The sequence below is a fragment of the Salvelinus fontinalis genome, chromosome 26 (genome assembly GCF_029448725.1).
Source record: "Salvelinus fontinalis isolate EN_2023a chromosome 26, ASM2944872v1, whole genome shotgun sequence".
NCBI classification, from domain to species: Eukaryota; Metazoa; Chordata; class Actinopteri; order Salmoniformes; family Salmonidae; genus Salvelinus; species Salvelinus fontinalis.
In genome coordinates, this window is record NC_074690.1 from 16,066,185 (window position 1) to 16,137,166 (window position 70,982).

At 46.1% G+C, this 70,982-nt stretch overlaps 3 protein-coding genes and 1 pseudogene across 4 annotated transcripts in view; 3 read left to right on the top strand and 1 right to left on the bottom strand.

The window, feature by feature from the left end:
* Positions 1–1,038: 1,038 nt before the first annotated feature.
* LOC129823728 (KN motif and ankyrin repeat domain-containing protein 2-like) lies at positions 1,039–45,389 on the bottom strand. The gene is made up of 10 exons (XM_055882679.1): positions 45,001–45,389; positions 17,827–17,985; positions 16,009–17,652; positions 13,700–13,775; positions 10,835–11,194; positions 10,575–10,659; positions 7,793–8,012; positions 5,275–5,417; positions 2,266–2,466; positions 1,039–1,229 (listed from the first exon to the last, which is right to left on the bottom strand). Exons 2-10 carry the CDS (start codon positions 17,843–17,845, stop codon positions 1,131–1,133), a joined length of 2,847 nt encoding a protein of 948 aa, XP_055738654.1. The 5' UTR covers positions 17,846–17,985; positions 45,001–45,389; the 3' UTR covers positions 1,039–1,130.
* An 8,300-nt stretch (positions 45,390–53,689) lies between these two features.
* LOC129823729 (angiopoietin-related protein 3-like) lies at positions 53,690–57,698 on the top strand. The gene is made up of 7 exons (XM_055882680.1): positions 53,690–54,479; positions 54,820–54,924; positions 55,458–55,581; positions 55,756–55,869; positions 56,107–56,202; positions 56,323–56,595; positions 56,802–57,698. The coding sequence occupies exons 1-7, from the start codon at positions 53,964–53,966 to the stop codon at positions 57,017–57,019; spliced, it is 1,446 nt and encodes a 481-aa protein (XP_055738655.1). The 5' UTR covers positions 53,690–53,963; the 3' UTR covers positions 57,020–57,698.
* Positions 57,699–58,664: 966 nt separating this feature from the next.
* On the top strand, positions 58,665–66,799 carry LOC129824583 (phosphoglucomutase-1-like; annotated as a pseudogene).
* A 372-nt stretch (positions 66,800–67,171) lies between these two features.
* Positions 67,172–70,982, top strand: part of LOC129823730 (ubiquitin-conjugating enzyme E2 U-like) — an 8,132-nt gene continuing 4,321 nt past the window's right edge. The window contains exons 1-6 of one of the 2 annotated variants that reach the window (XM_055882681.1): positions 67,172–67,461; positions 67,653–67,734; positions 67,885–67,977; positions 68,069–68,160; positions 69,158–69,284; positions 70,964–70,982. The exon at positions 70,964–70,982 is cut by the window's right edge and continues 18 nt beyond it. In XM_055882681.1, the coding sequence (XP_055738656.1) occupies positions 67,396–67,461; positions 67,653–67,734; positions 67,885–67,977; positions 68,069–68,160; positions 69,158–69,284; positions 70,964–70,982 (479 nt within the window). In that variant the 5' untranslated portion in view covers positions 67,172–67,395. The remainder of the gene's footprint in view (positions 67,462–67,652; positions 67,735–67,884; positions 67,978–68,068; positions 68,161–69,157; positions 69,285–70,963) is intronic. The other variant, XM_055882682.1, reaches the window with a different exon arrangement.

The following is a 70,982-nucleotide window of genomic DNA, read 5'->3' on the forward strand; positions in this document are numbered from 1 at the left end:
TGACCCCAAGCATACTTCCAAAGTTGTGGCAAAATGGCTTAAGGACAACAAAGTCAAGGTATTGGAGTGGCCATCACAAAGCCCTGACCTCAATCCTATAGAAAATGTGTGGGCAGAACTGAAAAGGTGTGTGCGAGCAAGGAGGCCTACAAACATGACTCAGTTACACCAGCTCTGTCAGGAGGAATGGGCCAAAATTCAACCAACTTATTGTGGGAAGTTTGTGGAAGGCTACCTGAAATGTTTGACCCAAGTTAAACAATTTAAAGATAATGCTACCAAATACTAATTGAGTGTATGTATGACATGGAATTGTTACTAGGATTAAATGTCAGGAATTGTGAAAAACTGAGTTTAAATGTATTTGGTTAAGGTGTATGTAAACTTCAAATGTATGTACGTCTCTGAATAAAATCTCAAGACATTCAGTCAGTAGTGCATTCATAACAGTATGGAAAAGTAGCGCCATCTGCTGTCCATTTCTGTCATTACAGAGTACAATGAGTTGTAATGTGTTTACCACACATCCAATACAAAATCATTGGAAAACAGTTTATTAAAACAGTTATAGGTCAACAGTCTTGCGTTGTTTTAAGAATAATGCAAGGAAATAAGTAGTTAAATCAACTGTCGGGTTCGTCTACAATGGATATTGATCATAATGAAATCCATTTTTAACAGTATAGCTCATTATTTTACTTCATACAGTATTGAGATTACCATGCAACATATAGCTGATAGTAGGAAACAGTTCAATGTAAATGCACTGTATATTTACTGTAAAGATTCTCTCTAGCTGAAATGCCCCGAGGGTACCGACCTCAAGACCAAAGGAGAAGAGAGAGACTGAAGGAGAAGAGAAAGAGAGACAGAAGGAGAAGAGAAAGAGAGACAGAAGGAGAAGAGAAAGAAGACAGATGGAAACAGAGAAAGAAGGAGATAATTGACCTAAATTGTGGCATAAAGAAGGGCTATATATACAGTAGGAAGAAGGGCTCAATATATAGTAGGAAGAAGGGCTCTATATACAGCATATACAGCAGGGAACAGGGTACCATTTGGACATGGACATTCCTTGTACTGCAACATCTATGTCTTTGAGTCCATCCACGGGGACAGGGTAAGGGGTCTCAGACAGACGTCTCAGCGTGTGTTTGGTGGGCCTGGAGAAGGGCTGTGATGTCAACGTGGGACCCCTGCTGCGCTACAGACAGGGCCGTGCGACCACGCTGGAGGAGGTGGAGACGAAAAGAGGGGGACGAGGAAGAAAGAAGAGAAGATCAATACTTGAGGTATGCACTATAAATCATTGTGGGTATGCTAAGTCAGTATTTCCTAAACCTCTCCTTGAGTAACCCTAGCTATTCCACATTGGTATATTCCTGTATTAGCACACCTGATTCAACTACTGAAGTGCTTGATAAATCTGGTGTGCTAGTACTGAAATGGGTGGGAGTACTGCAGGAGAGGTTTGGCACACACTATACTTAAGTATGCAACCATGCTAAACGACAGTAATATTTTAAAAAACCTGAGAGAAAACGGTATAGTGCACATTCGCCAAGTGAATAAGAATTGATTGAATGAACACTTTGAGGATAGGCTGGAGTCAATTCAAAGCAGGAGGCCCTAAACTGAGAGAGCTTCGCTCTTATTCTCCACCAGTCTACGGGGAGAATTGGACAGCGTGGAGGATTTCCCTTTTATTTTTGCTCTCTTTCCCTACAGATTTAGCGGATTAGTGATTAGCTTGTCAAAGCCCGGTGAGGTTTGCCTCAACAATAGGCTTCATTAATCCACAGAGAGCTGAGTGCTAGCTCTATTATAGAACAGCCACGCTGTCACTCTCAGCTCAATGAGTCAAGGGCGCATCCTAAACTGCACCCTATTCCTCGTTTAGTCCACTTCTTTTGAGTAGGGCCCATAGAGAATAGGGTGCTATTTGGGACTCAGCCAATGTATTTGGGCTTTCGAATGCTTCCAATGGCCTAAGCTGCTCTTTCAGCAAAGTCGCTAATTCTAGTGAGAAAAGAGGACTGACATCCTGTTAACATTGAGTCTTCTAATGGCAATATAATTGACTTGAGATGGTTGATAATTCCCCCCAAGAGTGTAGTTTGTAGTCTTGTTCACTAGGTGGCGTAGGAGCAGGTTGTTAGATGTATTGTCGTCTCCTGAAGGTACCGTCGGCCTCATGGTGAAACCTGAGGCTTTCAGCGGGTGGGGGATTGTGTGTGTTCTGTAGTGTATCCATCCAGCACTCACCCTGTCAGTGACGCTGGTGTCACACTCGGCCGCTTGCAACAGCAGCCGGGCGATGTGTGTGTGGCCCCTCTCGCAGGCGCACACGAGGGCCGTGGCCCCCTGGCAGTCCTGGATGTTGGTGTCGGCCCCGCAGCGCAGCAGCAGACGCACCATCAGGCCCCGGCCATGTCTCACTGCTAGCATCAGAGCTGTTTGACCCCTCTGGAGGGAGAGAGACAGGCAGAGGGATGAGGAGGGCCAAGAGAGGAGAATTATCTCGGCATGCAGAGCTGAAACTGACTGGCCAGGAGGCAGTTTGGGCAAATCCCTCTTTAGTACAGAGGCTGGTCTTATAGGACAATATTGTGTAGTGTGTTTAAAATAGAGAGGCCCATGGGCCAGTTAAGACATGTAATTATGATTTCTGCGCAAAAAGACTCCATGGTATTCCCCTGTGGTTCAGTTGGTAGAGCATGGCGCTTAAAAACGCCAGGGTTGTGGGTTCGATTCCCGCGGGGGACCAGTATGAATTGCATGCTCTGCTAAAATACTCAAATGTCAATGTGTGAACCAGAAATACCCAGTGCTGATTTTTGGTCCTAGTCCGGCCATCAAAATAATTGGTGGGAGAAGAGAGACGTGCGGTGATGGAGAGAGGGCTGGATGGGGAAAGGGGCATGAGTTAGTGACTGAGATGGAAGGAAGAACAGGGTGAGACGACGTGAGGAGACCGAGGCTCTGTGTGTGAGAGGACAGAGGTCCAGGCAGCAAGGGAGAGGAGAGGACAGAGGTCCAGGCAGCAAGGGAGAGGAGAGGACAGAGAAACATAAGGTATTCCTTCTCCAGTACTGTAGCCTGGTTAAACCACACTATGACAGAAACATGAGGTATTCATTCTCCAGTACTGTAGCCTGGTTAAACCCCACTATGACAGAAACATGAGGTATTCATTCTCCAGTACTGTAGCCTGGTTAAACCCCACTATGACAGAAACATGAGGTATTCATTCTCCAGTACTGTAGCCTGGTTAAACCACACTATGACAGAAACATGAGGTATTCATTCTCCAGTACTGTAGCCTGGTTAAACCACACTATGACAGAAACATGAGGTATTCATTCTCCAGTACTGTAGCCTGGTTAAACCCCACTATGACAGAAACATGAGGTATTCATGCTCCAGTACTGTAGCCTGGTTAAACCACACTATGACAGAAACATGAGGTATTCATTCTCCAGTACTGTAGCCTGGTTAAACCCCACTATGACAGAAACATGAGGTATTCATTCTCCAGTACTGTAGCCTGGTTAAACCACACTATGACAGAAACATGAGGTATTCCTGCTCCAGTACTGTAGCCTGGTTAAACCCCACTATGACAGAAACATGAGGTATTCAATCTCCAGTACTGTAGCCTGGTTAAACCATACTATGACAGAAACATGAGGTGTTATTATTTATTAAAGCTATAATATTCTCTGTGGAAGAAGCCTGACACACCGTTGGCCTTTGGTGCAGATACATATAGTTTATAGCTATATGAAAATCTATTATTATTCTGAACAAATAATCACTACACAGGTCCAGTTTACTGTATATTGATGATCCATACACTACATGACCAAAACTATGTGGACACCTGCTCGTCCAACATCTTATTCCAAAATCATATCATGGGCATTAAGATGGAGTTGGTCCCCCCCTTTGCTGCTATAACAGCCTCCACTCTTCTGGGAAGGCTTTCTATTAGATGTTGGAACATTGCTGCAGGGATTTGCTTCCATTCAGCCACAAGAGCATTAGTGAGGTCGGGCACTGATGTTGGGCGATTAGGCCTAGCTCATAGTCTACATCCCAATTCATCCCAAAGGTGTTCGATGGGGTGGAGGTCAGAGCTCTGTGCAGGCTGGTGAAGTTCTTCCACACTGATCTCGACAAACCATTTCTATATGGACCGCACTTTGTGCATGGGGGCATTGTCATGCTGACACAGGAAACGGCCTTCCCCAAACTGTTGCCACAAAGTTGGAAGCACAGAATGGTCTAGATTGTCATTGTATGCTGTCGCGTTAAGATTTCCCTTCACTGGAACTAAGGGGCCTAACTCGAACCATGAAAAAAGCCCCAGACATTTATCCCTCATCCACCAAACTTTACAGTTGCCTCTATGCATTCGGGCAGGTAGCTTTCTCCTGGCATCCGCCAAACCCAGTTTTGTCCATCGGACTGCCAGTTGGTGAAGCGTGATTCATCACTCCAGAGAACGTGTTTCCACTGCTCAAGATTCCAATGGCGGCGAGCTTTACACCCCTCCAGCCGACGCTTGGCATTGTGCATAGTGATCTTAGGCTTGTGTGCGGCAGCTCGGCCATGAGCTGAGGAGAGACTGACTGCAACACTTATTCTTTTATAAGAAACATTAATGTGTTGAAAATCTCAAATTGTTTGCATAGTCAACTGACACATCGCTCTGACACTTGATTTGATTTGACACACACACTTACCCCACCATGTCACAAGGGGTCTTTTCACAGTCCCCAAATCCAGAACAAATTCAAGAAAACGTACAGTATTATATAGAGCCATTATTGCATGGAACTTCGTTCCATCTCATATTGCTCAAATAAACAGCAAACCTGGTTCAAAAAACAGATAGAGCAACACCTCACGGCACAACGCCTCTCCACTATTTGACCTAGATAGTTTGTGTATGTATTGATATGTAGGCTACATGTGCCTTTATAACAATGAAAGTGATGTAGTTCTTTCCTTGAGCTGTTGTCTGTTAATGTTCTGTATTATGTCATTCTGTATTATGTTTCATGTTTTGTGTGGACCCCAGGAAGATGTGTCCACATACTTTTGTATATATAGTGTATGTAACTCTGAAATATCCACTATGGATTTTGTATCCATTCTTGTCTATTGCTTTGGAATACTGAGATGCTTGGTCCTACAGTACAATATGTACCATATAACAGTGTTAGTATGAGGTGTGTATTTGGTGTCTACAGAGGCAGTGACAGTGACCTGGCTGGCTTGAGCATTGACGTCCCCCAGCTCCATGAGCCTGCCGACCACCTCCATGTCCCCAGAGCTGTCCGGGGCCGTCAGGGACGCCAGCATCACCGCTGTGTACCCCGCCTTGTTCTGAAGGTCCACCTCACAAACACCTTCAGAGGGAACACACGCCCATTTAAAAACGCGTATTGGACCTTCATGTCAACTTGTGTTTTTGTAGTATTGTTTCAAGAGAGACAATAGATACAATGTAGAACCATGTAGATACAATGTGGAACCATGTAGATACAATGTGGAACCATGTAGATACACTGTGGAACCATGTAGATACACTGTGGAACCATGTAGATACACTGTGGAACCATGTAGATACAATGTGGAACCATGTAGATACACTGTGGAACCATGTAGATACACTGTGGAACCATGTAGATACACTGTGGAACCATGTAGATACACTGTGGAACCATGTAGATACACTGTGGAACCATGTAGATGCACTGTGGAACCATGTAGATGCACTGTGGAACCATGTAGATGCACTGTGGAACCATATTAGATACACTGTGGAACCATATACACTACCATTCAAAAGTTTGGAGTCATTTAGAAATGTCCTTGTTTTGAAAGAAAAGCACCTTTTTTTTGTCCATTTAAAATAACATAAAATTGATCAGAAATACAGTGTAGACATTGTTAATGTTGCAAATGACTATTGTAGCTGGAAACGGCAGATTTTTAAAAACTTTTTATGGCTGCAGGGGCAGTATTGAGTAGCTTGGATGAAAGGTGCACAGAGGTGCCCATAGTAAACTACCTGCTCCTCAGTCCCAGTTGCTAATATATGCATATTATTATTCATATTGGATAGAAAACACTCTGAAGTTTCTAAAACTATTTGAATGATGTCTGTGAGTATAACATAACTCATATGGCAGGCAAAAACCTGAGAAAAAATCCAAACAGGAAGTGGGAATTCTGAGGTTGGTCGATTTTCAACACAGCCCCTACAGAACACACAGTGGGATATGGATGAGTTTTCACTTCCTACGGCTTCCACTAGATGTCAACAGTCTGTAGAACCTTGTCTGATGCCTCTACTGTGTAATGGGGCCGAAGGAGACAGGAAATAGTCAGGTCTACCATGACCTGGCCATGCTCTGACCATGCGCGTTCACATGAGAGGGAGCTCTGTTCCATCGCACATCTGAAGTCAATGAAATTCTCCGGTTGGAGCGTTACTGAAGATTTATGTTAAAAACATTCTAAAGATTGATTCAATACATCGTTTGACATGTTTCTACTGACTGTTACGGAACTTTTTGACATTTCGTCAGCTTTTAGTGAACGCGCTTTCTGACTTTGCATTTGTTTACCAAACACGCTAACAAAAATAGCTATTTGGACATAAATGATGGACATGACCGAACAAAACTAACATTTCTTGTGGAAGTGGGAGTCCTTGGAGTGCATTCCGGCGAAGATCAGCAAAGGTAAGTGAAGATTTATAATGCTTTTTATGAGTTTTGTTGACTGCACAATTTGGCGGGGAACTGTATGGCTTCCTTTTGTGGCTGAACGCTGTTCTCAAATTATTGAATATTGTGCTTTTGCCGTAAAGCTTTTTGAAATCTGACACAGCGGTTGCATTAAGAACAAGTGTATCTTTAATTCTATGTAAAACATGTATCTTTCATCAAAGTTTATGATGAGTATTTATGTTATTTGACGTGTCTCTCTGCAATTTCTCCGGATATTTTGGAGGCATTTCTGAATATGTCGCCAATGTAAACTGAGGTTTTTGGATTTAAATATGAGCTTTATCGAACAAAACATATATGTATTGTGTAAAATGAAGTCCTATGAGTGTCATCTGATGAAGATCATCAAAGGTTAGTGATTAATTTTATCTCTATTCCTGCTTTTTGTGAATCCTGTCTTTGGCTGGAAAAATGGCTGTGTTTTTCTGTGATTTTGCGGTGACCTAACAATCGTTTGTGGTGCTTTCGCTGTAAAGCCTATTTGAAATCGGCCACTTTGGTGGGATTAACAACAAGATGACCTTTAAAATGGTATAAGATACATGTATGTTTGAGGAATTTGAATTATGAGATTTCTGTTGTTTGAATTTGGCGCCCTGCACTTTCACTGGCTGTTATCATATCATCCCGTTAACGGGATTGCAGCCATAAGAAATTAATGGAATATCTACATAGGCGTACAGAGGCCCATTATCAGCGACCACCACTCGTGTGTTCCAATGGCACGTTGTGTTAGCTAACACAACGTGCCATTGGAACACAGGAGTGATGGTTGCTGATAATTACGGACCAAAAAAATTGCTTTTCTTTCAAAAACAAGGACATTTCTAAGTGACCCCAAACTTTTGAACGGTAGATACACTGTGGAACCATGTAGATATCCCATACAGTGAGTTCTTATATACACTTACTGTCCTACCTTCAACATTCTCATAATGGTGTAATCACACACACAAACACACAAACACATACACAGTGGAACCTACCTGTGTCCAGTAGCAGGCTGACAATGGGATAGTTGATGTGAGACACGCTGTAGTGCAGCACTGTGTTGCCGTTGTCATCTGCCATGTTAACTAAGAAGGGGAGGAGCGACGGCGTGGCCGTCCTCACCTCTCTGAGGTACACAGACACCGTATTGGCCAGAGAGTCCTCCTCAGCCGCCACCCGGAACCAATGCTGGAACAGCACCACCAGGCCACGCCTCTGGGGAACAGACGATAACCGGGGAGTGTTAGTTCGGGGCTGGGACAAAAGCCTGCACACACTGTGGCCCACCTGGACTGGAGTTGCCCTGCCATAGACGCTGATCTAAGATCAGTTTCCTGTTTCCCCCCCCAAATGGAGGATAAACTGGTCCTATCTGAGGACTTCTATCCATAATCCTTGGATATTTTAGGGAGAAAATGCGTACAGCACATAGACATGTCAACGACGCTAACAGCAGATATACATGTTAACGACGCTAACAGCAGATAGACATGTTAACGAAGCTGACAGCAGAGAGACATGTTAACGACGCTAACAGCAGATAGACATGTCAACGACGCTAACAGCAGATATACATGTTAACGACGCTAACAGCAGATAGACATGTTAACGAAGCTGACAGCAGAGAGACATGTTAACGACGCTAACAGCAGATAGACATGTTAACGACGCTAACAGCAGATAGACATGTCAACGACGCTAACAGCAGATAGACATGTCAACGACGCTAACAGCAGATAGACATGTTAACGACGCTAACAGCAGATAGACATGTTAACGACGCTAACAGCAGATAGACATGTTAACGACGCTAACAGCAGATAGACATGTTAACGACGCTAACAGCAGATAGACATGTTAACGACGCTAACAGCAGATAGACATGTCAACGACGCTAACAGCAGATAGACATGTCAACGACGCTAACAGCAGATAGACATGTTAACGACGCTAACAGCAGATAGACATGTTAACGACGCTAACAGCAGATATACAGGTAACTGCCAAAATAATGGAAACACTTCAGTAAATGAGGGATACAAAGTATATTGAAAGCAGGTGCTTCCACACAGGTGTGGTTCTTGAGTTAATTAGGCAATTAACATCCCATCATGCTTAGGGTCATGTATAAAAATGCTGGGCAGGCCATTATTTTGGCTACCATGGCTATGCCCCCAAAGGATGACAACACCACCATCCACAGGGCACGAGTGGTCACTGAATGATCTGAAGAGCATGAAAACGGTGTAAGCCATATGCCATGGCCGTCTCAGTCACCAGATCTCAACCCAATTGAACACAGTCAACAAAACCACCAACAAAACACCAAATTATGTATTTCCTGGTGGAAGACTGGTGTCAGATCCCTCCAGTAGAGTTCCAGACACCTGTAGAATCTATACCAATAGAGTTCCAGACATCTGTAGAATCTATACCAATAGAGTTCCAGACACCTGTAGAATCTATACCAATAGTTCCAGACACCTGTAGAATCTATACCAATAGAGTTCCAAACACCTGTAGAATCTATACCAATAGAGTTCCAGACACCTGTAGAATCTATACCAATAGAGTTCCAGACACCTGTAGAATCTATACCAATAGAGTTCCAGACACCTGTAGAATCTATACCAATAGAGTTCCAGACACCTGTAGAATCTATACCAATAGAGTACCAGACACCTGTAGAATCTATACCAATAGAGTTCCAGACACCTGTACAATCTATACCAATAGAGTTCCAGACACCTGTAGAATCTATACCAGTAGAGTTCCAGACACCTGTAGAATCTATACCAATAGAGTTCCAGACACCTGTAGAATCTATACCAATAGAGTTCCAGACACCTGTAGAATCTATACCAATAGTTCCAGACACCTGTAGAATCTATACCAATAGAGTTCCAGACACCTGTAGAATCTATACCAATAGAGTTCCAGACACCTGTAGAATCTATACCAATAGAGTTCCAGACACCTGTAGAATCTATACCAATAGAGTTCCAGACACCTGTAGAATCTATACCAATAGAGTTCCAGACACCTGTAGAATCTATACCAATAGAGTTCCAGACACCTGTAGAATCTATACCAATAGAGTTCCAGACACCTGTAGAATCTATACCAATAGAGTTCCAGACACCTGTAGAATCTATACCAATAGAGTTCCAGACACCTGTAGAATCTATACCAATAGAGTTCCAGACACCTGTAGAATCTATACCAATAGAGTTCCAGACACCTGTAGAATCTATACCAATAGAGTTCCAGACACCTGTAGAATCTATACCAATAGAGTTCCAGACACCTGTAGAATCTATACCAATAGAGTTCCAGACACCTGTAGAATCTATACCAATAGAGTTCCAGACACCTGTAGAATCTATACCAATAGAGTTCCAGACACCTGTAGAATCTATACCAATAGAGTTCCAGACACCTGTAGAATCTATACCAATAGAGTTCCAGACACCTGTAGAATCTATGTCAGGGTTCACTGAAGCTGTTCTGGCTCGTGGTGGTCCTACTAAGACACTTTATGTTGGTGTTTCCGTTATTTTGGCAATTACCTGTACATTTTAATGATGCTAATGAAAGTATTGAGGTGTATAACTATGCTCCTCTTCATTAAATGAAAAATGACACAAATGATTTCATCTTTAACACACTGTGTTTTGGTAGGGCCTGCCTTATCTGTGTTGACAGCCATTCATGTTGAATAAGGCTTGTGTAATTAGGTTGTGCCTATGTCTAAGTGTATTTCTGTACCATGCATACCATGTCATCATTGGGGTTATCCATGTTATCCATGTGATCGTTGACGAAATGGCATGCTGCTATGAACTCCCCTTCTACAGCCTCCCTATGAGGACACAGAATCATCAGTCCAATTCATATACTCTCACTAACGTCAATACGTTACAATAAAGATCGTCATGACACTATTCAAAATTAAAAAATGTATATGCCAAAACAACTGGCCAATCATCAAATTGTATAATTCATGAACGAAATACAATATACTCAGTTCCCCTCACCTGTCTTGTTTGGGATCTGTGTTTGGATCTGGTTCTGCTTCCATGGGTTCCTCTGGTGTTGTGTCCGTCTTGTTATGTTCCTCTGGTTCTGCAGCTTCCACATCCCCACCACTATCTGTCTGTTCGTCTGGTTCTGCAGTTTGAGTAGTCTGGTCCATCGGATCGGTTCCTTCCATTATCTCTTGACCTGGGCTTGGGTCTCCCTCTTTCTGGTCTCCGTGGTTGGAACCCCCATGGTCTGCACGTTTCTCTGCCATCTCCCCAGGGGGGAGTTGTCCTTCTGGTTGTTGCTGTAGGGCTGACATGTCCTCCTTTGCATGGCTCTTACGGTCCAAATCCTCATTTGGTGTTGTTTCAAAGCTAAATACATATCAGCAGGAACCAATGTGTATTAGAAATTATATTATACTATTAGAAAAAAAGGGTTACAAAATGGTTATTCAGCTGTACCCATATGAGAACCGTTTTTGGGTTCCATTTAGAACCCTCTGTGGAACCAAAAAAGGGTTCTTCAAAGGGTTCTCCTATGGGGACAGCCAAAGAACCCTTTTAAGTTCTAGATAGCACCTTGTTTCTAAGCGTGTACAGCCATCCTGACAATCTAGCCATGTACAGTGCCTTCAGAAAGTACTCATACCCCTTGACTTATTTCATATTTTTTGGTTACAGCCTGAATTCAAAATGGTTTAAATATATATTTTTCTTACCCATAATGACAAAGTCATTTTTGCAAATGTATTGCAAATGAAATACAGAAATATCTAATTTACGTAAGTATTCACACCTCTGAGTCAATACATGTTAGAATCATCTTTGGCAGCGATTACAGCTGTGAGTGTTTCTGGGTAAATCTCTAAGAGCTTTCCAAATTGTACAATATTTGCACATTATTCTTTTTAAAATTATTTTAGCTCTGTCAAGTTGGTTGTTGATCATCGCTAGAAAGCCATTTTCAAGTCTTTGCCATAGATTTTCAAGCCAATTTAAGTCAAAACTGTAACTACGCAACTCAGGAACATTCATTGTCATCTTGGTAAGCAACTCCAGTGTACACTGAGTGGACAAAACATTACGAACACCTGCTCTTTCCATGACATAGACTGACCAGGTGAATCCAGGTGAAAGCTATGATCCCTTATTGATGCCACTTGTTAAATCCACTTCAATCAGTATAGATGAAGGGGAGGAGACAGGTTAAAGAAGGATTTTTAAGCCTTGAGACAATTGAGACATGGATTGTGTATGTGTGCCATTCAGAGGGTGAATGGGCAAGACAAAAGATTTAAGTGCCTTTGAACGGGATAGTAAGTGTAAGTAGGTATCAGGCACGTCGGTTTGAGTGTGTCAAGAACTGCAACACTGCCTGGTTTTTCACGCCCAACAGTTTCCTGTGTTTATCAAGAATGGTCCACCACCCATAGGACATCCAGCTAGCTTGACACAACTGTGTGAAGCATTGGAGTGAATGTGGGCCAGCATTGCTGTGGAATGCTTTCGACATCTTGTAGAGTTCATTCCCGACGAATTGAGGCTGTTCTGATGGCAACTCAATATTAGGAAGTTTTTCCTAATGTTTTGTACACTCAGTGTATATTTGGCATTAGGTTTAGGTTATTGTCCTGCTGAAAGGTGAATTTGTCTCCCAGTGTCTGTTGGAAAGCAGACTAAACCAGGTTTTCCTCTAGGATTTTGCCTGTGCTTAGCTCTATTCCGTTTCTTTTTATCCTAAAACAAGTCCCTAGTCCTTGCCGATGACAAGCATGCCCATAACATGATGCATCCACCATCATGCTTGAAAATATGAAGTGGTACTCAGTGATGTGTTGTGTTGGATTTGCCCCAAACATAACACTGTGTATTCAGGACATAAAGTTACTTTCTTTGTCACATTTTTTGCAGTTTTACTTTAGTGCTTTATTGCAAACAGGATGCATGTTTTGGAATATGTTGTATTCTGTACAGGTTTCCATCTTTTCACTCTGTCAATTAGGTTAGTATTGTGGAGTAACTACAATGTTGTTGATCCATCCTCAGTTTTCTCCTATCACAGCCAATAAACTCTGTAACTGTTTTAAAGTCACCATTGGTGTCATGGTAAAATCCCTGAGCGGTTTCCTTCCTCTCCAGCAACTGAGTTAGGAAGGACGCCTGTATCTTTGTAGTGACTGGGTGTATTGAAACACCATCCGAAGTGTAATTAATAATTTCACCATACCTAAAGGGATATTCAATGTCTGCTTTTTTATGTTTTACCCATCGAACCAATGGGTGCCCTTCTTTGTGAGGCATTGGAAAACCTCCCTGGTCTTTGTGGTTGAATCTGTGTTTGAAATTCACTCCTCGACTTAGGAACCTTACAATTATCTGTAAGTGTGGATACAGAGATGAGGTAGTCATTCAAAAATCATGTTAAACACTATTATTGCACACAGAGTGAGTCCATGCAACTTATTATGTGACTTGTTAAGCACATTTCTACTATTAAACTTTAGGCTTGCCATAACAAAGGGCTTGAATACTTATTGACTTAAAACATTTCATCTTTTCATTTTTAATTAGTTTGTGAACATTTCTAAAAACATAATTCCACTTTGACATTATGGGGTATTGTGTGTAGGCCAGTGACACATAATCTCAATTGAATCTATTTTAAATTCAGGCTGTAACACAACAAAATGTGAAAAAGTCAAGGGGTGTGAATACTTTCTGAAGGCCCTGTACAAGGGGTTTTCAGAGCTAAACGCAGACTGTACCAAACTCGAGTTTCTGCACAGTGAGATCTTTAGCCATAAAATGGTCATAAATTCAGAGGGTGATGCTCAAGTTAGTTATTTGTTAACAACATAAAGGAGACTAGTGTCTTACCCTCCGTTCACACCAACAAAGTGGAGGTTCTTTGACATCCGAGCACTCCCATTTCTCTTCATGGTGGATTTTGGGACTGGGAGAGAAAACGCCAAGATTAGGATTGCAAAGATACTGGTAAAAGCTATGGTAATCTATAGGAACTCTGGTAATTTATACTTGAATAACTTGAAACAAATATATTCATATCTATTATTCATATTGCCAATGAGTTTCTAGTGCAGAGGTTCCCAAGCAAGGGCACTAGGACCCCTGGGGGTACCTGGTCTATCCACAGGGGGTACTTGAGAACACTCATTAGACCATAGGCCTACTGGTAAAATGTACACGAGGGGGTACTTCAGGGGTACTCCGGGCAGAGCAAAATTCAGTTGGTGGTACAGCAGCCAAAAAAGGTTGGGAACCACTGCTCTGGTGAATAGGCCATAGAATTCAAGAGAAAATAGCCTACTTAAATGAACAAAAAGCATCTAATGAACAATGGCATTATTTTCCATTAACTATGAAACTCTTCCAACTAATGACTTCTTTCACATCTACCACCAGTTTGGCGCCAAAGCATTTACAACAAAGACATATTGACCTGCTAATACAAAAACAGTATAAAGGATATTTCATGCTGAAAGTCTCATATTAAACACCCTATGGTATTTACAAAGTTGATGGTTTATATTCATATTTAATATGTGATAAGACCACAAAGAGGACCAGAGATAATTACAGACTCGTGTGATAAGACCACACAGAGGGACAGAGATAATTACAGACTCATGTGATAAGACCACACAGAGGGACAGAGATAATTACAGACTCATGTGATAAGGCCACACAGAGGGACAGGGATAATTACAGACTCATGTGATAAGACCACACAGAGGGACAGAGATAATTACAGACTCATGTGATAAGACCACACAGAGGGACAGAGATAATTACAGACTCATGTGATAAGGCCACACAGAGGGCCAGAGATAATTACAGACTCATGTGATAAGACCACACAGAGGGACATGTTAAATTACAGACTCATGTGATAAGACCACACAGAGGGACAGGGATAATTACAGACTCATGTGATAATCTAAAGTACTCAAAAAAAGGCCACTAGATAAAACTCCTAAAATACCTTGAAAGTTACCACAATTCTGGTTGTTTACTGGTAAACTTCAGAAGTTTCCAGTAATATACCCTCCCTTTGCAACCCTGGATGAGACGAAAGCATTTGTTTTAAGGCGTAGGAGCTGTTAAATCACACGGTCCCACTTTGAATACAGCAACGGCTAAACAAACAACAACAACTAAAGGGTTGGTGAAGCTCGAACCCCTTTATAAAAAATACATCATTGTAAATGCTTTGCAAATGATTGTCGTTTCAGGTGGGACCAACCACACACAGTGTGACATGGTAATAGACAGTCCTTAAACAGACTACATTATACATGGTTGGTAGCCTAATAACAATGGAACTCTATGTGGGAAGTTTGATAATTACATATAAACTGTATTTATGTTAATTTCTTTGCTTTAATAAGACACATGAGTCTGGTGAGTTGTGTCCTCAGCAGCATTGACTTGTCTTTAGCACGAGAACAAAATCATTTCCCTGTAATTATGACCAAAGTGCTAGTATAAAGGTAGAGAAGGGAAGTACTTGTAGGGACTGTAATCATTCCAATATGGCAAAATCAAAAATCTATCATGAATAAAGCCAGAACAACTATAGCCATTCATGTACACCGCATGGTCAATGGTGGCTCTCAATGTGAGAGAGGCAATGAAAGTTGTCTGTAAGTAGTCTCTGACATGGGAATGGGATTTGTGTGCAGTAAACTCCTGTCATTGACTCATAAATCTGACATAATCTTTCATGCTAGATGGAGAAATAGCTCAAAGCTATGAGTTAAATGTGCTGACGTGACGTGAATGGGGTTTCAAAACCATTGGGAATCGATTGCGTTACATTATGACTGTGCTTTGAAATTCAAATGAGTTCGAAAATGTCTGATTTATGAAAGACAAAAGAGCTCTGTTCTATAAAATAAACATTGGATTTCAATTTGCTTTATAAGGAACCTGAGAAAATGATTACTTCTTCCAAATAACTTTTCTTTTTATATTTAATTGAAAATATTTATTATCAATGTAGACTGTCGATTGTTTTCCAGGTTCCCAGTCCTAGATCAAGTCTTCTCCTGGAATAGAAAGCACTTTCAATGGAGATTCTTCATTGAGCATACTTTTTAGTCCAGCAATAGGCTTAATCTGTGTTCTGGAAATCAACCTGAAAGATCTGTGAAAATAGGCTATACCTCCTTGAGAAACCTCTCCGTCACTGGATCCATGGTTGTAGTAGGAGGAAAGAGTATGAACCAGACTCATCATCTCCTCCTGTAGTGAATTGACCTTGGGGTCTGGGTGCTCCAGGGCCTTGCCCCCCTCTGGTGCTGTCCCCCCACACAGACACTCCCACTGCTGTTCCAGGAGACACTGGATCCTCCTTATGTGGAGGGCTGCCACAGCTTGATCCATGCTCCCTGGGGGGGCTTCCTCCTGGGGCATGTGCTCCATGGGTACTGCTAGGCCTGGTTCTCTGACGGAGCAATGGACCACCGTTTTTGAACTGTGTTGACCAGCTCCAAGACTGTTCGCTTGGGCCTCCATCATGAAAGAGCTAGCTGAAACCCAGACTTGATCATCTTCTAGGTCCTCAATCTGAGTGCCAGGGTTTTGTCTATTTGTTCTAATGGTCACTGTATTTGTCGACAAAGCTTCTCCTACATTCAAACTTTCTCGAATGGATGTACCATGCACACCTGCTAAGACCCACCTAGAAGAATTCTCAGTCTGTTTTTCATCTTGCTCCACAGGGACTCTTTCTGCTCTCCCCCAGTCCCCAGTGTTCGTGATCAGCTGGCACATCCTCTCATCGTTCCTCCGGCCCTCCTCCTGATGTTCTCTCAGTAGCACGGTAGCCTTCTGGAGGTCCAGGCTGCTCTCATGAAGCCTCTGCTCCAGCATGGCCACTTTGGCCTGCAGAGACGTCACTGTGAGAAGCTCATCCAGGTCTGTGCTTGTCCTCCACTCGTGTGTCTGGTTAGAGTCATCATCGGTGATGTCATTGTTGGCGAGGAAGAGATTACTCTCTTTCCTGGGTCTTTTGAGGTCAGAGGTCACGTAAGAATGGTCTTTGGCCCTGTTGGAGAAGGTTCGGGATGCGGGTTTGGGGTTCAGTCCAAGACGGAGCATCTCCCTCTCCTCCTGCAGGATGTAGATCTGTGCCTTGAGGTCTGGGATGACACGGACCTCCTCCTCCAGCTTGCCCATGTGCTCCAGGGCTTCATTGAGACGGCGGAGGGTTCCAGAAAAATCCTGTTTGGACGGACAGTTTGACAAGCGGTCCAGGGAGTAGAGGATGTCTTCCTTGGAAGTGTCCCTTCCTCCGAGACGGTCTCTGGAGCTTCGGAGACTGGCCGGGTCCTCAGTTGACTCTGAACCTTTCCTTAGCAGGACGGTAAGAGGCAGGCTGGAGGCCCGCAGGAGATTGGGCCTGATGTGCTCCCCCAAGGGCTGCTCATCAAAGGCCCTGATACTGGCTTCCATCTCTGCCACAGACTTGTATCCTCCAGGGGAGGCTGGCGATCTGCCATCATAAGCCCAAAAGCCATAGCCTTGGTGGGGGTCGGGGAGGCGAGACCTGGAGGCCAGAGCTCCAGTGGAGCCCCAGGGGCTAGACTGGTAGCCATGCCCAGAGAGGTTGAGGTTCCTGGGGAGAGTGCTGGGCCTCTGCCCCCTGCTCCGGCGCTGGATGGGGACTCTCTTTATGGTGTGGCCCTTCTCGATGTCGTCCACGTACTTGAGGAAGTCCAGGTCCAGGCGGAAGCCATAGGGCGTCTCCACCGAGTACGGAGGAGGCTTCCCCTTCACTCTATTCTCTGGGGCTTTGGGCCCATTTCCTACAAAAGGGTTGCAGAGTTTCTTGTTATCATAACATTGATTCATAATAAGCACTACAGTGTGTGGAGCATAAATGTGTTAAGGAATTATCTAACAAACATTTTGTTCCATATAACTATCAAAAAGGTAGCCAATTTTCATTGATACATTTGATATATTTGTAAAGCTGTTACCATTTTGTTTGTCCGTCATTGTCAGGCTTCAGCTGTGAGCGTTGTGTTTTAGCACATTAGATGTCTGTTGGTAGTCTGAGTGCCAGTCAGTTTCTGCTCGCTTGCCAACTTCTACTGGCGTTGAGACTCTTTTCTCGTGATGGTCAGCAACTTGACTGCCTGGCAAGAGACAGCAAGCAGGGGACAGCAAGCAGGGGACAGAGGAGGAGGGGGAGAGCATTTGTAGATTATTGTTGTTAATGTCTCTGTTCTGTGTTGTAATCTCTGTTCTGTGTGTTCTAATGTCTCTGTTCTGTGTGTTCTAATGTCTCTGTTCTGTGTGTTCTACTGTCTCTGTTCTGTGTGTTCTACTGTCTCTGTTCTGTGTGTTCTACTGTCTCTGTTCTGTGTGTTCTACTGTCTCTGTTCTGTGTGTTCTACTGTCTCTGTTCTGTGTGTTCTAATCTCTGTTCTGTGTGTTCTAATGTCTGTTCTGTGTGTTCTAATCTCTGTTCTGTGTGTTCTAATGTCTCTGTTCTGTGTGTTCTACTGTCTCTGTTCTGTGTGTTCTACTGTCTCTGTTCTGTGTGTTCTAATGTCTCTGTTCTGTGTGTTCTACTGTCTCTGTTCTGTGTGTTCTACTGTCTCTGTTCTGTGTGTTCTACTGTCTCTGTTCTGTGTGTTCTACTGTCTCTGTTCTGTGTGTTCTACTGTCTCTGTTCTGTGTGTTCTAATCTCTGTTCTGTGTGTTATAATGTCTGTTCTGTGTGTTCTAATCTCTGTTCTGTGTGTTCTAATGTCTCTGTTCTGTGTGTTCTAATGTCTCTGTTCTGTGTGTTCTAATGTCTCTGTTCTGTGTGTTCTAATGTCTGTTCTGTGTGTTCTAATCTCTGTTCTGTGTGTTCTAATGTCTCTGTTCTGTGTGTTCTAATGTCTCTGTTCTGTGTGTTCTAATGTATCTGTTCTGTGTGTTCTAATGTATCTGTTCTGTGTGTTCTAATGTCTCTGTTCTGTGTGTTCTAATGTCTCTGTTCTGTGTGTTCTAATGTCTCTTTTCTGTGTGTTCTAATCTCTGTTCTGTGTGTTCTAATGTCTCTGTTCTGTGTGTTCTAATGTCTCTGTTCTGTGTGTTCTAATGTCTCTGTTCTGTGTGTTCTAATGTCTCTGTTCTGTGTGTTCTAATGTCTCTGTTCTGTGTGTTCTAATGTCTCTGTTCTGTGTGTTCTAATGTCTGTTCTGTGTGTTCTAATGTCTGTTCTGTGTGTTCTAATGTCTGTTCTGTGTGTTCTAATGTCTGTTCTGTGTGTTCTAATGTCTCTGTTCTGTGTGTTCTAATGTCTGTTCTGTGTGTTGTAATGTCTGTTCTGTGTGTTCTAATGTCTCTGTTCTGTGTGTTCTAATGTCTGTTCTGTGTGTTCTAATGTCTGTTCTGTGTGTTCTAATGTCTGTTCTGTGTGTTCTAATGTCTCTGTTCTGTGTGTTCTAATGTCTGTTCTGTGTGTTCTAATGTCTCTGTTCTGTGTGTTCTAATGTCTGTTCTGTGTGTTCTAATGTCTCTGTTCTGTGTGTTCTAATGCCTCTGTTCTGTATTTATCAAACGGTTCTGCACCTGGAGAATGTAAAACACTGTTATTTTCACCATGATTTTCTTTTTACCATTTTGAAAAAATAAGGAAATTCGACACGGTAATTGATATTTACAAAAGTGGTTATTACGTAACCTTCTGTTCACATAACCTTTTGTATCATTGTAATTCATATTGAATGCACTACAGCCTACATTTTTGGAACTGGTGGACTTGTGGTTTCCAAATGAGGACTCGCCCTGGATTTTCGAGTGGACAACTCATCACGAACTTGTGGCAGTAACATTGATGTCTCACTCACTCACTCACTCACTCACTCACTCACTCACTCACTCACTCCTTCACTCACTCCTTCACTCACTCCTTCACTCACTCCTTCACTCACTCACTCACTCACTCAATCACTCACCTGCTTCATCCATACATCAGAATTAACCCTACTGATTTGCGTAGAACAGTGGAAGGCCTGATGTTCCCTTGATTATATCAGCCTTGGCATTTCTAACACACAGGAACATTATTTTCCCTGAGGCCCCCATTATTAGCCAGATATTGGACCAGCCCATCTGGTATTTTCCCGAAATGCCAAATGGCCAGTCCGCCCCTGATTATAGACCTTCAGTCCAAATACAGATCTCAAAATAACTCCTAGACGGTTGTGACCAATAGCCAGGGAACCCAATACACTCCTACATTTAAAAATGTCTCTCCTACTCTCTCGGCCTCCCTCTTTTCTTCCAGTGCTTTCTCTCTGTTTCTCTTCCTCAGTATATTTCTCTCCTGTTATCTCACCTCTCTTCTCTCCTTCAACTCTCTTTACTTATTATACATTCTCCCCTCTTGTCCTCCCGCCATCTTGTCTAGACTATCCTGACCAGCCATATCTACCCATCTCACTCTTCTTTCAGTCTCTTCCCAAGCTTCCTCCTTCCTTCCCCTCTATAACTCAAAACCCTCCTCTCTCTCCTGACCCCTCAGTGGGTAGGTGTTAGACTCTAAACCCCCCTCTCTCTCCTGTCCCCTCAGTGGGTAGGTGTTAGACTCTAAACCCCCCTCTCTCTCCTGACCCCTCAGTGGGTAGGTGTTAGACTCTAAACCCCCCTCTCTCTCCTGTCCCCTCAGTGGGTAGGTGTTAGACTCTAAACCCCCCTCTCTCCTGACCCCTCAGTGGGTAGGTGTTAGACTCTAAACCCCCCTCTCTCTCCTGACCCCTCAGTGGGTAGGTGTTAGACTCTAAACCCCCCTCTCTCTCCTGTCCCCTCAGTGGGTAGGTGTTAGACTCTAAACCCCCCTCTCTCTCCTGACCCCTCAGTGGGTAGGTGTTAGACTCTAAACCCCCCTCTCTCTCCTGTCCCCTCAGTGGGTAGGTGTTAGACTCTAAACCCCCCTCTCTCTCCTGTCCCCTCAGTTGGTAGGTGTTACACTCTAAACCCCCCTCTCTCCTGACCCCTCAGTGGGTAGGTGTTAGACTCTAAACCCCCCTCTCTCTCCTGACCCCTCAGTGGGTAGGTGTTAGACTCTAAACCCCCCTCTCTCTCCTGACCCCTCAGTGGGTAGGTGTTAGACTCTAAACCCCCCTCTCTCCTGACCCCTAAGTGGGTAGGTGTTAGACTCTAAACCCCCCCTCTCTCTCCTGACCCCTCAGTGGGTAGGTGTTAGACTCTAAACCCCCCTCTCTTGACCCCTCAGTGGGTAGGTGTTAGACCCTAAACCCTCCTCTCTCTCCTGACCCCTCAGTGGGTAGGTGTTAGACTCTAAACCCCCCTCTCTCCTGACCCCTCAGTGGGTAGGTGTTAGACCCTAAACCCTCCTCTCTCTCCTGACCCCTCAGTGGGTAGGTGTTAGACTCTAAACCCCCCTCTCTCTCCTGTCCCCTCAGTGGGTAGGTGTTAGACTCTAAACCCCCCCTCTCTCTCCTGTCCCCTCAGTGGGTAGGTGTTAGACTCTAAACCCCCCTCTCTCTCCTGTCCCCTCAGTGGGTAGGTGTTAGACTCTAAACCCCCCTCTCTCTCCTGACCCCTCAGTGGGTAGGTGTTAGACTCTAAACCCCCCTCTCTCTCCTGACCCCTCAGTGGGTAGGTGTTAGACTCTAAACCCCCCTCTCTCTCCAGACCCCTCAGTGGGTAGGTGTTAGACCCTAAACCACCCTCTCTCTCCTGTCCCCTCAGTGGGTAGGTGTTAGACTCTAAACCCTCCTCTCTCTCCTGTCCCCTCAGTGGGTAGGTGTTAGACTCTAAACCCCCCTCTCTCTCCTGACCCCTCAGTGGGTAGGTGTTAGACTCTAAACCCCCCTCTCTCTCCTGACCCCTCAGTGGGTAGGTGTTAGACTCTAAACCCTCCTCTCTCTCCTGTCCCCTCAGTGGGTAGGTGTTAGACTCTAAACCCCCCTCTCTCTCCTGACCCCTCAGTGGGTAGGTGTTAGACTCTAAACCCCCCTCTCTCTCCTGTCCCCTCAGTGGGTAGGTGTTAGACTCTAAACTCCCCTCTCTCTCCTGACCCCTCAGTGGGTAGGTGTTAGACTCTAAACCCCCCTCTCTCTCCTGTCCCCTCAGTGGGTAGGTGTTAGACCCTAAACCCCCCTCTCTCTCCTGACCCCTCAGTAGGTAGGTGTTAGACTCTAAACCCCCCTCTCTCTCCTGTCCCCTCAGTGGGTAGGTGTTAGATTCTAAACCCCCCTCTCTCTCCTGTCCCCTCAGTGGGTAGGTGTTAGATTCTAAACCCCCCTCTCTCTCCTGTCCCCTCAGTGGGTAGGTGTTAGACTCTAAACCCCCCTCTCTCCTGACCCCTCAGTGGGTAGGTGTTAGACTCTAAACCCCCCTCTCTCCTGACCCCTCAGTGGGTAGGTGTTAGACTCTAAACCCCCCTCTCTCCTGACCCCTCAGTGGGTAGGTGTTAGACTCTAAACCCCTCTCTCTCTCCTGACCCCTCAGTGGGTAGGTGTTAGACTCTAAACCCCCCTCTCTCCTGACCCCTCAGTGGGTAGGTGTTAGACTCTAAACCCCCCTCTCTCTCCTGACCCCTCAGTGGGTAGGTGTTAGACTCTAAACCCCCCTCTCTCTCCTGTCCCCTCAGTTGGTAGGTGTTACACTCTAAACACCCCTCTCTCTCCTGTCCCCTCAGTGGGTAGGTGTTAGACTCTAAACCGCCCTCTCTCTCCTGACCCCTCAGTGGGTAGGTGTTAGACTCTAAACCCCCCTCTCTCTCCTGTCCCCTCAGTGGGTAGGTGTTAGACTCTAAACCCCCCTCTCTCTCCTGTCCCCTCAGTTGGTAGGTGTTACACTCTAAACCCCCCTCTCTCCTGACCCCTCAGTGGGTAGGTGTTAGACTCTAAACCCCCCTCTCTCTCCTGACCCCTCAGTGGGTAGGTGTTAGACTCTAAACCCCCCTCTCTCTCCTGTCCCCTCAGTGGGTAGGTGTTAGACTCTAAACCCCCCTCTCTCCTGACCCCTAAGTGGGTAGGTGTTAGACTCTAAACCCCCCCTCTCTCTCCTGACCCCTCAGTGGGTAGGTGTTAGACTCTAAACCCCCCTCTCTCCTGACCCCTCAGTGGGTAGGTGTTAGACCCTAAACCCTCCTCTCTCTCCTGACCCCTCAGTGGGTAGGTGTTAGACTCTAAACCCCCCTCTCTCCTGACCCCTCAGTGGGTAGGTGTTAGACTCTAAACCCTCCTCTCTCTCCTGTCCCCTCAGTGGGTAGGTGTTAGACTCTAAACCACCCTCTCTCTCCTGACCCCTCAGTGGGTAGGTGTTAGACTCTAAACCCCCCTCTCTCTTCTGTCCCCTCAGTGGGTAGGTGTTAGACTCTAAACTCCCCTCTCTCTCCTGACCCCTCAGTGGGTAGGTGTTAGACTCTAAACCCCCCTCTCTCCTGACCCCTCAGTGGGTAGGTGTTAGACTCTAAACCCCCCTCTCTCTCCTGACCCCTCAGTGGGTAGGTGTTAGACTCTAAACCCCCCTCTCTCTCCTGACCCCTCAGTGGGTAGGTGTTAGACTCTAAACCCCCCTCTCTCTCCTGTCCCCTCAGTGGGTAGGTGTTAGACCCTAAACCCCCCTCTCTCTCCTGACCCCTCAGTAGGTAGGTGTTAGACTCTAAACCCCCCTCTCTCTCCTGTCCCCTCAGTGGGTAGGTGTTAGATTCTAAACCCCCCTCTCTCTCCTGTCCCCTCAGTGGGTAGGTGTTAGATTCTAAACCCCCCTCTCTCTCCTGTCCCCTCAGTGGGTAGGTGTTAGACTCTAAACCCCCCTCTCTCCTGACCCCTCAGTGGGTAGGTGTTAGACTCTAAACCCCCCTCTCTCCTGACCCCTCAGTGGGTAGGTGTTAGACTCTAAACCCCCCTCTCTCCTGACCCCTCAGTGGGTAGGTGTTAGACTCTAAACCCCCCTCTCTCTCCTGACCCCTCAGTGGGTAGGTGTTAGACTCTAAACCCCCCTCTCTCTCCTGTCCCCTCAGTGGGTAGGTGTTAGACTCTAAACCTCTCTCTCTCCTGTCCCCTCAGTAGGTAGGTGTTAGACTCTAAACCCTCCTCTCTCTCCTGTCCCCTCAGTGGGTAGGTGTTAGACTCTAAACCCCTCTCTCTCCTGTCCCCTCAGTAGGTAGGTGTTAGACTCTAAACCCCCCCTCTCTCTCCTGACCCCTCAGTGGGTAGGTGTTAGACTCTAAACCCCCCTCTCTCCTGACCCCTCAGTGGGTAGGTGTTAGACCCTAAACCCTCCTCTCTCTCCTGACCCCTCAGTGGGTAGGTGTTAGACTCTAAACCCCCCTCTCTCCTGACCCCTCAGTGGGTAGGTGTTAGACTCTAAACCCTCCTCTCTCTCCTGTCCCCTCAGTGGGTAGGTGTTAGACTCTAAACCCCCCTCTCTCTCCTGACCCCTCAGTGGGTAGGTGTTAGACTCTAAACCCCCCTCTCTCTCCTGTCCCCTCAGTGGGTAGGTGTTAGACTCTAAACTCCCCTCTCTCTCCTGACCCCTCAGTGGGTAGGTGTTAGACTCTAAACCCCCCTCTCTCCTGACCCCTCAGTGGGTAGGTGTTAGACTCTAAACCCCCCTCTCTCTCCTGACCCCTCAGTGGGTAGGTGTTAGACTCTAAACCCCCCTCTCTCTCCTGACCCCTCAGTGGGTAGGTGTTAGACTCTAAACCCCCCTCTCTCTCCTGTCCCCTCAGTGGGTAGGTGTTAGACCCTAAACCCCCCTCTCTCTCCTGACCCCTCAGTAGGTAGGTGTTAGACTCTAAACCCCCCTCTCTCTCCTGTCCCCTCAGTGGGTAGGTGTTAGATTCTAAACCCCCCTCTCTCTCCTGTCCCCTCAGTGGGTAGGTGTTAGATTCTAAACCCCCCTCTCTCTCCTGTCCCCTCAGTGGGTAGGTGTTAGACTCTAAACCCCCCTCTCTCCTGACCCCTCAGTGGGTAGGTGTTAGACTCTAAACCCCCCTCTCTCCTGACCCCTCAGTGGGTAGGTGTTAGACTCTAAACCCCCCTCTCTCCTGACCCCTCAGTGGGTAGGTGTTAGACTCTAAACCCCCCTCTCTCTCCTGACCCCTCAGTGGGTAGGTGTTAGACTCTAAACCCCCCTCTCTCTCCTGTCCCCTCAGTGGGTAGGTGTTAGACTCTAAACCTCTCTCTCTCCTGTCCCCTCAGTAGGTAGGTGTTAGACTCTAAACCCTCCTCTCTCTCCTGTCCCCTCAGTGGGTAGGTGTTAGACTCTAAACCCCTCTCTCTCCTGTCCCCTCAGTAGGTAGGTGTTAGACTCTAAACCCCCCTCTCTCTCCTGACCCCTCAGTGGGTAGGTGTTAGACTCTAAACCCTCCTCTCTCTCCTGACCCCTCAGTGGGTAGGTGTTAGACTCTAAACCCCCCTCTCTCTCCTGTCCCCTCAGTGGGTAGGTGTTAGACTCTAAACCCCCCTCTCTCTCCTGTCCCCTCAGTGGGTAGGTGTTAGACTCTAAACCCCCCTCTCTCTCCTGTCCCCTCAGTGGGTAGGTGTTAGACTAAACCCCTCTCTCTCCTGTCCCCTCAGTGGGTAGGTGTTAGACTCTAAACCCCCCTCTCTCTCCTGTCCCCTCAGTGGGTAGGTGTTAGACTCTAAACCCCCCTCTCTCTCCTGTCCCCTCAGTAGGTAGGTGTTAGACTCTAAACCCCCCTCTCTCCAGACCCCTCAGTGGGTAGGTGTTAGACTCTAAACCCCCCTCTCTCCAGACCCCTCAGTGGGTAGGTGTTAGACTCTAAACTCCCCTCTCTCCAGACCCCTCAGTGGGTAGGTGTTAGACTCTAAACCCCCCTCTCTCTCCTGTCCCCTCAGTAGGTAGGTGTTAGACTCTAAACCCCCCTCTCTCCAGACCCCTCAGTGGGTAGGTGTTAGACTCTAAACCCCCCTCTCTCTCCTGTCCCCTCAGTGGGTAGGTGTTAGACTCTAAACCCCCCTCTCTCTCCTGTCCCCTCAGTGGGTAGGTGTTAGACTCTAAACCCCCCTCTCTCTCCTGTCCCCTCAGTGGGTAGGTGTTAGACTCTAAACCCCCCTCTCTCTCCTGTCCCCTCAGTAGGTAGGTGTTAGACTCTAAACCCCCCTCTCTCTCCTGACCCCTCAGTGGGTAGGTGTTAGACTCTAAACCCCCCTCTCTCTCCTGACCCCTCAGTGGGTAGGTGTTAGACTCTAAACCCCCCTCTCTCTCCTGTCCCCTCAGTGGGTAGGTGTTAGACTCAAAACCCCCCTCTCTCTCCAGACCCCTCAGTGGGTAGGTGTTAGACCCTAAACCACCCTCTCTCTCCTGTCCCCTCAGTGGGTAGGTGTTAGACTCTAAACCCTCCTCTCTCTCCTGTCCCCTCAGTGGGTAGGTGTTAGACTCTAAACCCCCCTCTCTCTCCTGACCCCTCAGTGGGTAGGTGTTAGACTCTAAACCCCCCTCTCTCTCCTGACCCCTCAGTGGGTAGGTGTTAGACTCTAAACCCTCCTCTCTCTCCTGTCCCCTCAGTGGGTAGGTGTTAGACTCTAAACCCCCCTCTCTCTCCTGACCCCTCAGTGGGTAGGTGTTAGACTCTAAACCCCCCTCTCTCTCCTGTCCCCTCAGTGGGTAGGTGTTAGACTCTAAACCCCCCTCTCTCTCCTGACCCCTCAGTGGGTAGGTGTTAGACTCTAAACCCCCCTCTCTCTCCTGTCCCCTCAGTGGGTAGGTGTTAGACCCTAAACCCCCCTCTCTCTCCTGACCCCTCAGTAGGTAGGTGTTAGACTCTAAACCCCCCTCTCTCTCCTGTCCCCTCAGTGGGTAGGTGTTAGATTCTAAACCCCCCTCTCTCTCCTGTCCCCTCAGTGGGTAGGTGTTAGATTCTAAACCCCCCTCTCTCTCCTGTCCCCTCAGTGGGTAGGTGTTAGACTCTAAACCCCCCTCTCTCCTGACCCCTCAGTGGGTAGGTGTTAGACTCTAAACCCCCCTCTCTCCTGACCCCTCAGTGGGTAGGTGTTAGACTCTAAACCCCCCTCTCTCCTGACCCCTCAGTGGGTAGGTGTTAGACTCTAAACCCCCCTCTCTCTCCTGACCCCTCAGTGGGTAGGTGTTAGACTCTAAACCCCCCTCTCTCCTGACCCCTCAGTGGGTAGGTGTTAGACTCTAAACCCCCCTCTCTCTCCTGACCCCTCAGTGGGTAGGTGTTAGACTCTAAACCCCCCTCTCTCTCCTGTCCCCTCAGTTGGTAGGTGTTACACTCTAAACACCCCTCTCTCTCCTGTCCCCTCAGTGGGTAGGTGTTAGACTCTAAACCGCCCTCTCTCTCCTGACCCCTCAGTGGGTAGGTGTTAGACTCTAAACCCCCCTCTCTCTCCTGTCCCCTCAGTGGGTAGGTGTTAGACTCTAAACCCCCCTCTCTCTCCTGTCCCCTCAGTTGGTAGGTGTTACACTCTAAACCCCCCTCTCTCCTGACCCCTCAGTGGGTAGGTGTTAGACTCTAAACCCCCCTCTCTCTCCTGACCCCTCAGTGGGTAGGTGTTAGACTCTAAACCCCCCTCTCTCTCCTGTCCCCTCAGTGGGTAGGTGTTAGACTCTAAACCCCCCTCTCTCCTGACCCCTAAGTGGGTAGGTGTTAGACTCTAAACCCCCCCTCTCTCTCCTGACCCCTCAGTGGGTAGGTGTTAGACTCTAAACCCCCCTCTCTCCTGACCCCTCAGTGGGTAGGTGTTAGACCCTAAACCCTCCTCTCTCTCCTGACCCCTCAGTGGGTAGGTGTTAGACTCTAAACCCCCCTCTCTCCTGACCCCTCAGTGGGTAGGTGTTAGACTCTAAACCCTCCTCTCTCTCCTGTCCCCTCAGTGGGTAGGTGTTAGACTCTAAACCACCCTCTCTCTCCTGACCCCTCAGTGGGTAGGTGTTAGACTCTAAACCCCCCTCTCTCTCCTGACCCCTCAGTGGGTAGGTGTTAGACTCTAAACCCCCCTCTCTCTCCTGTCCCCTCAGTGGGTAGGTGTTAGACTCTAAACCTCTCTCTCTCCTGTCCCCTCAGTAGGTAGGTGTTAGACTCTAAACCCTCCTCTCTCTCCTGTCCCCTCAGTGGGTAGGTGTTAGACTCTAAACCCCTCTCTCTCCTGTCCCCTCAGTAGGTAGGTGTTAGACTCTAAACCCCCCTCTCTCTCCTGACCCCTCAGTGGGTAGGTGTTAGACTCTAAACCCTCCTCTCTCTCCTGACCCCTCAGTGGGTAGGTGTTAGACTCTAAACCCCCCTCTCTCTCCTGTCCCCTCAGTGGGTAGGTGTTAGACTCTAAACCCCCCTCTCTCTCCTGTCCCCTCAGTGGGTAGGTGTTAGACTCTAAACCCCCCTCTCTCTCCTGTCCCCTCAGTGGGTAGGTGTTAGACTAAACCCCTCTCTCTCCTGTCCCCTCAGTGGGTAGGTGTTAGACTCTAAACCCCCCTCTCTCTCCTGTCCCCTCAGTGGGTAGGTGTTAGACTCTAAACCCCCCTCTCTCTCCTGTCCCCTCAGTAGGTAGGTGTTAGACTCTAAACCCCCCTCTCTCCAGACCCCTCAGTGGGTAGGTGTTAGACTCTAAACCCCCCTCTCTCCAGACCCCTCAGTGGGTAGGTGTTAGACTCTAAACTCCCCTCTCTCCAGACCCCTCAGTGGGTAGGTGTTAGACTCTAAACCCCCCTCTCTCTCCTGTCCCCTCAGTAGGTAGGTGTTAGACTCTAAACCCCCCTCTCTCCAGACCCCTCAGTGGGTAGGTGTTAGACTCTAAACCCCCCTCTCTCTCCTGTCCCCTCAGTGGGTAGGTGTTAGACTCTAAACCCCCCTCTCTCTCCTGTCCCCTCAGTGGGTAGGTGTTAGACTCTAAACCCCCCTCTCTCTCCTGTCCCCTCAGTGGGTAGGTGTTAGACTCTAAACCCCCCTCTCTCTCCTGTCCCCTCAGTAGGTAGGTGTTAGACTCTAAACCCCCCTCTCTCTCCTGACCCCTCAGTGGGTAGGTGTTAGACTCTAAACCCCCCTCTCTCTCCTGACCCCTCAGTGGGTAGGTGTTAGACTCTAAACCCCCCTCTCTCTCCTGTCCCCTCAGTGGGTAGGTGTTAGACTCAAAACCCCCCTCTCTCTCCAGACCCCTCAGTGGGTAGGTGTTAGACCCTAAACCACCCTCTCTCTCCTGTCCCCTCAGTGGGTAGGTGTTAGACTCTAAACCCTCCTCTCTCTCCTGTCCCCTCAGTGGGTAGGTGTTAGACTCTAAACCCCCCTCTCTCTCCTGACCCCTCAGTGGGTAGGTGTTAGACTCTAAACCCCCCTCTCTCTCCTGACCCCTCAGTGGGTAGGTGTTAGACTCTAAACCCTCCTCTCTCTCCTGTCCCCTCAGTGGGTAGGTGTTAGACTCTAAACCCCCCTCTCTCTCCTGACCCCTCAGTGGGTAGGTGTTAGACTCTAAACCCCCCTCTCTCTCCTGTCCCCTCAGTGGGTAGGTGTTAGACTCTAAACCCCCCTCTCTCTCCTGACCCCTCAGTGGGTAGGTGTTAGACTCTAAACCCCCCTCTCTCTCCTGTCCCCTCAGTGGGTAGGTGTTAGACCCTAAACCCCCCTCTCTCTCCTGACCCCTCAGTAGGTAGGTGTTAGACTCTAAACCCCCCTCTCTCTCCTGTCCCCTCAGTGGGTAGGTGTTAGATTCTAAACCCCCCTCTCTCTCCTGTCCCCTCAGTGGGTAGGTGTTAGATTCTAAACCCCCCTCTCTCTCCTGTCCCCTCAGTGGGTAGGTGTTAGACTCTAAACCCCCCTCTCTCCTGACCCCTCAGTGGGTAGGTGTTAGACTCTAAACCCCCCTCTCTCCTGACCCCTCAGTGGGTAGGTGTTAGACTCTAAACCCCCCTCTCTCCTGACCCCTCAGTGGGTAGGTGTTAGACTCTAAACCCCCCTCTCTCTCCTGACCCCTCAGTGGGTAGGTGTTAGACTCTAAACCCCCCTCTCTCCTGACCCCTCAGTGGGTAGGTGTTAGACTCTAAACCCCCCTCTCTCTCCTGACCCCTCAGTGGGTAGGTGTTAGACTCTAAACCCCCCTCTCTCTCCTGTCCCCTCAGTTGGTAGGTGTTACACTCTAAACACCCCTCTCTCTCCTGTCCCCTCAGTGGGTAGGTGTTAGACTCTAAACCGCCCTCTCTCTCCTGACCCCTCAGTGGGTAGGTGTTAGACTCTAAACCCCCCTCTCTCTCCTGTCCCCTCAGTGGGTAGGTGTTAGACTCTAAACCCCCCTCTCTCTCCTGTCCCCTCAGTTGGTAGGTGTTACACTCTAAACCCCCCTCTCTCCTGACCCCTCAGTGGGTAGGTGTTAGACTCTAAACCCCCCTCTCTCTCCTGACCCCTCAGTGGGTAGGTGTTAGACTCTAAACCCCCCTCTCTCTCCTGTCCCCTCAGTGGGTAGGTGTTAGACTCTAAACCCCCCTCTCTCCTGACCCCTAAGTGGGTAGGTGTTAGACTCTAAACCCCCCCTCTCTCTCCTGACCCCTCAGTGGGTAGGTGTTAGACTCTAAACCCCCCTCTCTCCTGACCCCTCAGTGGGTAGGTGTTAGACCCTAAACCCTCCTCTCTCTCCTGACCCCTCAGTGGGTAGGTGTTAGACTCTAAACCCCCCTCTCTCCTGACCCCTCAGTGGGTAGGTGTTAGACTCTAAACCCTCCTCTCTCTCCTGTCCCCTCAGTGGGTAGGTGTTAGACTCTAAACCACCCTCTCTCTCCTGACCCCTCAGTGGGTAGGTGTTAGACTCTAAACCCCCCTCTCTCTTCTGTCCCCTCAGTGGGTAGGTGTTAGACTCTAAACTCCCCTCTCTCTCCTGACCCCTCAGTGGGTAGGTGTTAGACTCTAAACCCCCCTCTCTCCTGACCCCTCAGTGGGTAGGTGTTAGACTCTAAACCCCCCTCTCTCTCCTGACCCCTCAGTGGGTAGGTGTTAGACTCTAAACCCCCCTCTCTCTCCTGACCCCTCAGTGGGTAGGTGTTAGACTCTAAACCCCCCTCTCTCTCCTGTCCCCTCAGTGGGTAGGTGTTAGACCCTAAACCCCCCTCTCTCTCCTGACCCCTCAGTAGGTAGGTGTTAGACTCTAAACCCCCCTCTCTCTCCTGTCCCCTCAGTGGGTAGGTGTTAGATTCTAAACCCCCCTCTCTCTCCTGTCCCCTCAGTGGGTAGGTGTTAGATTCTAAACCCCCCTCTCTCTCCTGTCCCCTCAGTGGGTAGGTGTTAGACTCTAAACCCCCCTCTCTCCTGACCCCTCAGTGGGTAGGTGTTAGACTCTAAACCCCCCTCTCTCCTGACCCCTCAGTGGGTAGGTGTTAGACTCTAAACCCCCCTCTCTCCTGACCCCTCAGTGGGTAGGTGTTAGACTCTAAACCCCCCTCTCTCTCCTGACCCCTCAGTGGGTAGGTGTTAGACTCTAAACCCCCCTCTCTCTCCTGTCCCCTCAGTGGGTAGGTGTTAGACTCTAAACCTCTCTCTCTCCTGTCCCCTCAGTAGGTAGGTGTTAGACTCTAAACCCTCCTCTCTCTCCTGTCCCCTCAGTGGGTAGGTGTTAGACTCTAAACCCCTCTCTCTCCTGTCCCCTCAGTAGGTAGGTGTTAGACTCTAAACCCCCCCTCTCTCTCCTGACCCCTCAGTGGGTAGGTGTTAGACTCTAAACCCCCCTCTCTCCTGACCCCTCAGTGGGTAGGTGTTAGACCCTAAACCCTCCTCTCTCTCCTGACCCCTCAGTGGGTAGGTGTTAGACTCTAAACCCCCCTCTCTCCTGACCCCTCAGTGGGTAGGTGTTAGACTCTAAACCCTCCTCTCTCTCCTGTCCCCTCAGTGGGTAGGTGTTAGACTCTAAACCCCCCTCTCTCTCCTGACCCCTCAGTGGGTAGGTGTTAGACTCTAAACCCCCCTCTCTCTCCTGTCCCCTCAGTGGGTAGGTGTTAGACTCTAAACTCCCCTCTCTCTCCTGACCCCTCAGTGGGTAGGTGTTAGACTCTAAACCCCCCTCTCTCCTGACCCCTCAGTGGGTAGGTGTTAGACTCTAAACCCCCCTCTCTCTCCTGACCCCTCAGTGGGTAGGTGTTAGACTCTAAACCCCCCTCTCTCTCCTGACCCCTCAGTGGGTAGGTGTTAGACTCTAAACCCCCCTCTCTCTCCTGTCCCCTCAGTGGGTAGGTGTTAGACCCTAAACCCCCCTCTCTCTCCTGACCCCTCAGTAGGTAGGTGTTAGACTCTAAACCCCCCTCTCTCTCCTGTCCCCTCAGTGGGTAGGTGTTAGATTCTAAACCCCCCTCTCTCTCCTGTCCCCTCAGTGGGTAGGTGTTAGATTCTAAACCCCCCTCTCTCTCCTGTCCCCTCAGTGGGTAGGTGTTAGACTCTAAACCCCCCTCTCTCCTGACCCCTCAGTGGGTAGGTGTTAGACTCTAAACCCCCCTCTCTCCTGACCCCTCAGTGGGTAGGTGTTAGACTCTAAACCCCCCTCTCTCCTGACCCCTCAGTGGGTAGGTGTTAGACTCTAAACCCCCCTCTCTCTCCTGACCCCTCAGTGGGTAGGTGTTAGACTCTAAACCCCCCTCTCTCTCCTGTCCCCTCAGTGGGTAGGTGTTAGACTCTAAACCTCTCTCTCTCCTGTCCCCTCAGTAGGTAGGTGTTAGACTCTAAACCCTCCTCTCTCTCCTGTCCCCTCAGTGGGTAGGTGTTAGACTCTAAACCCCTCTCTCTCCTGTCCCCTCAGTAGGTAGGTGTTAGACTCTAAACCCTCCTCTCTCTCCTGACCCCTCAGTGGGTAGGTGTTAGACTCTAAACCCCCCTCTCTCTCCTGTCCCCTCAGTGGGTAGGTGTTAGACTCTAAACCCCCCTCTCTCTCCTGTCCCCTCAGTGGGTAGGTGTTAGACTCTAAACCCCCCTCTCTCTCCTGTCCCCTCAGTGGGTAGGTGTTAGACTAAACCCCTCTCTCTCCTGTCCCCTCAGTGGGTAGGTGTTAGACTCTAAACCCCCCTCTCTCTCCTGTCCCCTCAGTGGGTAGGTGTTAGACTCTAAACCCCCCTCTCTCTCCTGTCCCCTCAGTAGGTAGGTGTTAGACTCTAAACCCCCCTCTCTCCAGACCCCTCAGTGGGTAGGTGTTAGACTCTAAACCCCCCTCTCTCCAGACCCCTCAGTGGGTAGGTGTTAGACTCTAAACTCCCCTCTCTCCAGACCCCTCAGTGGGTAGGTGTTAGACTCTAAACCCCCCTCTCTCTCCTGTCCCCTCAGTAGGTAGGTGTTAGACTCTAAACCCCCCTCTCTCCAGACCCCTCAGTGGGTAGGTGTTAGACTCTAAACCCCCCTCTCTCTCCTGTCCCCTCAGTGGGTAGGTGTTAGACTCTAAACCCCCCTCTCTCTCCTGTCCCCTCAGTGGGTAGGTGTTAGACTCTAAACCCCCCTCTCTCTCCTGTCCCCTCAGTGGGTAGGTGTTAGACTCTAAACCCCCCTCTCTCTCCTGTCCCCTCAGTAGGTAGGTGTTAGACTCTAAACCCCCCTCTCTCTCCTGACCCCTCAGTGGGTAGGTGTTAGACTCTAAACCCCCCTCTCTCTCCTGACCCCTCAGTAGGTAGGTGTTAGACTCTAAACCCCCCTCTCTCTCCTGTCCCCTCAGTGGGTAGGTGTTAGACTCTAAACCCTCCTCTCTCTCCTGACCCCTCAGTAGGTAGGTGTTAGACTCTAAACCCTCCTCTCTCTCCTGACCCCTCAGTAGGTAGGTGTTAGACTCTAAACCCTCCTCTCTCTCCTGACCCCTCAGTGGGTAGGTGTTAGACTCTAAACCCTCCTCTCTCTCCTGTCCCCTCAGTGGGTAGGTGCTAGAGTCTCTGGCCTCCAGGGGGACCACAGTTACAGCCACACTCAGCCACAGACCCAAACAATGTCAGCTATGCAGTAAACAGAGAAACACCACTGACTGAACAGTCCCGCTGTGAATGACGCCCGACACACACACGATAAGCACAATAACAGACGTACACACACACACACACACACACACACACACACACACACACACACACTCTCTCTCCCTACATACAGAACATACTGTGCATACATTCATAAAGATCACTTACATACATGTGCATACTACTGTAAATAAACTAAGATAAACTGGACTGTTTTATCTCCATCTCTTCATTCAAAGACTCAATCATGGACAGTCTTACGGACAGTTGTGGCTGCTTTGCGTCATGTATTGTTGTCTCTACCTTCTTAATATTTGTACCATGTTTTGTGCTGCTGCCATGTTGTGCTGCTACCATGTTGTGCTGCTACCATGTTGTGCTGCTACCATGTTGTGCTGCTACCATGTTGTGCTGCTACCATGTTGTGCTGCTACCATGTTGTGCTGCTACCATGTTGTGCTGCTACCATGTTGTGCTGCTACCATGTTGTGCTGCTACCATGTTGTGCTGCTACCATGTTGTGCTGCTACCATGTTGTGCTGCTACCATGTTGTGCTGCTACCATGTTGTGCTGCTGCCATGTTGTGCTCCTACCATGTTGTGCTGCTACCATGTTGTGTTTCTACCATGTTATGCTGCTACCATGTTGTGTTTCTACCATGTTATGCTGCTACCATGTTGTGTTGCTACCATGTTATGCTGCTACCATGTTATGCTGCTACCATGCTGTGTTGCTACCATGTTATGCTGCTACCATGCTGTGTTGCTACCATGTTATGCTGCTACCATGTTATTCTGCTACCATGTTGTGCTGCTACCATGCTGTGATTCTACCATGTTATGCTTCTACCATGTTGTGTTGTCATGTGTTGCTTAATCCCAGCCCCCATCCCCAAAGGTGGCATTTTGCCTTTTGGTAGACCTGTGACCCACAACAGTCCACACACAACCTGTGACCCACAACAATCCACACACAACCCGTGACCCACAACAATCCACACACCACCCGTGACCCACAACAATCCACACACCACCCGTGACCCACAACAATCCACACACAACCTGTGACCCACAACAATCCACACACAACGTGTGACCCACAACAATCCACACACAACGTGTGACCCACAACAATCCACACACCACCCGTGACCCACAACAATCCACACACCACCCGTGACCCACAACAATCCACACACCACCCGTGACCCACAACAATCCACACACCACCCGTGACCCACAACAATCCACACACCACCCGTGACCCACAACAATCCACACACCACCCGTGACCCACAACAATCCACACACAACCTGTGACCCACAACAATCCACACACAACCCGTGACCCACAACAATCCACACACCACCCGTGACCCACAACAATCCACACACAACCCGTGACCCACAACAATCCACACACCACCCGTGACCCACAACAATCCACACACAACCCGTGACCCACAACAATCCACACACAACCCGTGACCCACAACAATCCACACACAACCCGTGACCCACAACAATCCACACACAACCCGTGACCCACAACAATCCACACACAACCCGTGACCCACAACAATCCACACACCACCCGTGACCCACAACAATCCACACACCACCCGTGACCTATTCCTTATTCCCCAGGCTACGCACATCATCGCACATCATCGCTGACACCAATTGCCCCCAGTATAAACAAACAATACAAATCACAGTACAAAGGTAGATGGAGACTTTGTGGTGCCAGGCCTTTTCACTGAGATGAAAGTCGTCTTCCAACACCTGATAAGACCCGGGACTGTGACAGGAGAGGGTATAGACCAGGGCACGTAATCTTAATGTTCACAGGTGACTGTTGACACAAATCTGTAGTATCTTCAATGGGGTGAAACAAACAGAGACATCTCAGGAAGGAAAGAGAAGGGGAAATGTCAATGAGAACTGTACTGTACATAACTGTTCCCATTGTAACGGGCTTAAACAAACACATAGGGACCTCCTCAAGCGGTTCAGATGTCTTGGCATAACGGTTAAGGTGTTGGCTTGTGTCACGAATCCCGTCGAAGATGGTGCCTCTTCCTGTTCGGGCGGCGCTCGGCGGTCGTTGTCACCGGCCTACTAGCTGCCATCGATTCCCTTCTTTTTGTTTCTGTTAGTTTGTGCTGATTGGGTGCACCTGTTTTGAGTTTAGTTTTGTGGGTAGGCTATTTAAGGACAGTAGGCCCGCTGGCTGTTGTGCGGGCTTGTTTTTCTGTTCGTTGGTGTTGGAATTTAGGTGGATGCTATTTTTCCGGACAGTTTAGTCCTGTGTGTTTGGACTGGTATTTTTCATGCGCCTGTGTGTTGGGCATGACCGTTTTCACTGTCGTCAGGAATAAAGATCCACCACGTTCTGAACTAACCTGCTCTCTGCGCTTGACTCCTCCACCCAGTACTCCTAGAGGTTCTGACAGCTTGACATTTGCTGGATCTTGGTTCGAGTCTTGATCGGACTACCCCCCCCCCCCAAAAAAAATAATTGCCACACTATGATGCATAGCTACATAATAACGTAAACTGTGGTGTATTCATGGGTTTCACGTTTTTTCACAATATTGTTTTGGACTGATGCCCAACTGAGCATTCTACTCAATGCATTGTCAATGAGCACTGAGGAAGATGTCTTACAGCCTTTTCCCCATTTTAAAGCTATTCGAAGAAAGAAGTCTCAATATTTTTCATGGGCCAATTTGAGGGCTTTGTTTCTCCTCCTGTTCCCACCACTGCTCTGTCCTGTGTATAAATGCATTGGTTTCTTCTCACATCGTTATAAACCTCGGAAAACAAAAATCTCCAGCCACAGCATTCTTGACTAAAAACCTCATATTAAATGTGAACTTCTGACACTGTTAAAACGGTCTTCCTAAGAGGATATGTCCTAGAACATGAAGGCCGCCATTTTAGTTGCTGGTTTTAGATCCATAATGGGGACACAGACACACAGTTTAGATTTCTGTTCCTAGAACACTTTGAAGTTAGCCTGGTCCCAGATCTATTTGTACTAACACCTATAATGTATGGTGACACTGACCATTGTTGGCAAGCACAAACAGATCTGGGACCAGGCTACATACGTTGCTACAGTAAGACAAAGGGTTGGGAATTGGGCTCTCAGACAAGCTTTGTGGAGAATGTTGTAGAAGACGGAAAGCTGTCATTAACATATGAGTCCAGAAGATTCCTGGTTTCTCAGCTGTTCCTGGACTGATTCCTCTGATAAGATCAGATGTTTCTCTCTCTTCCTTTCCTTAAAGAGACAATCAGCAGTTGAAACAGTATAACAAAGCAACACAGGAACCGCTACTGGTTCACTATAAAGCTGAGGGATGAAACTGGAGAAATGGAACCACTCTCAAATTCATAGACCACTATGGATGGACTGACCATCCATGAGATCAAAATGATCGTTTTAACCATGTTTAGAGGATTTTTAGTGTTTGTTTACATTTACTTTGTTTACAAACAATGGAGTAAAACAAGCTTATATTTTGGATTCTGATGAGGTACGACTGTTGAACTAAGCTCATGAGCCATTTATAAGTTATATTCTTCAAGAACCAATGGGTACATAGTCCAAAAATAGATGTAGCTACTGCAGATTGACCCTTTAGCTGTGGTGGTGGTGGTGGTGTGTGCATTTTATTCCTGATTCACTCTGAAGTGCTCCTTACAAAGTGCTGTGGACTGGAATGAATGAATGAACGGTTCCATTAACAAAGCAACCCACTTCTCCATCCAGGTGATTGTTTTCTCTTCACTCACGGCACCCTAGTAGGTAGAACAGAAGGTCATGTGTTGGTTTTGCTCTGTAGTCAGTGTACTAGTTACAGGCATGACTACAGATGCATCCCAAATGACCCCCTTCCCCATTTGGTGCACTACTTTCAACCCGTAGGGCTCTGGTCAAAAGTTGTGCACTAGATAGGGAATAGGGTGCCTTTTGGGACGTACTCTACAACTGGAGTGTGACTTTCTCTGTTCTGTTGTCAGGAAAAGGGATATTTTCTTCCTCCAGTTTGGCCATGCTGACTATGTGGTATTTCCAGTACATAACTCCATTCCTTGTCTTCTATTTGGACTTGGTTTAGAAACCCAAGCCAACGTGTTGGACTCCAACCGCCCCTACCCAGCCACTGTCTTTCTCTTCTCCCAACTTCCTGTGTCTGTCCCTCTCTCACACACGCACTCTTTCTCTCCCTCCATCCAGTTTGATTCCCTGTGGTTCTGTAGTGTTCTCTGTGTTCTAATGTCTCTGTTCTGTGTGTTCTAATGCCTCTGTTCTGTGTTCTAATGTCTCGGTTCTTAGTTCTAATGTCTCTGTTCTGTGCGTTCTAATGCCTCTGTTCTGTGTTCTAATGCCTCTGTTCTGTGTTCTAATGCCTCTGTTCTGTGTTCTAATGTCTCAGTTCTTTGTTCTAATGTCTCTGTTCTGTGTTCTAATGTCTCGGTTCTTTGTTCTAATGTCTCTGTTCTGTGCGTTCTAATGCCTCTGTTCTGTGTTCTAATGCCTCCGTTCTGTGTTCTAATGTCTGTGTTCTGTGTTCTAATGTCTCGGTTCTTTGTTCTAATGTCTCTGTTCAGTGTTCTAATGCATCTGTTCTGTGTTCTAATGCCTCTGTTCTGTGTTCTAATGTCTATGTTCTGTGTTCTAATGTCTCGGTTCTTTGTGTTCTAGAGAATTTTGACCATTTGGATCATTCTGCTATCTCTTCATCATTTTCAGGCCTTTGCTTTTGACATGGACTCTGCCTGTTCATGGACTCTGCCTGTTCATGGACTCTGCCTGTTCATGGACTCTGCCTGTTCATGGACTCTGCCTGTTCATGGACTCTGCCTGTTCATGGACTCTGCCTGTTCATGGACTCTGCCTGTTCATGGACTCTGCCTGTTCATGGACTCTGCCTGTTCATGGACTCTGCCTGTTCATGGACTCTGCCTGTTCATGGACTCTGCCTGTTCATGGACTCTGCCTGTTCATGTATGTGGATGATGATGCCCTCTTGGTTTTACATTAAAACGAGAAGACTGTTGAAAAGACCGTAAGCAGCCAGCTGACTAAAGTCAGTAAGTGGTTATCCAACAACAAACTGTCTCTGCAGAATGTATCCTGTTTGGTTCCAAACACAACGTGAGAAACTCTTCCAACTTCTCAGTCAAGTGTAAAGAAGTAGTTGTGAAGGTGAAATGCCCTGTTCCGTACTTGGGATGTGAACTGAGCCGACACAAGACGGGTGAACTCATGGCTCTGACGGTCATTGGGAAGGTTCACTCCAGTTCCTGACAAAAGTAGCCAAGTTCCTGGATACAGAGACTATGAGGACCCTGGCAACATCTCTGATACAGTGCCACTATGATTATGCTTGGCTCAGTGGCATAACCAAAAACCTGAAGGACAAACTTCAAAACGGCCCAAAACAAACTAATGAGATTTATACTCAAGATCAGCCCTAGGATGCTCATTGGTCCGAACCATTTCAGGGAACTGAACAGGCTTCCAGTTGATCTCTGGGTGGTGCAGATCAAACTGTTGATGGTTTATACATGACCTTGCCCACAAGTTACCTGTCTGGTTGTCTTCATTTCATTAGAGACTCTCGTAGCCATCACACCAGAGCCAGAGTTGCCAATATCAGACCGCTGTGCTACAGGAGCCTGGATGTAAAAAATCTCTTTCCTTAACAATGATGCAGAGGAATGGAATTGTGTACCAAACCATATCAAATCTATCCCATCCATACCAAACCATATCAAATCCATACCAAACCATATAAAATCTATCCCATCCACACCAAACCATATCAAATCTATCCCATCCATACCAAACCATATTGTCACGATCGTGTGGCGGATTGATGGACCAAAATGCAGCAGTTGGAAAATAAGCCATCTTCTTTTATTATAACACGAAGATGAACACGACACAAAAAACACTTTAACAAAACAACAAAATAACAAAACGACCGTGAAGCTACAAACGTTGTGCACTTACACACACTGGCTACAAACGTTCTTACATAGACAATTACCCACAATCAATGAGAGCCTATGGCTACCCTAAATAAGGCTCCCAATCAGAGACAACCGAAATCAGCTGTCTCTAATTGGGAACTCATTCAGGCAACCATAGACTCTCCTAGATAACTAACCAACATAGACAACTCTAGACATATACACTCAACACAAAACCATCTACTACACCCCATAACCCCTTTACCAAATAAACACCCAAAACCAACAAAACATAAACATTCCCCATGTCACACCCTGACCTAACTAAAATAATAAAGAAAACAAAGAATAATAAGGCCAGGGCGTGACATAACCCCCCCCTTGAGGCGCGAACTCCGGGCGCACCATACACAGTCTAGGGGAGGGTCTGGGTGGGCTCCCCTCCACGGTGGCGGCTCCGGCTCTGGTCGTAGTCCCCACGTCACCACAGTACCTAACCACCTCCTAGGCCTCCTCCAAACGATCCCCCTCCACATTAACCCCATTGTATTAAGGGGCAGTTCCGGACTAAGGGACAGCTCCGGACTAAGGTCCAGTACCAGGGTAAGGGGCAGTACCAGGATCAGGGGCAGTACCAGGGTAAGGGGCAGTACCAGGGTAAGGGGCAGCACCAGGGTAAGGGGCAGCACCAGGGTAAGGGGCAGCTCCGGACTGAAGAATGGCAGCTCCGGACTGAGGGACTGCAGCTCCGGACTGAAGGACTGCAGCTCCGGACTGAGGGATGGCCCATGGCTGGCTGACGGATCTGGCTGCTCATGGCTAGCTGACGGATCTGGCTGCTCATGGCTAGCTGACGGATCTGGCTGCTCATGGCTAGCTGACGGATCTGGCTGCTCATGGCTAGCTGACGGATCTGGCTGCTCATGGCTAGCTGACGGATCTGGCTGCTCATGGCTGGCTGACGGATCTGGCTGCTCATGGCTGGCTGACGGATCTGGCTGCTCATGGCTAGCTGACGGATCTGGCTGCTCATGGCTGGCTGACTGATCTGGCTGCTCCTGTCTGGTTGGCGGCTCTGGCAGATCCTGTCTGGTTGGCGGCTCTGGCAGATCCTGTCTGGTTGGCGGCTCTGGCAGATCCTGTCTGACGGACGGCTCTAGCGGCTCCTGTCTGGCTGGCGGCTCAGTGGGCTCATGGCAGACGGGCGGCTTTGCAGGCTCATGGCAGACGGGCGGCTTTGCAGGCTCATTGCAGACGGATGGCTCAGATGGCGCTGGGGAGACGGATGGCTCAGATGGCGCTGGGGAGACGGATGGCTCAGATGGCGCTGGGGAGACGGGCAGTTCAGTCATTGCTGTGCAGACGGCAGACTCCTGCCGGCTGAGGCGCACTGTAGGCCTGGTGCGTGGTGCCGGGACTGGTGGCACCGGGCTGGGGACACGCATCTCAGGGCTAGTGCGGGGAGCAGGAACAGGGCATACTGGACCCTGGGGACGCACATTAGGCCTAGTGCGTGGGGCCGGAACTGGTGGTACCGGACTGGGGACACGCATCTCAGGGCTAATGCGGGGAGCAGCAACAGGATGCACAGGACTCTGGAGACGCACAAGAGGCTTAGTGCGTGGTGCCGGAATTGGTGATACCGGGCTGGAGACACGCACCATAGGACGAGTGCGTGGAGGAGGAACAGGGCTCTGGAGACACACTGGAAGCCTGTTACGTGGTGTAGGCACTGGTGGCACTGAACTGGGGCGGGGAGGTGGCGCCGGAAATACCGGACCGTGCAGGCGTATTGGCTCCCTTGAGCATTGAGCCTGACCAACCTTACCTGGTTGAATGCTCCCCGTTGCCCGACCAGTGCGGGGAGGTGGAATAACCCGCACCGGGCTATGTAGGCGAACCGGGGACACCATGCGTAAGGCTGGTGCCATGTAAACCGGCCCGAGGAGACGCACTGGTGGCCAGATATGTAGGGCCGGCTTCATGACATCCGGCTCAATACTCAATCTAGCCCTGCCAGTGCGGGGAGGTGGAATAACCCGCACCGGGCTATGCACACGTACAGGAGACACCGTGCGCTCTACTGCGTAACACGGTGTCTGCCCGTACTCTCGCTCTCCACGGTAATTTTTTGGGTTTTCCCACAGGCTTCCTACCTCTTCGTCGTGCTGCCTCCATTCGCCGGTATCCCTCCTCGCACTGCGCCAGAGAATCCCACGTAGTGTAACCCAGATCCTTTGTAGGTTCCTTTTCCTGCCTCCGAGCTAGCTCCTCATATCGCCGCCTCTCTGCTTTCGCTGCCTCCAGCTCAGCTTTGGGGCGGTTATATTCTCCTGGTACCTCCCGGTCTAAAATTTCCTCCCATGTCCATAAATCCTTGTATTGCTCCTGTTGCCGCTGGTCATGCCGCTTGGTCCTATGGTGGGTAATTCTGTCTCCTGTGTCAGTATGTTTGTTCGTACCACACTGGACTGTAGCGTTTGTTTGTTTCGTTTTCGTTTCGATGTCGTCTGTTTCCTGTACGTAAGTTTATGTTTAGTTATGTAAGTTTATGTTCAGGTTTCGTCAACGTCGTTTTGTTATTTTGTAGTTTGAAAGTGTTTTGTTTCGTTTCGTGTTTGCCATCATCGTTGTTTAATAAAGATGGCTTATTTCCCAAAGCCTGCGTTTTGGTCTGAGGATCCTTCTCTCCTCACCTCATCCGAGGATGAGGAGAGCGTCAATCGTTACACATATCAAATCTATCCCATCCATACCAAACCATTTAAAATCTATCCCATCCACACCAAACCATTTAAAATCTATCCCATCCACACCAAACCATTTAAAATCTATCCCATCCACACCAAACCATTTAAAATCTATCCCATCCACACCAAACCATATAAAATCAATCCCATCCACACCAAACCATTTAAAATCTATCCCATCCACACCAAACCATTTCAAATCTATCCCATCCACACCAAACCATTTAAAATCTATCCCATCCATACCAAACCATATCAAATCCGTACCTTAAGAAATGGTTTATAGGCTAAATGCTTTAAAACTGCACAGCCTAAAAGAAAGTATAATTGTTTCAATGAACTTACTGTTACTTGGTAATCTATTTTATTCCTTTAACTGTTTCCTCCCTGTTGATGAAATGTATTTGAGATGTATTTTGTTTGAGATGTGTATATTTCCCCAATGGAAATACGTTTTAAAACGCTTTTAAAACGTCATCCTCAATGAATTTAATGCCATTGTACTGTAGCCACGTGTGTGGTTGTATTGTGTTTAAAATGGTCAAATAAATCAACAAAAATAACAACAGGGTCTCAATCTCCTCTCCGTGTGCAGCAGGACATGGTGCTAAAGCCAATAGGATGAAACAGCTGCCAGTGGGGCTTTCATGCAAGGAAGAAAAACAACACGGTATTTTAAATGGTTAGGCTAAAATAGAAAGTGTGTGTGAGTGAGTGTGTGTGAGAGAGGGTTTGTGTGTGTGAGAGAGAGTTTGTGTGTGTGAGAGAGAGTTTGTGTGTGTGTGAGAGAGAGAGTTTGTGTGTGTGTGAGAGAGAGAGTTTGTGTGTGTGTGAGAGAGAGAGTTTGTGTGTGTGTGAGAGAGAGAGTTTGTGTGTGTGTGAGAGAGAGAGTTTGTGTGTGAGAGAGAGTTTGTGTGTGTGTGAGAGAGAGTTTGTGTGTGTGTGAGAGAGAGAGAGTTTGTGTGTGAGAGAGAGAGAGTTTGTGTGTGAGAGAGAGAGTTTGTGTGTGTGTGTGAGAGAGAGTTTGTGTGTGTGAGAGAGAGAGAGTTTGTGTGTGTGTGAGAGAGAGAGTTTGTGTGTGTGTGAGAGAGAGAGTTTGTGTGTGTGTGAGAGAGAGAGTTTGTGTGTGTGTGAGAGAGAGAGTTTGTGTGTGTGTGAGAGAGAGAGTTTGTGTGTGTGTGAGAGAGAGAGTTTGTGTGTGTGTGAGAGAGAGAGTTTGTGTGTGAGAGAGAGTTTGTGTGTGTGTGAGAGAGAGTTTGTGTGTGTGTGAGAGAGAGAGAGTTTGTGTGTGAGAGAGAGAGAGTTTGTGTGTGAGAGAGAGAGTTTGTGTGTGTGTGTGAGAGAGAGTTTGTGTGTGTGAGAGAGAGAGAGTTTGTGTGTGTGTGAGAGAGAGAGTTTGTGTGTGTGTGAGAGAGAGAGTTTGTGTGTGTGTGAGAGAGAGAGTTTGTGTGTGTGTGAGAGAGAGAGTTTGTGTGTGTGTGAGAGAGAGAGTTTGTGTGTGTGTGAGAGAGAGAGTTTGTGTGTGTGTGAGAGAGAGAGTTTGTGTGTGAGAGAGAGTTTGTGTGTGTGTGAGAGAGAGTTTGTGTGTGTGTGAGAGAGAGAGAGTTTGTGTGTGAGAGAGAGAGAGTTTGTGTGTGAGAGAGAGAGTTTGTGTGTGTGTGTGAGAGAGAGTTTGTGTGTGTGAGAGAGAGAGAGTTTGTGTGTGTGTGAGAGAGAGAGTTTGTGTGTGTGTGAGAGAGAGAGTTTGTGTGTGTGTGAGAGAGAGAGTTTGTGTGTGTGTGAGAGAGAGAGTTTGTGTGTGTGTGAGAGAGAGAGTTTGTGTGTGTGTGAGAGAGAGAGTTTGTGTGTGTGTGAGAGAGAGAGTTTGTGTGTGAGAGAGAGTTTGTGTGTGTGTGAGAGAGAGTTTGTGTGTGTGTGAGAGAGAGAGAGTTTGTGTGTGAGAGAGAGAGAGTTTGTGTGTGAGAGAGAGAGTTTGTGTGTGTGTGTGAGAGAGAGTTTGTGTGTGTGAGAGAGAGAGAGTTTGTGTGTGTGTGAGAGAGAGAGTTTGTGTGTGTGTGAGAGAGAGAGTTTGTGTGTGTGTGAGAGAGAGAGTTTGTGTGAGAGAGAGAGTTTGTGTGTGTGTGAGAGAGAGATTGTGTGTGTGAGAGAGAGAGAGTTTGTGTGTGTGAGAGAGAGAGAGTTTGTGTGTGTGAGGGGTGTGGTAGACATCTGACCTCTAAAAGTCGACTGTCTATCAGACAGTCAGATGAATAACTGTAAAGGCTCCGAGTCCAACCTGTGTACCTGATTCGCTCGGACAACTGAATATCCCTTTGCTAGCTACTTGTTATTTAAATTCTAAGTTTAAAATGACCCATGTTTAATTCAAGACAATTAAGGACAACATACATATATTCTGAAACATACAACACCTACAAGTATTATCCACCTTGTGATGTATTATAGTACAAGCAAGCAGCAGAGAACGGGAAGAAACAGCCATGTCCAACTTTCCCTTACCTTTTACCAGCTCTGCCCCGACTTGTTCAGAGTGTTCTACTGTAGCCTGATGTCAGAGTGTCCACTCCAGTCTGACTTCCAGTACTTCTCCAGTCGCTTCTCTCAGCCCAGCTTGTCTGAGTCTGTCTCCTAGAGGGAGGTACCAACAGGGAGAATGGGATGCCGGAGCTGCTTGGCAAATTTAGAATCCTCTCATAGCACAGGCTGTACTGTTGTTGTGGGGATGGGTTTCAGAGCATGCCATTCTCCCACCGTCCAAATAGACTGCGGGTGGGGGCCCACACTGAACAGCCACACCCACGTTATTCGATATCGACCAATAGGAGCTTGCAGGTGGGGTCCTTTACTCAAAGCAGTGGACAGCAGCTCACTCGAGACCCGTGCTGCTGGATGTGAGTTTTCAAAATAAACTCCCCTAGGTTGTCAGTAATGTGTGTCTCCTACAAACAAGTACACTTCTATTTTAACTCGCCTCATGGCACTTCATCTACCCAGGCCAAGAGAAATATAGTCCTCCCAGCAATAGAGGATAACTGGAAAAACGATTTACCATCTCAAAACTGAAATACTGTACTTAAACGAGGTTGTTCAAACTAACAAAACACCTTATTGACATAGTCAAACTAATATTCTGCTCAATTTCATTACACAGAAAGAGACGCCCATGGAGCAGTAACCACAGCATTTCACTTTCACCGTGTTCCTAACACGTATAGAAAAGGAATTAGCAAAGAAAGGCTCCTTTTCCATTACACACGCCGGCATCTGACTCTGAAAGGGATTGTGGTTTAACTGGACCAAGGCACTGCTGAATGTCTACATACTGCAGCGTACACAACAGAAAACTCTGAGCTGCCATAGCTGGTCTGCAGAAATGGACTGGCCATAGGGCAGTTTGTGTAAATTCCAGATGGGCTGGTCCATTTTAGCCCAGTGGACCAGTCTAAATTACAGTTTTGTGCAAAATGATCATTATGTGGCTAATAATGGTGAGCCTCAAGGGAAAAAACGGGACGGTGTGTTAAAAATGCCCAAACGGATTTTTGGTCCCAGTCCGCCCCTGCAGGTCTGGGCAGCTACAGTATAGAGGGAAGAGTTACCGTTACTTTACTGTGGTAAGGAAAGGCATACATAAAAAATGTGAATGTAGGCTAGTTGAAGATCACTCTCTCTTGATTAGTGCTAAGACTGCAAATCATGTAGATGTTTGTTTTTACCTGTATAAATCCTTGTTCTACATCTTCAGGACATACACTGTATTTTGGTCTGCAGATAGGTAGCCTAGCGGTTAGATCATTGGGGCCAGTAACCAAAACGTCGCCCGTTTAAATACCCAAACAGACAAGGTAAAAAAAAAAAGAACTGTCAATATACCCTTGAGCAAGGCACTTAACGCTAATTTGATCTAGGGGTGCCGTACCCTGTAAAACAATACATTTAGCTGTGACAATAAAAAAACAATCTAAAATCTGTTCCATGTCAACTTTCCCCAATGCTTATATTGTTCATTTGTCAAGACTGCCCTCTAGTGGTGAAAGGTGATCATCACATAAAGGTTAGGTTAACGAGAGCTCCAATTGGTGCTTTTATTGCGTGCATATTTGATATTGGTGACGGTACCTAAAGCTTGCAGGTATAATACTGTATAATGTGTTTTAAAGCATGTATGACCCTTTTTAACGGAGGCTTTAAGTTAATGTCTTACTTTGAGATTTTGTTGTAACTTTCCAAAACCAGGAGATTTTGTTGCATGTAGTGTTGCGTAATTTCCATAACTGAAAATATCTAAGTAGAAAAACATGTTTATCTAAGTAAGAAATATGTTCATCTAAGTATGACTGAATTCACTCCATAAACATTTATCTATTGGAAGTGATACACAATCCATAGGACTGTGCCATTGGGGTTGACAGTCATGGCAGACTGCTCATTTGATGTGCATTATGTAACTCTATGCTACTGTAGGTCAGTGTGGTTATTGGTTCCTATTAGCAGTATTAGTATAATACTCTATGCTACTGTAGGTCAGTGTGGTTATTGGTTCCTATTAGCAGTATTAGTATAATACTCTATGCTACTGTAGGTCAGTGTGGTTATTGGTTCCTATTAGCAGTATTAGTATAGTCCTCTATGCTACTGTAGGTCAGTGTGGTTATTGGTTCCTATTAGCAGTATTAGTATAGTCCTCTATGCTACTGTAGGTCAGTGTGGTTATTGGTTCCTATTGGCAGTATTAGTATAGTCCTCTATGCTACTGTAGGTCAGTGTGGTTATTGGTTCCTATTGGCAGTATTAGTATAGTCCTCTATGCTACTGTAGGTCAGTGTGGTTATTGGTTCCTATTGGCAGTATTAGTAAAGTCCTCTATGATGCAGAGGTCTCCTCTTGATCGAGAGTTCACAGACCTCAAACTGAGCTGGCCTCTTTCAGCAAGAAGGACCAATCACAACTTCTCTTACTAGAATCCACACCCACAAAAGGATTACCTGTCGGTGTAGTATGTGTTGCACTATCCAACAGTTACTATAGCAACGATTCTACTTTACTGCAAAGGTCTATGCAGTTTAGTGTGAAGTCCTGTCGTTTCAGTCAAGGATCAAATATGTTCCATATTTACTTGTCTCTGTGTATCCTTTCCCTGTCCTTACACATTTTTAAATACACAATTATAAATATACAATAATACTAATTATGTTATATAAATTATTTTGGACCTCATATTGGATAAGCCCGACTACCAAAATGTACCTTACCGTATTTGGAGCAAAAGAGTCCTCTTGCTAGCTGGTATTACCAAGATTTCAAGTCAATGTCTCTGTGACTGTGAGCCTTAGGTAGTGTCATAGCTTACTGCTAGATAAATCACTCGGTGTTGAATGTCAAGTGATGCTGAAGCCATAATTCACTGTGAATGAGGTAGGGATTGTCTCAGGGACAATGGCAAAACTGTTCACTGCTCTGGCACCCCAATGGTGGAACAAACTCCCTCACGACGCCAGGTCAGCGGAGTCAATCACCACCTTCCGGAGACACCTGAAACCCCACCTCTTTAAGGAATACCTAGGATGGATAAAGTAATCCTTCTAAACCCCCCCCCCCCCCCCCCCCCGTTAAAAGATTTAGATGCACTATTGTAAAGTGGCTGTTCCACTGGATATAAGGTGAATGCACCAATTCGTAAGTCGCTCTGGATAAGAGCGTCTGCTAAATGACTTAAATGTAATGTAAATGTAAATGTAGTATTTGGCCCTGAAAGTTTGACTATGACATGTGAGTTATGATTCGTTATGTATGAGAGGTGATGCAATATGATTTTTTGTTTTAAAGCCATAGTCCAATGACTCACAGAATATGGTGGGGGTTGGGGTCTTGCAGTGACAACCATGTAATATGCTCCACAACTAACATTTGATGATCTACACATCAACCCTGAGTTCAATACAGTATTTGTTTCTTTCAAATACTTAAGCGGCACTTTATTCCATTTTAATATTCCCAAATTGGTGAGGCAGGTAGCCTAGTGGTTAGAGCGTTGGGACAGTAAGAGAAAGGTTGCTAGATCGAATCCCCGAGCTGACAAGGTAAAAACCTGTTGTGACTGTGAACATGGCAATTAACCCACTGTTCCTAAGGTGCCATTGTAAAGTAAGAATTTGTTCTTAACTGACTTGCCTAGTTAAATAAATGTGTGAACCCCACCCATCTGGCACTACTGACTTAGTCAAACAAATCTAAATAAAATGTTAACCCAGGTGTGCTTTTATTTAACCTTTATTTAACCTTTATTTAACCTTTATTTAACTAGGCAAGTCAGTTAAGAACAAATTCTTATTTACAATGACGCCCTGCCAAAAGGCCTCCGAGGGCCTGGGATTAAAAATACAAATACATAAAAATATAGGACAAAAACACACATCACAACAAGAGGAACAACACAACACTACATAAAGAGAGACCTAGGACAACAACACAGCAAGGCAGCAACACATGATAACACAGCCTGATAGCAACACAACATGATAGCAACACATGACAACACAACACTACATAAAGAGAGACCTAGGACAACAACATAGCAAGGCAGCAACACATGACAACACAACATGATAGCAACACATGACAACACAACGTGGTAGCAGCACAACATGGTAGCAGCACAAAACAGGGTACAAACATTATTGGTCACAGACAACAGCACAAAGGGCAAGAAGGTAGAGACAACAATACATCACACAAAGCAGCCACAACTGTCAGTAAGAGTGTCCATGATTGAGAGTCCTTCCAGTCGCTAGCTGCAGCGAACTAAAAAGACGAGCGACCGAGAGATGCGTGTGCTTTGGGGACCTTTAACAGAATGTGACTGGCAGAACGGGTGTTGTATGTGGAGGATGAGGGCTGCAGTAGATATCTCAGATAGGGGGGAGTGAGGCCTAAGAGGGTTTTATAAATAAGCATCAACCAGTGGGTCTTGCGACGGGTATACAGAGAGTTTACAGAAGAGTATAGAGTGCAGTGATGTGTCCTATAAGGAGCATTTGTGGCAAATCTGATGGCCGAATGGTAAAGAACATCTCGCCAGTGCTACACAGATGACATGGACAGGAACATGATGAAGTAAAACGGGTTTATAGGGGGTGATTGACAGCGAGGACAGAAACGTGACATTCATCACTGGTTGGGCTTGAAACGTGACTTAGCGATTGCTCAAACACACATTGGCTTTGGTTTGATTAGCAAGCTGTGTCTACTGTAGATGTGCTGTCTGGCGAAACTGTTTGACTAGTAGATAATAAAAAGCCACTGTAGACTCATATAGCCTGGCCTCGGACAGTTCAAGGGAAAGCAGTTATGGACTGTCAAGCGTGTGCCAGATAAAACGTTATCTTACTGAATCTTTCACTGAGTCTTCAAATACAAAATTAGCTTTAAATTCAAGTGTGTAAAATCAGATTTTCCTCCATGAGACAATTCTAAAGCCCCGTTTATTGTCTACATAGATAAAGCTCACAATGCAATTAGCTACTCAAAATGACTACGTTGCCTAGTTGCGTCACATTACACTGTGTTCCAGCCTGACTGAGCTACCAACAGAAAGCATATATGGGGCAAGAGTAGCTTGTCTTGCATCACATGAGACACATGGTTCCACAACCAAAAGTCAAAAGGCTGTTGGCAACCATGACTGGAGTTTTTCTTTTTAGCATAGCAGTCAGTAACCGGGCATTTTGCGTAGCTAGTTGCGTTTTTCTCACATAGACTATAAACTAGCATTTATGGTCACTGTCAGGTTAACAGGCACTTCATTTGAAGTGATCGAGCAAAATGTAGGGCAACAATGTGTTACTCCTGTTGACCCGTTGAACATACTTCTCCGCCCTGCCCCATGAAAGTATCCCGAACTCCAGCACATACGCCCACGCAAACATATGCACACACACACACACACACACACACACACACACACACACACACACACACACACACACACACACACACAGCATAGAGGGTTAGAGCCCGCTCCCATCCAGAGAGTGACCAGAGACAAGGGCCTCTGGTTCAACACAGGGGTGAGGGCAGTGTTTGCTGTGTCCACACACTGGGGTTTGATGTCGGACCAATCAGTTAACGTTTAACAGAGGGACCTCTGGAGCACTGGCAGTTCTTATGTTGCATCAGAGTTGTTATATTAGGTTGTATGTAGGTTGTATATAGGTTGTATGTAGGTTGTATGTAGGTTCTATGTAGGTTGTATATACGTTGTATGGATTAAAATCACATCAGCATTACTGTACAGGTAGCAGTATTTGCTGTATCAATATCCTATTTTCTATTATAAACTCGGTAGTGGGAGCCCTGAATGCTGATTGGCTGAGAGCCGTGGTATATTTTTACTGCTGTAATTAAGTTGGTAACCAGTTTATAACAGCAATAAGGCGCCTCAGGGGGTTTGTGGTATATTGCCAATATACCACGGCTAAGGGCTGTGTCCAGGCACTCGACGTTGTGTCGTGCTTATGAACAGTCCTTAGCCGTGGTATATTGGCCATATACCACACCTCCTCGGGCCTTATTGCTTATTAAGAGTAGAATCAGCCCAGGATGTAATCCTAGCTGTGTAAACTTTTATTTTTCTGCAGATGATTGCATGTATTAACTTCCTATACACGATAGAGATGTATGACCTCACCGATGTTTTAATCAGCTGTTAGAGCTAGAATTTTTCAAGGGAGTGTGATTTAATTACTAAATTTACAAGAATTTCAGCGGAATTGATGGCGCCTCTGGCATATACAGTGCATTCGGAATGTATTCAGACCCCCCCCCTTTTCCAAATTATGTTAAGTTATAAAATAAATACATCTCATCAATCTACACACAATATCCCATAATGACAAAGCAAAATTAGGTTTTTAGAAATGTTTGCAAATGTATTAATAATAAAAAAAAAATGTATACTTTATTTACACAAGTACTCAAACTGTTTGCTATGAGACACAATTGAGCTCAGGTGCATCCTATTTCCATTGATTATCCTTGAAATGTTTCTACAACTTGATTGGAGTCCATCTGTGGTAAATTCAATTGATTGGACATGATTTGGAAAGGCACACACCTGTCTATATAAGGCATGTCAGAACAAAAACCAAGCCATGAGGTCGAAGGAATTGTCCGTAGAGCTCAGAGACAGAATTGTGTCAAGGCACAGATCTGGGGAAGGGTACCAAAACATTTCTGCAGCATTGTAGATCCCTAAGAACACAGTTGCCTCCATCATTCTTAAATAGAAGAAGTTTGGAACCAGCAAGACTCTTCCTAGAGCTGGCAGCCCAGCTCAATTGAGCAATTGGGGGAGAAGGGCCTTGGTCAATGAGGTGGCTAGGAACTCGATTGTCACTCTGACAGAGCTCCAGAGTTCCTATGTGGAGATGGGAGAACCTTTCAGAAGGACAACCATCTCTGCAGCCCTCCACCATTCAGGCCTTTATGATAGAGGGGCCAGATGGAAGCCAGTCCTCAGGAAAGGCACATGACAGCCCGCTTGGAGGACTCTCGGATTAGGAGAAACAAGATTCACTATTCTGATGAAACCAAGTTTGAACTCTTTGGCCTTAATGCCAAGTGTCACGTCTGGAGGAAACCTGGCACCATCCCTTATGGTGAAGCTTACGGTAGCGTCATACCCAAGAAGACTCGAGGCTGTAATCACTGCCAAAGGTGATTCAACAAAGTACTGAGTAAAGGGTCTGAATACTAATGTAAATGTGATATTTCTTAGAATAAGGCTGTAATGTAATGTAACACATGTGGAAAAAGTCACTTTCCAAATGCACCATTATTGCTTGCAAATACACTAAATATACACAAGTATGTAGACATCCCTTCAAATTATTTCAGCAACACCCGTTGCTGACAGGTGTATAAAATCGAGCACACCGCCATGCAATCTCCATAGATAAACATTAGTAAGAGAATGGTCTTACTGAAGAGCTCAGTGATTTTCAACGTGGCACCATCATAGGATGCCACTTTTCCAACAAGTCAGTTCGTCAAATTTCTGCCCTGCTAGAGCTGCCCCGGTCAACTATAAGTGCTGTTATTCTGAAGTGGTGTTGTCTAGGAGCAACAACGGCTCAGCCACAAAGTGGTAGGCCACACAAGCTCACAGAATGGGACCGGCAATTCCTGAAGCGTGTAGGGCATAACAATTGTCTCCTCGGTTACAATTCTCACTACCGAGTTCCAAACTACCTCTGGAAACAAAGTCAGCACAATAACTGTTTGTCTGGAGCTATACGAAATGGGTTTCCATGGCTGAGCAGCCGCATACAAGCCTAAGATCACCATGTGCAATGTCAAGCGTCGGCTGGAGGGGTGTAAAGCTCGCCGCCATTGGACGATGATCCAACTTTCAAAACAAGTCCTTTTTGGCTAGCCACAGAAGTCAACTAGCTAGCTAGGTAGCTAGTTTTGCTTTCTAGCACATTCCCTAATTTGTTTGTAAACAATTAACAAGTTAGTTAGCTACCACATGTGCTTGTCAAAACTGTCAACAGAGTAGCTAGCAAGCAACAAGATATGCCAAATAACAGTCTAAAAACCACTTGAGGGAAAATAAATCAGATTTGACCGTTCAGACACAAGTCGCATGGCCAGGAATCAGAGGTGGTTTGAAATGAGGCTTGAAATATCTTATTCCATGTGCTTTTTGGCTGTTCAGACTGCAGGAAAAAGAACAGATTCGAATCCGATATTTAACCCCCCCCAAAACAATGTGTCACTTCAAACTGCCAATTTGAACAAGGCTTTAGAATCACTGTACTGCACTTCAGTAGCTTAATTTCCTGCAACTCTCCCAATGTAAATGTTATGAATGTCTATTTCAAAATAAAGAAACTCCAATCAGATATAATAATTATACACCGTGGTTGTTGATAATTGCGTGCCCTGTTTAAGTCTAAATATATTTGGACTTGAGACTTAAGATGCTTTCTGAGAACCAACAAGAACATCTTATTTGGTCTTCCGTGACGATTTCCCGACTGGCACACGGATGTGGCAATTTTGGAATTGGCATCGATGGTGGATTCTTGTACCAGACTAGCACACCAGTGTTTTGAACTGAACATTCCGATTGAATGCATCACACACAGCTGCCCACTCAGTTCTTTTCTTTTGAATTTCAGAATAGAACACTGAAATAATAGTCAGACTCCAGTCATTTCAAACAAAGTCAACTCATGAAAGAGTTAAGCTCTTTGTAAATTGGACTCGTGAACGCTGCATCCATATTTGTAGAGGTAAAATCAGTTGAGACCGAGTAAGTTAATAATCAACCTCATCCCAGGCAGCCTATATAGTTTACTAGCTCTGTGTCCTGTGCTGTCTTTTCAAGGGAAGAGAGGACTCAAGGGCCAGCTCACTACCAACACCTTGAAGGTCTCAAGACAGAAACAAACAACATAATGAAGATGACGCTAACCTTTCTGTTCGTTCTTGTGGCTTCTTGGCCCCTGGTCCTCTGCGCCAAGGAGGAGTCCATGTCCAAAGACTCTCCTCTCCCTCAGGTTCCCGCCGTGGAAACTCGTTCCCGCTTCGCCGCTCTGGACGACGTGCGCCTCCTGGCCAACGGTCTCCTCCAGCTCGGCCACAGCCTCAGGGACTTTGTCCATAAGACCAAGAGCCAGATAAACGACATCTTCCAGAAACTCAACATCTTCGACAGCTCCTTCAACCAGCTCTCCGTGCTGGCCAGTGAGATCAAGGGGGAAGAGGAGGAGCTGAAGAAAACCACAGTGGTGCTCAAGGCCAACAACGAGGAGATACGGAACCTGTCGCTGGAGATCAATTCCAAGGTGGAGAGCATCCTGCAGGAGCGTAGCCAGCTTCGGAGCAAGGTGGGAGGGCTGGAGGTGAAACTGAGCGGCCTGTCTCAGGGCCTGGTCCCCGCCGAGCAGCTGGCTGAGATCAACTCACTGAAGGTGAGCCATTCCAACCTGACCTTAACCCATGGAGGGGAAATGAGTTGAACATAGTGTTAAAGCTGATTAAGATTCTCCCAATACTCACTGCAATATCCATGTAGAATACTGGTGTGGTAAGATACCAAGGACAAGGTAAGGCTAATGGGGAAATTTTACAAGGTTTTCAGTCACTTCAACCAACCTCAAGAAGATACATTGAGCAAAGTCACCTTTGGTTCTAGGGATTAGCCTACTCCCTAACACCACTGTAGTACCAGATAGAACTGTTGAAACCTATAAGGATAAATAGTCCTTTCTGGAGAAATGACCCATCCCTGTCCCCTCATGTGTCTCACAGGATGTGATCCACACCCAGGAGAGGAGCATCAGTGAGCTGCTGAAGGCTGTGAGAGAGCAGAGCGACCAGCTCGACCACCAGAGGAGCAGGATGAAAACTCTGGAGGTGACGGTTGTTATTTCTACAACATGTAGCTTGAGTCTTACAGTCGTACAACCATGACAGCAGGCAAATGACTATATTTCTATGTTCAATCCATTATAGTAAAGATACTTATTTGGATTTATATATCACCAGATGCTCAAAGGGCTTTACATTAGGTGAAACTCCCCTCATCTACTATGATTATTCAGCAGGTTGACGTTTTTTGTCATGAATCTTGTCCTTGAGGCAGAACCGAGCGATTTCTGCTAGATGGGCCAGCTGCAAAGTTAAAATTGTAGTGTTTATAGTGTAATTATAGCCTACTTTTTTTTTTAGGTTAGAGGTAGGTTTAAAATCCGATTTTATGACTTTGTGAATGTGCCAGCTAGTGACCACTCTGCAGAGCTGCCTCCAGAACAAGATTCATGACTAAAAACACTAACCAGTGACTATTCACCTCATCTACCGTGATTATTTGTGTGTACGCTTCTATTGTGCAGAGCGACAGAAATGACTGCTTGTGCCGTAACAACACTATTCCTTCTCATGTTCAGCTCACCTACAACCCTTTCATGCAAGAGACCATTGAGAAACCATCAGACAACTTCCAGTCTGTCCCGCCCACCCTCGCTGGGTATTTGACCAACACCTCCACCAATGGCAGTTTGGACATGACGGGTAAGGTGGCTTAAAAGGGTCATGATCATTTGTTTTTATTTCTATTCCCATTAGCCGTTACTCTTTCAGGGTCCCTACAAAACACACGGTCCACACTAAAACACAATGTTTGAGGAACAGACAGGGTTTCAGCAAGGTGCTGCTGATAGACTGTAAAATATGGTTGTGTCACAGATCTCTCATCAGACTGCAGTGAGCTATTCAACGAGGGCGAGAGAGCCAGTGGAGTGTACGCCATCAAGCCCAACCAATCTGAACCCTTCATGGTCTACTGTGACATGGGTGAAGGTAAGACAGACGAGTAGCGCCAATGCTCCCATTGAAGTCTGCTGAGGGGAGGACGGCTCTTAATAATGGCTGGAATGGAGTGGAATGGAGGGAATGGACTGGAATCAAACACGTGAAAACCATGTTTTTGATACCATTCCATTTTCCACATTCCAGCCATTAGTATTAGCTGAAACCTTGTGTACTAATGTATATTTATTGATTTGAAGTTAAGCGTTTCTTCTTTCCTTTCTGCAGATGGAGGGGCTACGGTCATCCAGAGAAGGAAGGATGGGTCGATGAATTTCCATCAGAATTGGGAGACGTATGAAAACGGATTTGGAGACTTTCAAGGTGAGTGATGAAGTTGTGAGGTGTAATGTGTACTTCCCATGACCAGTGCACCAGACCAGTCACCTCACGTATGTGTGTACAACTTTAGCATTGAGCCTTATTGATTTGTCTGTGTCACAGGAGAGTTCTGGCTGGGCCTGAGGAAGATCCACTCCCTCGCTAGTCAAGGTGACACTTTCCTGAACATCCAACTGGAGGACTGGAAAAAGGGCAAACGCTTCATTGAGTACAACTTCTCTCTGGATGGACCCGAGGCCCACTATAGAATCCACCTCTCACAGGTGTCCGGAAATCTGCCTGACGCAATGAGCAACCACACCGGTATGATGTTCTCCACCAAGGACCAGGACAATGACAAACTTGAAGACTCCCACTGTGCCTATACCTACACAGGTAAAGTGGTGGGGAGTGGGGAGGATGTTATGGGATTTTATGGAGGCATGGTTTATTGTAGGGCTCAAGTACAGGGTTTGTTTGAATGAAATTGTTTAATTTCATCTCATTTATGAAGCATACGATTTAATGGAATATTAGATTGAATGAAGATTGCTATTTTTCACACCAGCATCCAGTTTAACTAATCCGATGGGTTTTTGCAGGCGGCTGGTGGTTCAACGCTTGCGGAGACACCAATCTGAACGGGAAATATATCCACGTGAAACCCAAGGGACGGTCAGAGCGTAGGAGGGGAATCCACTGGAAGCCAACCCAAGGGTCCTCCTACTCCCTCCGATCCACCCAGATCTCCATTCGCTCCACCCCTGCCGCTACCTTCGCTTCAACCTCCTCAGAGACAGGCAATTTCAGCTCAGAATGAACACCAGACATTTACCTCTGGATAGAAACAAGACATTGACCAACCTTTGGCGAAATTTTGTGATAAGTCTCTGACAACAAGGTCTTAAGGAGATTTAGGAGGTCAGTTTAGTGAGTCTCTTCTGTCGACTGCACAGTCGGACCAAGCTGATTGAATAGGACTCTGAATCTGTGTCTCTAATCCACAGTTTGCCTTATAGCTAGTCTGAAAGGGATTCACTTCTCCTCTTCAGCATTAAAGGCTTTGGGACACAATGAACCAAATTAATTGTCTTAACATTTTTATACTCAGTTTAACGTTCTAATTTTGGTGTGAAATTGTTTGACAACATCCTCGTTACTATTACATGCATTTGAGGAATCCTCTATGTAACTGTATTTCAGACTGTATTTCAGACTGTATTAATGGCGGATGGTACTCGTACCTGAGATCTGCGCACAAACCTCATAAATATGCAAAACGTACACCATTCTTTTATGTGAAAATTTGAGTTGAGCGTGGCAGATTTGACTGTGAGTCTGAATACAACCAGGTATGAAGTGGTGAGGAGCTGGATGGACAGCACACAGGCATCCACCTGAATAACAGCAGTTATCACCACTTACTGAGTCACATTGACTCTCAGCACATATGTACTGTAAATACTGTATTTTTAATAAATAAAGCATATTTATGACTACTGGTGTGGTTCTGAATAATTATCCTCGAAACACTACAACAGTCGGTAACATGACTGTCCAAATGAACAAATCATTTGATTTCTAGCCAGCTCTTACAGCCATGTTCCAAAAACATTGTCATTCAAATGTCTATCTGTAGCTGTTAATAGCTATACCTGTAAATATAAAAGTATTACAGTATTATTACTACTCAATAAAAACGTTCTTGAATGGACTTATCAGAGGCTATGGGAGGGATGGGAGTATCATGATTGGCAGAATAAGTTAAGCCTGGGCACCAGTCTGACTTCGTGTCATGTTTCATAATGACATGAGTACAAGGAGTGGGATGTTAGCTAAACAGACTGGTACCCAGGCTAGAACAAGTTGGTTCCTTTACGTAAACTGAGAGATGGCCTTTAGTGAGGGTACGACAACATGGTGAGTGTCTGACAGGAACCTTTTGGTTTTCCTCTGTTCAGCCTTGACCTGAAAAACATCACATATCTCACTGACCTCTGATGCAATCAGACCTACAATAAAAAAAAATCTTAAATCAGGCTAATGAGTGGACATAATGAGTGGACATAATGAGTGTACATGATGTAACAGTAGTGTGTAACGGATGTGAAATGGCTAGCTAAGCTAGTTAGCGGTAGTGCGCGCTAATAGCGTTTCAATCGGTTACGTCACTCGCTTTGAGACTTGAAGTAGTAGGTCCCCTTGCTCTGCAAGGGCCGCGGCTTTTGTGGATGGGTAACGACGATGGGTAACGACGCTTCGTGGGTGACTGTTGTTGATGTGTGCATAGGGTCCCTGGTTCGCGCCCGCGTCGGGGCAAGGGAACGGGCGTAAAGTTATACTGTTACAAGTGCACTACAGCACTAGTCGTTTTTTCACCCAAAAAGTGCACTTGGACATCAAAGCAGCTTTCAACTGAGCTGTGGCTAGAAATAGTGCTTTGTCTAACTGGAAGGTCACAAGAAATGTTGAAAGGCTTTAAGGTAGGTCACGACGTTCTTAACGTTTGGGGATTATGCACAAGCCTCTCAAAACAGACCACATTAGCCCCAGGAGGCAGTATTGTATTCTACTCTCTGAGAAGAAGTTGACCCTTCACACTGGTCTGCGATAGTATAACCAGCTTCTAAACCCAGAGGAGCAACACTGCGAGACTTACAGGAACACTTGGAAAGCAGACTCGGCAGACCAGACCGGGGGGGTTTGGGTTTTGAGAAGTGTGAACGCTGCCTGTAACAAATCCGGTATCAGGATAAATAAAAAGCAAGGTCTGCTAACTTTCTTTAATTATGTTTAATTACCGGAAGCAATGAATGGCAAATGCAATTTTCGTATATACGGGTTCGCTGTATCACCACGCAGGGTTGAACAGAGAACTGGCAGGAAGTACGTAAACAGCTGTTCTTATACCGTGATGACGTAGTTCCAACGCGTCTGTTGGCCTATCACAGTAGAGGCTGAGCGCGGTTTAGACTTTGCTCCGCCTTTGCTGGCCCTCGGACTTGTCCAAGTCCCTTAGTGTAACTGACAGTTAGTGCTCTCCTTTGTCCACCTCTGGTTGCTGGGTAGATTAGAATCGTCTTGTGTCTATCGATTCTACACTGAAACAGTTCCTTATATGGTATTGTCCAGTAATCTACCCCCCTGGTTGGCCTAGGGTTATGCACCCCTCCCCTCTCCAGATTGACCACAGCTTTTATGGCCTGTCACTCAATGTTGGTCAGTCTTTACACACCTACATCTGTATTGTTTGTGTGTGTGTGTAACAAAACAATATTCATCTTCATACAATATGGTAGCAGGCTATAGTGCATAAACATAAATCCTAACAGAAGTCAATGAGAAGTGAAATATTCTTCCTTCGTTGTTAATTTTCTCAAACTCTAAAGGCATAACCTAGATTTGCGCCAATGTCTTAAGTAGCTAAACATATTACTCCAACCTTATGAAAGTGACAAACAGACACGTTTTCATTTTCGTATTCTTACATTTTTTATATCGAACTTCATCGCCTTTCATTTAACGACTTGCACATGCGCACGTCGGTCCAAGACGACCATTAGACCTGACTACGTGTTTCTGTGCTTGAGTTTAGCCAACGTGACCATGACATCACATACAAGCGTGATCGGGGATTTCTATTGGAGAAGCAGTTTCTGCCGAACTTCATACTGTACTGTCTTTGGTATTACCATCACAAATCAACAATGACCCTGAATCAGTGCTTAGGGTCTCTCTTACTGGAGACAACAGCCCTGACAGTGATCCCCCTGCACATGTGTGAACTAAGGAATGTCTTCAGTTACCATCTGCCTCTGCACACATACTAGTCTCCCTGGTTATTTTTGGACCCATAGCTTCCCCCTACCAGCCCGTGAAATACTGGGCGTGGCTAAGACTTTTCCCTCCCGTTAACTCTGTAGTATATTTCATGTGACTGTAGTATATTTCATGTAACTGTAGTATATTTCATGTGTTTCTACCACAGTGACTGTAGTATATTTCATGTGTTTCTACCACAGTGACTGTAGTATATTTCATGTGACTGTAGTATATTTCATGTGTTTCTACCACAATGACTGTAGTATATTTAATGTGATTGTAGTATATTTCATGTGTTTCTACCACAATGACTGTAGTATATGTCATGTGACTGTAGTATATTTCATGTGTTTCTACCACAATGACAGTAGTATATTTCATGTGACTGTAGTATATTTCATGTGTTTCTACCACAGTGACTGTAGTATATTTCATGTGACTGTAGTATATTTCATGTGTTTCTACCACAATGACTGTAGTATACTTCATGTGTTTCTACCACAATGACTGTAGTATATTTCATGTGACTGTAGTATATTTCATGTGTTTCTACCACAATGACTGTAGTATATTTCATGTGACTGTAGTATATTTCATGTGTTTCTACTACAGTGACTGTAGTATATTTCATGTGACTGTAGTATATTTCATGTGACTGTAGTATATTTCATGTGTTTCTACCACAATGACTGTAGTATATTTCATGTGTTTCTACCACAATGACTGTAGTATACTTCGGTTGGCTAAGTATAACCACCAGCAACCAAAGCCTATGGATTTCTCATGTTAAAATCCAGAAGTAAATATTAAATAAAATACAATCTATACCATACACATTAAGTCATAAAATGTGTAGAACTCCAAGCTATAGTGGCTTTTTTCAATAGCTAAAATAGGCGACCACAACAGAGATACTAACCTGAAAGACCTGTGTCATCTTGGCAGGTTGGTCAGTTCGTAATTGTTCATCACGGGATCATGTCCACGCCGGCGGTTTCCTGTGTGATCAGGAAGTACAAGGCCATCGGCGGTATCATACTCACTGCCAGTCACAACCCCCGGGGGATCCAATGGAGACTGTGGCATCAAGTTCAACACTGCTAATGCAGGTACTGTAAGCAGAGAATAGGGAACAGTTGGAAAGGTTGTTAGCCAAGAGCATTACAAGATAAGATAGAGACCTTTCCCACAAGTATCATGCTCAGTGATGCAGATATTTGACATTTTTGATACAATGTCATTCTATATCAATAATTGGTGACTTCAGAAGCACAATTTAATAGACTAGAGCAGCACAATTAATATCAACACAAATGAGTGCCCTTGTGTAACACAAGACCTGAAGTCTTGCTTTTTTGTTTGAACCAACCTAAGCCCAGCCCAGGAGGCAGTCACTAACAAAATATCCCTGATCGGTAGATCCATAGAGGAGTACGCCATCTGCCCAGAACTCCGGGTAGACTTGGCTACCCCGGGAAAACAGATGTTTGACCTGGAGAACAACTTTAAACCCTTCACAGGTGAGCACAAACACATCACTCATAACCTGACAAGAGTTCTGGAGAAATAAACAGGTACCTGATGTTTGAATAGAAGGAAATAAACTGAATTCCTTGTTGGCAGTTTTAGAGTAGGCAATAGAAAAAAACTCACTTACATACTTAGGCTAGAATTCAATAAAACTTGCACTATAGAAAAACGAATAAAAACATTCCAAGTTTGCAGTGTAAGATCAATGTGACTTTTTAAACAGCATAGGTTCTGGTTTGATTGAATCTGGCCAGAGAACATTGCCTCTGTGTTTATTCTTTGAACTGTTTCCCTTCTTAGATTTCTGAGGATCTTTGTCTTCTCACAGTGGAGATAGTGGACTCGGCGGAGTCTTATGCCAACATGCTGAGGAACATCTTTGACTTTGCTGCACTGAAGAAGCTGTTGTCTGGGGAGAACCACATCAAGATCCGTCAAGAACGCCATGCATGGAGGTTAGGAATCTAGCGTGCCAGACCTTCCAGCTACAACGTGTAGTTGGAGTATATGTAATATTTAGAGAGCCACTCGTCTGGCTATGCAGCATTAGGAGGAAAGAAGAAGGCTGCTCTATTCCGATGTACAGAACATATAGTTATACCGTTTCTATACATGCAGATGTTGATATCCATCTTAGGTTGAATCTAATGTCACACAGTGGCACCGTAAAGATGAGCGGAGCAGGATTTGTGAGAGCAGCAGCCTAGTTGAGAGTTCAGCTGTTGTTTCAAACGGTCTGTTACATGATCCAGTCTCTTAGGAGAGGGGGGAGGAGGGGGTTACACAAACTGTCTGTTACATGATCCAGTCTCTCAGGAGAGAGGGGAGGAGTGGGTTACACAAACTGTCTGTTACATGATCCAGTCTCTCAGGAGAGAGGGGAGGAGTGGGTTACACAAACTGTCTGTTACATGATCCAGTCTCTCAGGAGAGAGGAGAGGAGGGGGTTACACAAACTGTCTGTTACATGATCCAGTCTCTCAGGAGAGAGGGGAGGAGGGGGGGGTTACACAAACTGTCGGTTACATGATCCAGTCTCTCAGGAGAGAGGGGAGGAGGGGGTTACACAAACTGTCTGTTACATGATCCAGTCTCTCAGGAGAGAGGGGAGGAGTGGGTTACACAAACTGTCTGTTACATGATCCAGTCTCTCAGGAGAGAGGGGAGGAGTGGGTTACACAAACTGTCTGTTACATGATCCAGTCTCTCAGGAGAGAGGGGAGGAGTGGGTTACACAAACTGTCTGTTACATGATCCAGTCTCTCAGGAGAGAGGGGAGGAGTGGGTTACACAAACTGTCGGTTACATGATCCAGTCTCTCAGGAGAGAGGGGAGGAGTGGGTTACACAAACTGTCTGTTACATGATCCAGTCTCTCAGGAGAGAGGGGAGGAGGGGGGGGTTACACAAACTGTCGGTTACATGGTCCAGTCTCTCAGGAGAGAGGGGAGGAGGGAGTTACACAAACTGTCTGTTACATGATCCAGTCTCTCAGGAGAGAGGGGAGGAGTGGGTTACACAAACTGTCGGTTACATGATCCAGTCTCTCAGGAGAGAGGGGAGGAGGGGGGGGTTACACAAACTGTCTGTTACATGATCCAGTCTCTCAGGAGAGAGGGGAGGAGGGGGGGGTTACACAAACTGTCTGTTACATGATCCAGTCTCTCAGGAAAGAGGGGAGGAGGGGGGGGGTTACACAAACTGTCTGTTACATGATCCAGTCTCTCAGGAAAGAGGGGATGAGGGGGGGGTTACACAAACTGTCTGTTACATGATCCAGTCTCTCAGGAAAGAGGGGAGGAGGGGGGGGTTACACAAACTGTCTGTTACATGATCCAGTCTCTCAGGAAAGAGGGGAGGAGGGGGGGGTTACACAAACTGTCTGTTACATGATCCAGTCTCTCAGGAGAGAGGGGAGGAGGGGGGGGTTACACAAACTGTCTGTTACATGATCCAGTCTCTCAGGAAAGAGGGGAGGAGGGGGGGGTTACACAAACTGTCTGTTACATGATCCAGTCTCTCAGGAGAGAGGGGAGGAGTGGGGGGTTACACAAACTGTCGGTTACATGATCCAGTCTCTCAGGAAAGAGGGGAGGGGGGGGTTACACAAACTGTCGGTTACATGATCCAGTCTCTCAGGAGAGAGGGGAGGAGGGGGGGGTTACACAAACTGTCGGTTACATGGTCCAGTCTCTCAGGAGAGAGGGGAGGAGGGAGTTACACACACTGTCTGTTACATGATCCAGTCTCTCAGGAGAGAGGGGAATAGGGGGTTACACAAACTGTCTGCTATGGAAAAATCAAGCTACAAAAAAAAATCTAAACTCAAGCTGTTCCTAGAACCATATCACCTCCCCTGTGATAACATTTACACCATTTAGCAGACGCACTTATCCAAAGCAATTAGAGTTAAGCGCTTTTCTCAAGGGCACATTGACAGCTTTTCACCTGGTCGGCTCAGGGATGTGAACTAGCGACCTTTTGGTTACTAGCCCAACATTCTTAACCACTAGGATATCTGCTCCCCACTGAACACCAGGGATAGCACAGGACAAGACTCCATGTGTACCTCTGTTTAATCATCAGAGGTAGGTACCAATGTGAAGAGGATACTGTGTGAGGAGCTGGGCTCCCCAGCTAAATCTGCCATTAAGTATGTCCCCCTGCAACCCTTTGGGGGTCAGCACCCTAATCCCAACCTCACCTATACAGCTGACCTGGCTGAGGCCATGAGAGGTGGCCAGCACCATTTTGAAGATGCCTTTGATGGTGACAGGGTGCGTGTTCAATCAACCAATAATTTAACGGTCCTTTTAATAATAATCACCATTGCAAGTAATCATCTTTAATTTGTGAATTTGTCATTATATAGAAAAAATAAAATATCAAAGTGCTTAAACAGGCAATGAGATTTACAGCAGGCTAAGCTGACACAGCTGCAAATCTAATGATAATCTATATTTATTTATCTTAGTTATATTTCATCCAAGACTATTACTAAAATAGTACCCATCAAGGTACAATAATCATCAGTGAATTTCTTTACGCATCTCAGACTGTCTGAAGACTTCAATCACAACTTTAAGGTTTGGGGTTGGATGCTTTGAATTGTATTCAGATGCTGCTAACCCCTCTCTCTCTTGTTGCCTGACCTCTAACCCCTGTCTGGTTTTCCAGGACCGTAACATGATCCTGGGTAAGCATGGCTTTTTCGTCAACCCATCAGACTCGGTGGCTGCCATCGCTGCCAATGTTTTCAGCATCCCCTTTACGTCCAGCACACAGGGGTGAGAGGCTACGCACGCTGCATGCCCACCAGCCCTGCACTGGGCAACTAACACCTCGGCCTGGCATTATCCAATGAGAAAATGAGCCATTGACCATTACTGCATCTCATCCCGTCTCAATAAATAACAAACTAGTGGACACTGTAAGGTTTAAATGTACAGAATGATCATAAACCGTAATCATGTAAGATCACCCCCCAAAAAACGAAAAGACTATATCCCCATCTTGTAGTGTAGCCAGAGCGATAAAGATGGAACTCTACGAGACCCCCACGGGGTGGAAGTTCTTTGGCAACCTGATGGAGGCAGGCAAATGGAGAAGAGAGTTTCGGCACAGATAGCTCATCAGTAGGTCCAAATGTCCGGAACTAGTTACCAGAAGAGGTGGCTAACACAGCAAGAACCTCAAGCAAACCTACACTGTTTCTATCATGTCAGATGCTGACCATCTGTCAGAAAGATGGACTTTGGGCCGTGCTGGCATGGCTGTCCATCCTGGCAGCGAGGAATTAGAATGTGGATGACATCACAAAGGACCACTGGCAGAAGTTTGGCAGGAAAGTCTTCACCAGGTGAGTGTGAATCTCTGGTGACCTCTGGTGGTCAAATCATATAATTGCAGAACTTATTTCTGAATCCCCACAAGACTTTCTCAGGGCCAGGGAGTTGTAGTAAGGCAGGCTAGTGCTGAAGTCTGAGTGAAACCTTGAGTTGTATAAAAAGCTGAAAATGAAGTCAAAGAGACGCTATGCCTGGAAATAAAAGTGTCTTGCAGCTAATAGCCTGGTCCTGCTTGAACAAATTACAAAAGGAGTTGGGCTGCAGAAACAAAGAGGCACACAAGTAATGCAGCCAAAGCTTGTGGTTTTATCTTCTGTTGTGCTGTCTTGGGCAGGTATGACTGTGAGGAAGTCGACCTGGATGCAGCCGTTCAGATGATGGAGGAGCTGACGATGTTGGAGAAGGCCTTCGTAGGCCAGAGGTTCGCAGTGGGCGAGAAGCGCTATCAGGTGGAGAGGGCCGACAACTTTGAACACACTGACCCCGTAGACAGGCGTGTCTCCAGACACCAGCTGGGGAATGGTGGTGGCTGTTTTGGCGTGCTCACAGAACTGGACATGCTATAAGTCACTTTGGACTTATAGGATATAAGAATGACATCTTTTGTTGAATATATTCAGTTGGACAACTGACTAGGTATCCCCCTTTCCCTTTCCCTATCTGCAGGGCTTGAGGATAATATTCCCTGACGGCTCGCGGGTCATCTACAGGCTCAGTGGAACAGGGAGTATGGTGGGAAACAGTTCAGGTCTACATTGACAGCTACGAGACAGACCCCAACAAGATCTTCCAGGATCCACATCAGACAAAGGATGATTCAGAGATGAGATCTCACTGACCAAACTGTGGTGTTTCTGAGACTATCATCATAGAACATGAGCACGTAGCTACATACTAGTGAATAACCTATGTCCGTGTGTATGTGTGCCAGGTGATGCTGGTTACCCTGGTTACCATAGCCCTGAAGGTCTCACAGCTTCATGAGAGGACAGGCCGCACACATGATTGTCCCTTACAACTCCCCTGCCACCTCCTAATAAAATACTCAAACGACACTGTCTATCCCCAATCCTACCTTCACTTAGATGGCCCTTTTACCCTCTATCAAAAGCATCTTTGTGCGATTTTGTACTTTTCCGATTACCCCAACTCAAAACACTCACCACAGGTTCACATTGAGCAAGAGTGAACTGTACCAAAAATAAAACGTGATCAACTTCTTATTTAGTTGTTGTCATTAGTCAAATCCCACAAGGTATAAAGAATAGAGAGTCTTTCATAAATGGGTAGACTAAATAATTATATAATCAAAATGAAACAAGTGAAAAATGCATCCCAAACAGGAAAACGTATAAATTATGTGTTCCTTATAATGTGATTTAACAGGCAACCTGCAGTTAAAACAACAACGAAGCGCCAACTCAACAACTTTTTTTTTTAGGTAAATGGCTTAGAGATGGAGATGGAGAACCACTCTCAAATTCATAGACAGAGCTACAGATGTAAGGTCTGACCATCCATAAGATCAAAATAATAGTTGAAGTTATATGTGAAGCTATACAGTTAGTTTACAATTACGATGTCTATAAACAATGAAGTAAAACAAGGTTATGTTTTGGATTCTGATGGGGTTAGACAGTTGAACTAATGCCATGAGCCATTAATAAGTTATATTCTTCAAGAATCAATGGCTGTATATCACTAATTTAAAAGTCAAAACATGGATCCCTTTAAGACGGAGCTTGTTATAGCGACACTAGAAGCGAGTGAAATTGGCTCCATACAAAGCTGTTCTTCCCACCAAATTGACCGACATGTTGCTTGACAACAGCTTCCAAACATTACATCACCTTGCTCCATTGTTCTCTTGAAAAACAATATGTCTATGCGTTGCGCCAGTGTAATATTTTATCATTTCAGACTATGAGAGCATGCGTTTGTTCTATGAATGATTCGCACATACAGTTGTCAAATTGTGAAGGACCGCGTGAAATCCAATGATGCACACCCACGCTCACTTGCTGCGAAAACAATACCTCAAACTGCAGACAACGAATCTAAAAGTGAGTTTTCAGAACTTTATTTACAAGTATGTTTTATGTATCCATCATATATATCTTAAGATTTTAGGTTATTCTGTGTGCTCATCAACAACAAAAAGTCTCTCACAGGAAACAGGTGTGTAATCATGTCACCTTCAAATAACCAGTGAAACACTAAAAGTTATTTTATTTCTTATTTCTTTAATGACAAGGGAGTGGAGGCCAAGCCAGTAAGTCACAGCCTGCTTGAATGGGAGGCTAAAGTGGAAGGACTGAAAGACACGTTGTGGGAAGGTGTGATATGGGCATGAAGTGCTCAGCGTTCACAAAATAATATCGATGATGATTACATGCGGTCTACATTTAGGGCTTGGTGTCTGAACTACCAAAAGTACATTCTGGGGGGGAAGCCATTTTAATTTTCAAATCTTTCCGTTCCATAAGGTGCTGTTTTGCTGCTGACATTGCATTTCACTGAGGCTTACAACTCTGTCCCTCCAACTGTCCAATTCAACGCCATCCCTTTCCACCCCAATGGTGAGTTGCTGGCAATAGATATTGCCATGAAAAGTGTCATAAAAAGGAAACGTGTTTAATTTCCCCCTGTACATGTCTGTTGTGATTGAAGTGGACAAGGACACAGGAAGCCCATGTATCCCCTGCCTGGACAGCGAGTGGAACCCCAGCATCTCAATCAGCAGTATTCTTCTGAGCGTCCAGGTTTGCACCCATTTTACTGCACATTTTGAAATACAGCAGCCTGGTCTAGATGTAACATAGTACATTTAGAGCCAGGACACTCAAATTAGTATGATATGTTACGTTTGGTAAATAAGGACACTCAAATTAGTATGATATGTTACGTTTGGTAAATAAAATTAAACCATAACCTTTGTATAACTAGGCAAGTCAGTTAAGAACAAAATCTTATTTACAATGACGGCCAAACCCCAACGACCCAATTGTGCGCCGCCCTACGTGACTCCCAATCACGGCCGGTTGTGATACAGTCTGGAATCGAACCAGGGCCTGTAGTGAAGTCTCTAGCACTGAGATGCAGTGCCTTAGACTGCTGCGCTACCAGGGAGCCCCCCATAAGACAGAAGGTTACTTAAGGCAAAAAATGAAAGTAGGGTGGTTAGTTGGAACAGATGGCTGGGCGTATAACAGGAACATCTAGCAACCCAAAGGTTGAGCATTTTAAATCTCATCACGGACAACTTTAACATTTGAGCTCATTAGCTACTTTGCACCTACTTAGCATGTTAGCTAACACTTCACCTAACCTTAATAACCTAACTCTTAACCCTAACCATTAACCCTTTAACCTAACTCTTAACCCTAACCCTTAACCCCTAACTCTAGCTAACGTTAGCCACAACAAATTTGGTAACATGTTGTAGGAATTGCAATTGCTAACATATCATACAAATTGTAATTCGTAACATATCATATGAAATGGATGATGGACATCCACAAATTCATACAAAACATAACATATCATACTAATTGTAGTGTCCCAGATGTACGTTTACTATGCTACGTCTACCTCTGAGTCCAGGCTGGATACAGAAATGTGTAGTTTATTGTGATAAAGATAGAACTATTACATACTCGTTTAAAAAAAAAAGCACTGCCACTTGCAGTGTTCATAGACCCATACAGTAGTAGTAGTGTAGTAATATCACGTCTGTGTGGTCTCCTATGTCCCCTGTAGACCATGCTGTCCAACCCAGTCCTGGAGGGAGCGGTGAACCCCGAAGCTGCTGACATGTTCTGGACCAGCCCATCCACCTACCACCGTGTGGTGCTGGACTGTGTCAGGGCCAGCCAGGAACTGGAGAGTGAGTGAGCACCACCTAGTACAAGGATTAGCTATTGGTTACATTGGGCTACGTTACAAAGCTACACTGTAAATAAATATATATATTATTGTACAATTGCAATAGGATTGTGAGTTTGCTCAACAAAAATGTTGTTGATCGAACTCACAACAAAAAGTTTGTGTGTGAAAATGTTGTTGAGCAGAAATACATGCAATAATTCCCTTAAACGTTTATAGTACTGTTAAGACACAAACGGCAGCATCTTTTTCTTTTTCAATGCTTCCTATTGGTTAGAGAGGAACATTGGAGGCTTTCTGCTCCTATCAGAAAGCAGAGTTCATTACAGAAACGGTGCTTCCCTGTGTGACCAGGAAGCCACTGAAGGTGTTGTAGGTATTAGTACTGTCATAGAGCCCTTTCCCTGAGGGGAGACGTATGTAGATCACACCCCAATGGTCCAGCTCTAGAGACAATGCCTTTGAAACATACTTACCACGATGGTCAGTGCGTACATAATTAAATACAACACGTTTTGGTCATCATGGAACAGGCCTACGCTCCATGGTATTCCCAGGCAGTGAATCTGAAGTAGTAGACTCATCTCACTGGTGCTGGGAACATAGCAGTTATTGGGTCCAATGTTGGTGATGACTCTCTTGTAGATCAGTTGGGTTTCAGTATTGAACGGTCCTACAGTTCCTGAATCAGTCAAACCAGCAGAGAACATATTGTCTGTGTTCTCTCTCTTCAGCTCCTCCTCCACCTCCTTCTCATTGGCTGACACTCTGGTCTCCAAGGCTGTGTTCTCCCTCTTCAGCTCCTCCTCCACCTACTTCTCATTGGCTGACACTCTGGCCTCCATGGCTGTGTTCTCCCTCTTCAGCTCCTCCTCCACCTCCTTCTCATTGGCTGACACTCTGGCCTCCATGGCTGTGTTCTCCCTCTTCAGCTCCTCCTCCACCTCCTTCTCATTGGCTGACACTCTGGCCTCCATGGCTGTGTTCTCCCTCTTCAGCTCCTCCTCCACCTCCTTCTCATTGGCTGACACTCTGGCCTCCATGGCTGTGTTCTCCCTCTTCAGCTCCTCCATGTTGTTCATCTGGAGCTGCAGTTCAGTCTTGGTGACTCTCCTCTCCTCTCTAAGTGCTGTCAGCTACTTTGTCCTGCTCCTCCACCTCCTTCTCGCTGGCTGTCACTCTGGCCCCCATTGGCGGACAGTCCAGCTGCTTGGGCTGTGTTCTCTGTCTTCAGCTCCACCACTGGCCTCCATGTTCCTCAGCTCAGTCTTTGGTGACAGTCCGCTCCACCACCACTGGGTGACCTTACCTCATACCAGGTCATTTGAATGTGTCACTGTAAAAGGCTGTATGTTAACTCCATGTGTTATTCAGTTGAAGCCCCTCACCCTTTTTGTTCTTACTGGTGGTTGATTTGCATCCTGCAATGTCTTTGCTGATTTTCTTCATTTTGCACCATGAATTTTGGCTACTTTACATTCCACTGTGTTTTGCATTTTTTTGTTATTGAGTAGAAGAGTCTGTGGTTTCACTTTCAGTCTTCAAAGATTCAATTATTTCAAACGATTTACCGCTGGTAAGGGTGGGATGCCGCTAGTCTATTCTAAGATAAGGCTATCATATCCCACCTCACACTGAGTGGTGACAATGATCTGTGTATTATCACCACCTCTCCTGTAGGGAATAGGAAAGCTGTGCA

What these genes read in the sequence shown, in the direction of transcription:
- LOC129823728 (XM_055882679.1), bottom strand. An exon ending in ATAACCCCAATGATGACATG is followed by an intron (nt 8,013 to 10,574) that starts GTATGCATGGTA and finishes TCTGTTCCCCAG; the next exon opens with AGGCGTGGCCTGGTGGTGCT. An exon ending in CAGCCTGCTACTGGACACAG is followed by an intron (nt 5,418 to 7,792) that starts GTAGGTTCCACT and finishes TTCCCTCTGAAG; the next exon opens with GTGTTTGTGAGGTGGACCTT.
- LOC129823729 (XM_055882680.1), top strand. Translation starts at nt 53,964, where the DNA reads ATGAAGATGACGCTAACCTTTCTGTTCGTTCTTGTGGCTTCTTGGCCC. An exon ending in CTGAGATCAACTCACTGAAG is followed by an intron (nt 54,480 to 54,819) that starts GTGAGCCATTCC and finishes TGTGTCTCACAG; the next exon opens with GATGTGATCCACACCCAGGA. An exon ending in CTACTGTGACATGGGTGAAG is followed by an intron (nt 55,870 to 56,106) that starts GTAAGACAGACG and finishes TCCTTTCTGCAG; the next exon opens with ATGGAGGGGCTACGGTCATC.